Source organism: Amblyomma mixtum, chromosome 3, assembly GCF_055824585.1.
Source record: "Amblyomma mixtum isolate Tamu chromosome 3, ASM5582458v1, whole genome shotgun sequence".
Lineage (NCBI taxonomy): Eukaryota > Metazoa > Arthropoda > Arachnida > Ixodida > Ixodidae > Amblyomma > Amblyomma mixtum.
Genome location: NC_143014.1, coordinates 414656996 through 414727978, shown reverse-complemented (window position 1 = coordinate 414727978; position 70983 = coordinate 414656996). Strand labels below are relative to the sequence as shown.

Genomic DNA, 70983 nt, shown 5'->3' with positions numbered 1-70983 from the left:
AAAACCGGCGGATGGCGAAACTGCAGCTCAGTTCTCAGCGCGTCTCAGCCACTATTTTGACCGCTGGATCGAGCTTTCAGGCATCAAGACTGAGTTTCAGGAACTCAGAGAGCTCCTTTTTAAGGAAAGGTTCCCACAGGGCTGTCATTCCAACATGGCAATTTACCTGAAGGAGAGGACAGCAAAATCGCTAGGAGAGATGTTGGACCTAGCTGACCAGTTTTTAGAAGCGCAAGGAAGCCTGAATCTCTCCAAATCGAAGACAGACAGCCGAGACGATGCCGGGAGGCCCGAAAGTGAAGGAAAGAAAATCAATCAGTGAGCACCGCCTCGCTGTTACCTTTGCAACCGCATTGGGCATCAGGCTTCACAGTGCCGTACCCACACCAGTAACAGTCATAGCGTCACCTGTTTCAAGTGCGGGCGAAAGGGACACAAGGCGGATGCGTGCCGCTCAGCGGTAAAGGATAGGCCACAGGCATCGTGCGTCTACTCACCCGCCAAGAACGTTAATGAGGAGAGCATTCGCGATGGCTACCTGGAGCTCAAAAATGGAGATAAAATTCCCGTTGTGAACGCGGTCATGATGACGCGACCGAAATTCCTCGTTGAAGGACTGCCGGTGGTGGCTGGAACGTTGGGAGGCAAGAGCATATCGGTACTGCGGGATACCGGATGCAATGCGGCGATCGTGAGACGAGAGCTCATCAACGAAGACCAGCTCAGAGGAGAGAAGAGGCCAGTGTACTTAGTAGATGGAACAGCTAAGATGCTGCCTGAGGCACGGGTTCACATCGACACCCCGTATTTTTCTGGGATTATCTCGGCGCTGTTGTGACTTTGGGCATCCCACCTCTGCCACCAATGTTGTGCCATAGAGGTGGTCCCGTAGCGCTCGCCACCCGTTTCGTGGCTGTGCGCTGCCAGCTCTCCTGGCGGTAGCGAAGACTCCGAGTCCGGCGTCGGTGAGATCAAGAAAACGCTTTATACACTATGTACAGGGCATTACACAGTACAACATCGGCACGGGGGCCGAGAGCTACACGACGCGACTGTTCTCGCACAGCGACGCGACGACCAGCGAGACACCAACGCGTCACACCACCAGACTCCACTCGTGAGCAGCACTCGACTCACGGTGGGTCGGTCACTCGGTCACTCTCGTAGTTGTAGCTGCTGCCCAAGCGGCAGCGGTGGGGCTTATATAGCCTGAGGAACGGCGGCCCCTCAGAACTGGCCAATCCAAAGGCATCGTGGCTCGACGGCAGTCCGAAAGGACCAACCAGCGACCGCGCCGGCCACCCGCTTCAAATTTTGCCGCGCGCGGTAACACCATGGGGAAAGGGAAACCGGCGCCTCGTAGTCTGGCACCCAGCGACGTGTCCAGGCACGTTGCTCGCCGATGCTTCTCCTTAAGACCCCGCTGACTTACGGCGCAGCATCGTGGCTTGTCAAGGGGGCGTTAGGGCGCGTTGCCTTGCGGCGCAGCACCAGGGCTTGTCAAAGAGTCGTTCGCAGCAGAAAGTTTGCGGCCTGCAGATTTGGAATCCGGACGGGTTTCCCGGCATAACAGCGCTCTGCATGGAGGAGCCGCTGTATAATTTCATTCTCGGAAACGTAGAAGGCGCCAGAGCTCCAGATGACCCGAAGGAATTGGTTAAACAACCGGTCAGCAACGAGCTCGCTGAAGAGGAAGTTGCAGCGGTTGTAACAAGAGCGAAAGCAAGACAGCAAAACAAGAAGTTCCAAGCGCTTAAAACCCCCGACGTCGCAGTGGAGCCACCCAGGAAGAGTTATGCAGAGGAGCAAGCAGAGGACCAGTCGCTCAAGCACTGCTTCTCCCAAATTGGCAAGAAACTGACGTGTAGGGATTCGGAAGGCAAAGTCGAATTCCAGAAAGAGGATGAAGTACTGTACCGAATCTACACCGAGAAAACTGGGCGGAACGTGCGGCAGCTTGCCGTTCCGAAGTGTCATCGAGAGGCGGTACTGAAAACTGCGCACGACGGAATAATGGCCGGACATTTAGGCGCCCAAAAGACGAAGGACCGGATTTTGCAAGATTTTTTCTGGCCGGGTATCACGGCGGACGTGAAGCGATTTGTCGCCTCCTGTGACATCTGCCAGAGGACAATCCCGAAGGGCCGGGTCGCCCGGGTGCCGCTGGGGAGGACGCCGCTCATCGAAACGCCATTCAAAAGAGTGGCCATCGACATTGTGGGCCCAGTCCAGCCCCCTTCGAAACATGGCAACCGGTACATCCTGAACTTAATGGATTATGCAACCCGGTACCCAGAGGCCGTAGCGCTGCCGAGCGTGGAAACTGAGAGGGTCGCTGAGGCACTGGTCGAAATGTTTTCTCGATTTGGAGTCCCTAACGAAGTCCTAAGCGACCGGGGCACCAATTTCACTTCTGACTTGATGAAGGAGGTGGCCCGACTTCTCTCCATACGCCAGCTGCATACCATGCCGTACCGCCCCATGGCGAACGGGATGGTCGAAAAATTCAACGGCACCCTGAAATTGATGTTGAAGAGAATGTGCGCCGAAAAACCGCGAGACTGGGACCGCTATCTGGCGCCGTTGCTCTTCGCATACAGGGAAGTCCCACAGGCAAGTTTGGGCTTTTCACCCTTCGAGCTTTTGTATGGGCGGCACGTGAGGGGACCCCTGGCCATTTTAAAGGAGCTCCGGACAAACCATCACCTCGACGAGCAGGCGAAGACCACATACCAGCACGTCTTTGACCTCCGTAATCGGCTGGAAGACACGTGCAAGCTAGCGCACGAGGAGCTCGAAAAGGCCGGGGCGCGCTACGCAAAACTGTACAACCGGAAAACCAGAGAGAGGATGCTTGATCCGGGAGACAAGGTCCTGATTTTGCTGCCTACGGACAACAACAAGCTACTGCTTCAGTGGAAGGGGCCCTTCGAGATTAAGGAGAAGAAAGGAGAGGCCGACTACGTTATCGAGACAGCCGGAGGGAGGAAGATTTTTCACGCCAACATGCTTAAAAAGTACGAAGAGCGGGAAAGCCAGCCGAAAGAACGCGTGTGCCACGCGATCTGCGGCGTCACCGAATCGGACAGCGAGGGAGCCATTGCTGTTCCGGCGTTTGAACAGTCAGAGGCCGAGCGAGATGTGAAGCTTTCTAATGATTTGACGGCGGATCAACGGAGACAGCTCGGAGAAGTGATTTCAGAACACTCTCCTATCTTCTCCGACCTCCCGGGCAAGACTGACTGGGCCGAGTGCCGGTTAGCGCTCACTACCCGCACTCCGGTCCACATAAAACAATACCCACTTCCGTTTTCGACGAGAGAAGCCGTAGAAAGAGAGATGCAGCAGATGGAGTGACTGGGAATAATCGAGAAGTCCCAGTCACCCTATACAATTCCCCGGTCCTCTTGGTGAAGAAACCAGACGGCACGAACCGGCTTTGCATTGATTTCCGACGCCTTAACGACGTCCTGGTTGCCGATTCGGAGCCAATGCCCAGAGCGGACGCGGTCTTCGCTGCAGCTGGAGAGAAGAAATACTTCTCAAAGGTAGACTTTGCCAAAGGATATTGGCAAATCCCACTGACTGAGGAGCCCAAGCCCAAAACGGCGTTTTCAACGACATCGGGTCTCTTTCAATTCCGTTTTATGCCGTTCGGCATAAAAACTGCCACGGCAGTATTTTCAAGATTGATGCAACGAGTGGTGGAGGGAATCCCCGGAGTGCAGCACTATTATGATGATGTCCTCGTTGCCAGTGCTACGTGGGAAGAACATCTTTCTTCGCTGAGGCAGCTGTTTGCGAGAATCGAGATGGCCGGCCTGACAGTACGACCAAGCAAATGCTAATTCGGGATGGAAAGCATCGAGTTCCTAGGGCATCGCATTGGCCGAGGTGAGCTGGCACCACTCGGGAAAACGCTCGACAAGATACAGGCGGCGCTCCACGAACAAAGCGTCAGGTACGCGCTTTCCTTGGCTTGTCGGGGTATTACCGCGACTTCATACCCGACTACGCAAGAATAAGCGAGCCCCTCACCCAGCTGACGAGAAAGGGAGAGAGCAACGTCGTAAGGTGGATGCCGGCCCATCAGGAAGCCTTCGAAGAGCTGAAGCGTCGGGTCTCAAGCCCTCCGATACTACGGCTGCCAGACTTCTCCAAACAGTTTGTGCAGCACACGGATGCCTCTGATACCAGCCTTGGCGCGGTACTAATGCAGCGGCATGACGGAACGCTTCACCCGGTGGCATACGCGAGCAGAAAATTGCTCCCCAGGGAAGCAGCATACAGCACAATCGGGAGGGAGTGCTTAGCGATAGTTTGGGGAATACAGAAGTTTTCCACTATACCTGTATGGGGTACCGTTCTTAGTTCAGACGGACCACCAACCACTGAGCTACATCCAAATAGCCAAACAGCTAAACAGCATGAGTCCTGCGCTGGAGCTTGCTGCTCCAAGAATATCAGTTCACTGTCGAGCATATAAAGGGCAAGGACAATGTCGGTGCTGATTTTCTTAGCAGGCTGTAGATTTGTCGCGCGGTTAATTTTCGCTATTAATTTATTCAAGTATTATGGTGCATGTGTACACACTGACTTGAATTGTGTGCTAGTTTTATATAAGCGGTTATGTCACGCGCTGTATATGTGTGCACAGGCCTGCTTGCCGACTTCTGTGGGTCTAGAATATTATCGGATAATATTCCGAAAGTGCGGGGCCGTGTCACAGAAGTGGCGGCAGCCTGTAAATTGCTTTTGTTTGTATAAAACTGATGCGTCCGCGTTTCTTTGTATGTGTCTCGGGAAGAGCAAGAATGCATGAACGCTTTTTTCAGTTATTTAGACAACCCCCTTGCATTGCGAAAGCGGAGGCTGCTCAATGTCGACCCCGATACTGCCGAAGTCTGGAGCTGACCATTAGCGGGAAAGAAGTTGCGGCGTGCGTGACTGGCTTTTTGGTTGTGTTTTACTTTTTTGCGTTTCCAAGGTCACCGAATCGAGAGTCGAAGCCTAGGGCTTCTTTTTAGTTGTGCGTTATTTTTTCCTCCTCCAAGATGGCGGCCATGCAGAGTCAAAGTGTAGGTGCCTACGTGCTCTTGTTGCGCTTTTTCGTGTTTTGTTTTTTCGACGCCGACGCTGTGGCGCCGCGAGTGCTCGCCCGCTAGCGCCCGAGGGCTTTAAAAGGCGGCCGTATGAAAACGAACTTCAGTCCGCTCGTCGGTGGAAACGCTGCCGCCGCGAACTCCCAGGTCTCCGAGCCGCCGCACCGCATCCTCGAAACCGCAAGCTGCCCTGGACGGACGTCGCCTTCGGTTATGTGGTTCTTGGTTGGTGAAGAATGGTTCGTGCAGTGCTTGCTGGTTGTCTCCACTTGAGGTCACGATCGCTGCACTGCACTGGGTTGGGGAAAGGGAGGAACAGATGATGGAGTAGAAGACGGGCACGGAGACGAGACGGACGCGGGTCGTGTCGCGGGAGAAGTGGCACGAGCGGAGGCGCGGAGAGCGACCCCGCGGGGCTGCGCGGACCGTTGGAGACGCAGCCGCTGGTTGGTGGAGCGCCGAGCCAATAGGAGAGCGAGCGCTCTAGAATGCTGCTCGCCGCGGAAAGCGGACAAAGAGTTTGCGCGCGATGCAGGTATACAGTGGAATTCAATAAAAATGAAGTCTCAGATGGCTGCAGGCTTGGAGAGCGCGCAAAGAATCACAACACAACAAAACTTGTTTTCAGATTTTCCATCCCCCTCAGAAGTCATTGCCCATCACACCACTTCTGTACCTCAATTCTGCTGCTATTTCACCGCAAGATCGAGTTTCTTTTCTTGGTGTTATCATTGACCCTCACTTAAAATTCAATCATCATGTAGCTGAAACGTGCAAGAAAATTTCTTATGGGTTACGCGCACTAATTAAAGCCCGAAGCTATTTTCCAGTCCAAACTTTATTATCTCTTTACTACGCATTCATCCACAGCCACTTAAACTACGGTATCTCATCTTGGGGTAACGCCTATCATATTCATCTCTGGCCTTTAATAAAACTGCAAAAGCAAGCCATGCGCATCATAACCAATACCCCTCGAATGTCACCCTCCCGCATTTTGTTTATAGATTTAAACGTTCTACCTATCTCGGCCCTTTATTTTTACAACCTTGGTGTCCTATTCTTTAAGATTCTTCATCATTATCTCCCGCTAAGCATATTTTCTCCCGGCACGATCATCAGCAACATCGTCACACGTTTTGCGCTGCGTAATAACTTTTTACTACCTAAGGTCAGAACTAACTACGGGAAACAATGCCTTCATTTTTCATCCGTATCATTTTGGAATTCTTTGAACATAGACATCAAACAAACTAATACGCTTTCTTTATTCAAGGTCAAACTAAAGCTTTTCCTTCTTAATTTGTGATCTTTTTGTTATGTTATTGATTCTATGTATCGCGGCATCTGTGAGTGTTTTATTTTACATTATCGTGCATTACATTGTTTGTATTTGAATATTTCAGTAACTAATATTACACTATGTGCTTATATTTATTCTGTTTCGTCGCTAATTAATGTGTTGTGTATTTTATATTATGTTGCATATTGAAATTTATTTTCATGGGAGGTCCCGCCCGCGGTCTTGTACCATGGGACCTCTCGCTGTATACGCTTGTAACTTTTATGGTATTACTCAATAAACTTTCAACTTTCAACTTTCAACTTTCAGGGATCGTCACAACACAGAGGCTCCGTAGTAGGAGCGGCGCTAGAAGTGGCGTAGTGCTGGCATGAGGGGAATAGAGCCCGTGTGAAGGAGAGGTGGCTGCTTTGCGCTAAAAGCGTCTCTCTGAAGCCCTGCGGTGTCAATAAACTTGACTAGGGCTGTCAGTGCACTTTGCGCTTTGGTGGAAGGGCATTCCGGGAAAGTCAGGGAGCCCACAGTGTCCGATGGGAGTCCCAGTTTGGAATATTTTGCGCGCATTTCTGCGCGTGCCGACGCGTGAGAAGGGCAGTGGCAAAGTAGGTGCTCGACTGTTTCTATGTCATGACAGTCTCCGCATAGAGGATCGCCCTCTCTGGTGAGCCGTTGACGTCGCTCTGCCGTCCATACGCAACCAATTCGAAGTCGCAGGAGGGCGGAAAGGGCCCCTCTTCCAAATGCGTGAAATGGGAGAGGCCGAGGACTTTTCCCCGATGCGATGCGTGGATCCGGATGGGAGAGAGATACTCTGTGGCGGATGATATGCCGAGCCACATCGAAGGCTGTAATAGCGTCCGAAATTGGAGCAGAGGCGTTGGAGTGAGCCTGCTTGGCCAGTCGATCAGCAGATTCGTTCCCAGACAGACCCACATGTGATGGTATCCACTGGAGCATGAGATCGCAGCCACGGGCACTGGCAGTACAGAGTTTATGATGCAGCCGTTGCACACAGGTTGCGTTGCGCTCCGGGTGTTGGAGTTGCATGAGAGCGAGGCGCGAGTCGGCTAAATTGCCACACTCGTGAGTTCAGTTTGCTCAATAACGATGTCCGCAGCAAGGTGAAGTGCGGCTATTTCGGCTGTTGTTGACGATGCAAAGAAAGGTATGCGGCATTGTCTTGCGATGCCAAGGGTGGGTGCGACGCATGCGGCTGAAGCAGAATCGCCATCGTGCGTCACCGAGCCGTCGGTGTAGAGAGGTGTTCTCAGATTGAAGTCAACCTCAATTCGATGTGCGGCTTCTTGTTGTAGTGCGCAGTGTGGTGTTCGTTTTTTAGAGCGAACTCCAGTTAGGTATGGGAAGATTTTCAAGGAAGGCTTCACAAGTGGTGGGAAGCTTTGCGGGGCTGGTGCAGCGTCTGTTTGAACAGCGGCTTTGAAGGCAGCGAGAGCCTGTCCCATACGTGATCGTGGCGAGGCACACAAATCAGCGAGAAGATGAGAGGTCCCTGGGGCACGGTGAATTCGCTCGATGTGGTTCAGAGCGGTGATTTCAGCGCGCAGTGAGATGGGCCACACTCGGAGCTCTGTGTGTGTGGGACCTATTTGCGAGCTGTGTGGAAGGCCTGCGAATCGCCGGATTGCGTTGCGCTGGTCCACGTCCAGGTGTTTCCACTGCGCTGGACGAAGGCGGAGGAGAGGGAGCGCATACAGTATGCGAGCCGAAGCGATTCCCTCGTAGAGACGGAGCGGTAGCAGGGGGGTGGCGCCGTCCTTTGGCATGGATGCGTGCTGCTACTGCTGCGATGCGTTTGTTTTCATTCCACAGCTTGCCTGTTGTCTCATTGTAGGTGAGTTTGGCATCAATTGTTATTCCCAGGTATTTCCCACTGGCTTTCCAAGTGAGGGGGACGCCTTGGAGATGAAGAGGTCTGGTGGTTTTGCAGGTTACAGGGCGAGGGTGTAGCATTATCGCAACAGTCTTCTCAGGCGAGAGAGAGAGGCCGATGCTGGTCAGATAATCCACTGTGGCATCGAGTGCAGCTTGAAGATCACGCCGCAATTCTGGGCCATAAAGTGTGGGGCCGGAGGCAACAATGGCAATGTTGTCGGCGTATATGGCCATGCGCAATTTGTGCTGCGTGCTGGGCAGGAATTAAGGAAGCTGTGCAAGTGCCAGGTTAAAAAGAAACGGGCTGAGCACGCTGCCCTGCGGAACTCCTGTTTTAACAGCGCGAGCGGCGCTGACTGTGTTGCCGATGCGGACTTGAAAGGTCCTGTCGCTGAGGAATGTTTTGACGTATTGTAGGAGTTTGCCTTTGATGCCCAGCCAGCTGTAGAGATGAGATGATTGCTTCGTGAGGCAGGAGGTCGAAGGCATTTCGTATGTCCAGCAAGACAAGGTAGGCCCCGAGGCGATTAGCTTTGGCCTCTTCGAGGATTGATGCAACCTGAGTAATGCAGTCCGCAGTGCATCGTCTTGTGCGAAATCCGCTCTGTTCGGGGGCGAGTGCTTTTCGGGCGTGTGCTATCCACTCCAGGCGGCGTAGTGCAACAGCTTCGAGAGTTTTCCCCGCAGCGGATGTAAGGGAAACAGGACGGTAAGATGTCAGTGCTCGAGCGCGTTTTCCTTTTTTTTTTAAAGGGTACGACGAGCGCTTTTCGCCACTCCACAGGAATGATGCCGGTGTTCCATACTTCGTTGAAAGCTGCGAGCAGAGCTGGACGTTGTTGTTTGTCAACGTTGAGCAGCATTTGATAGGTTATGCCGTCGGCTCCTGGAGCACTGCGGTTGCACTTTCGACGGCGTTCAAGGACATTATTGAGTTCATGCGGAACGATTTCTGCACTGCACAATTCGTCGATGACGCTCGCAGTTCGGCTGGTGACAGCCGGGAGGGGTACGCTTGGAAAAACAGTATTGTGCGACGCACTGCTGGTTGTTGTGAAGTGGTCTGCCATGGCTTCGGCCAGGGCATTCACGCTGAGGCCGCGTGCGATGGCGATGGCCAGGGCAGGACAACGGGGAACAGAAGGGTTGAGCATAGCATGGAGAATTTTCCATGCCCGTCCGGGTCGGCGGGTGTCATTCAGGGCGGTACACAGGTGGGCCCAGCTTCGTCTGCGGCAGCGAATGGCGTGACGACGGCAGGCAGCATCTAACCTGTTGTACAATGTCCAATGTTCAGGCTTTTTGGTGCGTAAAGCTCTGCGCTGTGCTACACGTCGTGCTGCTCGCAGATTTAGTAGTTTTAAATCTGGCGCCGGTGTGCCGACTGGAGCCGTGCAGCGCACGGTTGCCGCACGCGCGCATGACGCAACGTGTGAAAAAATGTCTGTAGTGGCAGGATGCGGAGCACTGCACAGACCACGAAAAACGTCCCACTTCACAAGGGTGTAGGTGCGAATTGCTGGACGAGCGCAGTATTAGGGGTCGAGAACTATAGGAAGGTGATCGGAGCCTTGAGTGTCCGGTTCGCACTTCCATTGGTAGGAGCATCTTTCCGAAGTGAGAGTCAAGTCTATGGCACTGTGTTGGCCCACTCTCTGCACACGAGTGGGGCTTGCAGTGTTTATAATGTTTAAATTGCACTGGAGAGCGGCTCCTAGGAGGTCACGTCCACGTCGGTTGGTGTTGGCACATCGCCAGCTGTTGTGGTGTGCATAAAAATCACCACAGATGACGGAGTCAGTTCCGAGGCGGTTGGAGAGCGCGATGAGGAAGTTTGCGTCCCAGTGCGTTGCTGGGCGGACGTATACACTTGACACTGCTGTGTCGGTGTTGCGTATGCGAACGATAACAGCACAACACTCCACTGCGTCGTTGACAATGTCTTCAACCGATATGGTGACATGCGGGAGCGTGTTTCTGACGTATAACGCTGTCCGTGGTTTTCCGCCCGGGTGGGCGGGATCACTGCATGGGAATGCATCGCATGCTGCCAGTGCACAACTAGTTGGTCCGCTGTAGCCTATGTAGCCAGGTATCTTTAGCTCCTCCGCGCGTGCGTAAGTCTCTTGCAATGCAAGTATGTCGCACTCAAAACGCGGAAGGAGCTGAACCAATTCGGCGTGACGGCGGCGCAAGGAACGGCAGTTCCATTGCCTTATGCGCGGCCTGGGGATTGTTCGCTGGTTAGCCATGTTGGCTCAAGGCCTGCTGTGCGGCCAAGGCCGCTGCACACAACTTGCGCGCAGTTGATGACGGCGGGAGCTCCTCGATGATTGCCTGGACGGCCGCAGTAAGTGCGGCGATTATCGTGTCACGCTGGTCGGAAGGTGGCGATGAGGTTGATGGGACAGCACGAGGTCCTAAGACGGCGTCGCGGAAGGAGCGGCCCGTAGTTGCGACGGTGGGAGGAGCGCCGGGCGCCGAGTTGCGTGCAGTAGCGGAATCGGTGCGCTGCGCAGAGCTGAGAGCGCTGGGCTGGACTTGGCTGTTAGGTGCAGCAGTTACTGGCGGTGGAAGCGAGGTGGGTTCTTTGCCTTGCCGTTCTCGGACAATTCTATCGGCCTCTTGTCGTGTGAGATGTTTTTCGGTCGTGGCGAGAACGGTGGCAACTTGTCGCTCGTGTTGCCGGCGTGGGCAGCGGGGCTCAGTGGTTGCGTGCGTGCCGCGGCAATTGGCGCAGCGTGGTTTCGGGGCGTCGCAGTTATCGGTGGCGTGGTCACCGCTGCAGCGAAGGCAGCGAGCCTTGTTTCGGCAAGTTGCCGTGGTGTGCCCGAAGATGCCGCAGTTGTGGCATTGTAGCGGGCGAGGGAGACGGGCGCGGACTCGTCGGCGGAGCTTGAACAGGGCCACCTCTTGTGGGGGTTCGATGCCAGCGAAGCGGACGACGATGTTGGCACCACTGCGTGCGCAGCTGATGACGGGGACCTTGCTGTCGAGGCCAGCTGCGATATCTTCTTCGGAGAGGCCGCGGTCGACACCAAAAATGACGCCAGTGCAGGTTTTGGGGCCAAGGTGTTTGGCGCGCACCCTGACGCCGCAAATCTCTTCCACAGCGAGGAGAGGAGCTATATCGGCTGTCGGATGGGCGTCGACGGCGCAGACGTTGCGGTTGATGTTGACGCGCACTGCTGTGACACCAGGAAGGTGGGATAGTTGCGCGGCGAGTGCGTCGCGCGAAGTGTTCATAAATGTCCCTTTATTTCCCAGAGGGAAATAGAGAACAGTAGCGGGCTTCGCCTTGCTGTGCTCCTGAGGCCTTGATGCTGAAAAGCGACCAGAGGAGGGGGGGGGGGGGGGGGGGGGGCGACGTCTGGAGCTCCCGAAGTGGGCGCCTGTCTGGGCTTGGTTTGCTCAAAAGGACGGAAGGCGAGACGGCGCTTCTTCCTTTTGTCTGGTTTGGGACCCTGCTCTTTGGAGGGGAGAGCTTCGTTCTCGCCGTCTGAGGGGCGAAGGGGGATCCTGCTGAGGGGGGCCACGCTTGGCTTGTAGGTAATCTTCTTCAGTGAAGGCATCCACCATTGTGGGAGTGGAGGTGGTAAAAGTGTTCTTTTCTTTGGCTTCAGAACAGCTGATGCCAGGGCGAGCGCTGGGAGGGGAAGTCTGTGTTGCTGCAGCGAGCTTCCCTTCTTGTGGAGGAGGCGTTTGGCTGCTCTGTAGGGACGCAGTGCTTGGCTGTAGAGGAGGAAAATCCTCTTGGCCTTGAGGTGTGAGTTGTAGTGCCTCAATTTCTTCATTTTGGCAGTTCGGAGGTGGAGTAACGGGGTCCTCAGATGCACTGAACAATTGTGCCTGTGCATCGTTTGCCGCGAGTTGAAGCGGTGATGGAGAGGCCTGAGAGGGATTCTCGATGGGCTCTGTGGTGCGGATGAAGGCAGGTGCCATTTCAGTGCCCTCGGGGCTCATAAAATAGTAGACTATTGTGTCATCTCCACTTTCGGTGGACACGTTTGGAAGTGCAGCAGTCGGAGTGACGGGTGCTACTTGAGTAGTTGGCTGCGACTCGGCATTGAGTGGCTTGCGTGTGGTGGGACTTGCTTCAGTCTTGCTGTCAGCCTTGGGCGAGCGGTGAGCAGCAGAGAGTAGGCGGCGAGCGTCGTCCTGAGACTCGATTATCTTCTGTGCCTCGACGTAAAGTTGTTGAAGCATGCGCGAGCAGCCAACGCTGCCAGCGCGGCGGTGGTGGCGGCCGGGAAGCCGGGCGCTAGGTGTTGGAGGCAGCTTCTCCATGGTCCGTTGCGGACAACAACAAAAAAAAAAAGTGTAAAAAGAAATTAAGAAACCAAAAGGACCCCATGGTGGGGTAAAAGACGCGACGTTTACGCGACGTTAATGTAGGAGTGGTAATACAGCAGCGATAACGAAAAATGCTGCAAGAATAATAATAGAAGAGTGGGCTGATAGCGGGCGGGAGCAGGATAAAATTGCGTCCGCTCGTTAAGAGAGTAAGACAAAGAATCCGGACGTCGCCTTCGGGGGCCGCACTGACTGCGTGTTTGTGGATGGACTGCTGCCGCGCTTCCCGGTTGACTGTATGTTTGTTCACCTTCTGACTTTTGATCGACTGTATCTAATTGGCCTCTCACTTGTGTTCTGACCTGTGTAGAAATATTCAATGTATAACTTAATTCAGTGTGTTTACTTCTATGTGCTTTCCGCAAATGTTTTGTAGAATGTAAATTACGTGTCTGTGAAAGCTGCCGCATTGTTCAATCGAAGCTATAAACGTTGTTTTGTTGTTGTTACCTCTTAACACGCCTCGGTCTCAGTCACTACGTTTGCTTTTTGCTTACCGGCTACGCCGGGCATCAAACGGCCACCCCCTCATTGTCCGGACTCTGTGATGATGTCGCCTACTCACCGAACCCGTGACAATGACACTCACACATACAAGACCATGTGTCACGTGCGGCCGCCAATCGGCTCCTGCCTGTCGCGGCACGCAACGGGTGCGAAGAGGCTCCCAGCCCATTCACCCTTCTCCAGCACCCATGGAGACAACACTTTACCTTTATAGCGATAATTGTTTTTTGACCAGGGGTGGCAAATGCCCTCATTTTTGTTTTCCTCCCTCGCCGTCACATTTGAGTACATGGCCCTCATTCATCCTCGGCCTCATTATGAGAAATTGCCCGGCCCTCCCTCACCCTCACTCCACACGATTTGCTGGCCTTCCCTCGCCCTTTAACCACACATCGTCGACCCTCCCTCACGTTCACCTCACTTATAGTTTTTATTTTCGTTTTTTTTTTGTTTTTTTTCTAGTCCCCTGCTTCTGGAGATATTACTGAGTAATAAAAATATAGAAGCTCTCAAGGAACAGTTGGAGGAGAGGCTAGATGCTTCTATTATTGTATGGGTGCGTGTGAGTTGTTTCAGCTAATACGCAAGACAAAACCAAGAAGTTGCGAGTTGACCACCCCAACATCACTCTGCCTTCACTTATGGCACGCACTTCATTCATACATGTCCACTACACTAATAATATTTCATTGTTATCTATATGCACTGCTAAAATGAGTCAGCGCTTGTCGTGTCGGTGTACGGAAATTAATATACGCCAAGAAAATTCAGAAAACGATGCGGTAACCGTTACCATAGCAGTTACAATAAGTGCTAAGCACAGACTCGACTCAGAACAGGGAAAGTTTGCAGGTCGCTTAATTGCCATTACCCGATGACATTGTGATAGCATTGTCTTCTAACTGAATTTCACTGCTTATAAGCTCCCGCCATTTCGCGTGGCTTGCTACATGCTGGTCTGATGGCGCTTCCACCCGCACGGATGGAAGATGATGAAGCCCACCTTTTCAAACTACAGCGCGAGAGACTGGCAGCTTAAGACGCGTGAACGCGGGTAGGTGACGGAGACGACGACATTGCGAGCAGAGCTGCATAGCCTGGCAGTTGGACAGGCAGCATGTTAAGATTTCTGCCAAATTTTTGTTCGTCCGAGGGAAGTGTATGTACGGACCGAATTTAAACTGTAGTGGCACTCCCTTTTCCTGATGTGCTCAGCCTTACCTCCCATCTAGTGCTCTGTTGCTCTCTCTTTTTGAGGTGTCTTCCGTGGCGTTTCCTAAAAGCTTTGTAAACAGTTCATGTGAATAGAATACATTTTCAGTGTAATAAATACCAAAAAGCAGCGGCGATGGCGTAGTGGTCTCTAGTTCACTGTACTAAATTAGGTGTAATGAGAACCGGATTCACTGTGAGGCTGTTTTCCCAGACGCTCATAGATGGCTCTGCAGTCCTCTTCACATTAAAGCCCCTCGATAATTTGAAAGTAGCGACACTCTCCTCCACTCCGGCGTTTTCCTCCTCGAATATCCTCGCCGGCCGGCTGCGCGCGCTGCACACGGCACGCTTTTTTGGCCATCGCTCGCTCGCCGTCCGGGCAGTTGGTTGACACATGCGCGCGCTCTTAAGTTCGCGCTTTTTCCACGCTCTGTTATTGAATAAAAACACGAGAAAGACATGCGACACGCGTGACTTTCACGAGCCACATAAATTAGCGTCTCGTACGCGCAATGAAAGTGCCAATTACGAGCGCTTGCGGCACGAACAAAACCACTTGCTGCATACATCTCACATTCTTTTTGACTTTTCAATACCGTCTGTCTGAACACATCATAGTATATGAAGCATAATATTTACAATATATTTGAACATTCCTGAATATTTTCAGCATGCCAATGTTTAGTTAAATGTAGATTCACTTCGAACTAATTATCGCGGAAGTACAGTATATGGAGTTGTTCGCGAGTGGAGTTTCAGAAGTGGGATGGTTTCTGGGAACAAGCTGGGGCATTTGTTTCAAAAGCCGTCCTAAAATTTTTCATTAAGGTTCAGTCTGAGTTTGGCACCGCGCAGTGCACGTGCAACGGCTTAATCGTTTTTGTAGTTCAGAATTTTCTCGGCGGCTTGAAAACGAATATGAACTTTTTTCTATTAAGCATGAAACGACTTCAGCTCCCGCTGTCGGCGACCTTGAGGTGATGTCGAGCCGAATCTGAGAGCCAAAGATCCGCGCACCGATTTTCCGTCATCCAAGGAAAGTGTCCGCACCCCATTTGGCCCTCCCACCCATTTGGCCCTCTCAACCACCGAAATTTGACCTTGTCCGAATTTCATCAAAATTGGTGTCAAGCCTAATTTCAATATGACCAATTCAATGGTGAGCTCAAAATTAGGTGGGCTATCCCCAAAATTTGTCTCTCTGGAACCCATAAATTTGACGTCGTCCATATTTGACCAACATTTACGTCCAACCTAATTTGACTATGGGAAACTCAGTGTTGGCTTCCAAATTTAGGTAGACGACCCTCAAAGTTTGGCACACTTGGGCATTTTCCGCCCACATTCTATTCCTTTTTAAATCGGCTTAAAGAGATGTTACGTCAGGAAAGAAAAAAAACTGATAGCAACGACCGTGACAAAACCCAAGAGAAAGTTATAGGGTCTTAGCAATTTGGTCAGCCACAGTCAAGGCTATCCTAAAGCGAGTGCCTGACTAATATAACAAGTGAAGGCGGGCTAGTTGGTGGTTGACAATGGAGTGCATATTGCAACCGCGCAAAACGACGAGGGACGAAGAGAGGAAAGCACAGGACAAGACGCGGAACTTCAACTAAGGTTTACTACAGGAAAACCACATTTATACAGGAATCGTAATCACACCTGATGAACAGCCGATACCTTAGTTGAAGTTCCGCGTCTTGTCCTGTGCTTTCCTCTCTTCGTCCCTCGTCGTTTTGCGCGGTTGCAATATGCACTCCATTGACTAATATAAGTCTTGAGTATAAATACAGTCACAATATGACACACAGTTTTTCAGATGCAATGTTTATTACAGATCAGGCGTTCAGTTTCACGCCGAAAACATACATAAAAACCACGAATAAGCCAGCTGTGGACATCTGTCAGCCGTTGGGTGCAGTCCTCAGAACAAAACACAGAAAACAAAAACATACTTAGGGAGATGAAACAGCTCAGCTGTAGGCCTATAGTTTTTGAGCGGATGATGTATTCAACAAAAGGCTACGCGACCATGCTTAACTAAAGCAAATGATCACAAACTCTAGCAATGAATATACAAAAATGGCATGCATTGGATATTTACAATACTTGAGTACATTCAGGCAACAATGGAAAGCACTGAAGTGATTAAAAAATGAATTATTTATGCGAATTCAATATGAGGTCTAGAATGTGGCATTGATAATCTCACCTGGTAGAAGCTTAACGGTTCAGCAAAACAACAAATAAGCGTAGATCGTTAGACAAGTTGCATTCATAAAAACAAATCTAGGTTAAATCTCGCTTGGGACATGCGCCGCATTACTGCGATGTGCACCATTACCAGAGGTTCGAAAAATTTACCGCACCACGGATACCGCTGCACGCATACCAACACTTTTGCTTCCACACTTGCTAAAACATGCACACACATTATATGCATCAGCCGCCGCTATTATAGCACGTTGAGCGGAACCATGAAGCGACAACAATAACACGCGTAACGACGCAAAATGATCAGTGAATTAAGTGAGATTGTTGGCTTTGTGATGCGCATGCATGCAGTTTCAGTATATACAGTCGCTTTGAAGAAATGCACAGTTGCTCGCAGAGGTGGGCAGTCTTCGTCGGGGTAAAGTTCTTGCGGCCGAAGTTGTGCAGCCGCTTTTTTCCTCTAATGCTGTCTTTCTTCCCGCTCGGAATCGCGAAGAGAACAAAGGCTTTTTCACGCCGGCTTGTGCACTGAAATGCGCAGCAACTGGGCATAGTGCTGCACTAAAAGAGCGCGAATAACGCGAAGTGCAAGCGTGCAAGGCCAGGGAGCTCGGTCGTAGCAGCGGCGGCTGGCTAAAAAATGGCGCCGACGAAAAATGAAAACACGAAAAGAGCGAACTTTCCGCGCGCTTTTCCCGGAGACCGCCCGCGGAGCCAATCACCGTTGAGAAAAGCGCCGATGGGAGAGGTGAGAGAGGAGGATCGGCGAGGGTGCGCGGCGCGACGGCATTGTTCACAGAAAGACGCTACTTTCAAATTATCGAGGGGCTTTACTTCACATCGGTCGTCTCCCGTGCTCTCCGGGCGCCGTTCTGCAAGACTTGGCAGCCGCATTTCAGAATTTCTATGCGATGCTTCTTTATATACATTACTTCAAGGGAATACGCAGTGTTAATATAATGCCCACAGACATGCACAGTACACGAGGCTCCTGCATTTCGCCGAACTTCGATGGAGGCGAAATGTAAGAGCCACGTGTATACTGCGCGATGTGAACTCACGTTAAAGAAACCCAGGTATAGCCGAGATTCGTATCTCCCTAATATACAGGGTGACCAGGCTAACTTTAGCCAAGAGTTAAAAAACAAGATATTTGAGGTAGGCCAGGGAAACCACTCAGCGGTGCGCATTCCTCCAGCGCGCGCGCGATGTGCACTAACCCTCCGTGCCCCGAGGCAACCCACTGTGCCCGCCTACCACGCTACCCCTTCGACAAGGAGCGAGTGGGTGCGTGAATTACGAACAAGCCACATCTGGACGCCGTACTGCAGTAGCCCCTGCCAGGTATACCACAGGCGGAGCTAACAACCAGATATGACAGAATGGTGAAAGTAAAAGGGAACCGCTAAGGGACAAGACGAATTTCTATACCAGAATGAAACTTCGAATAAAATCAGAAGTGGAACAGATTGGCGGCGAAAGAAGAAAGCTACTCCATTTCCCGTGCGCCAATCAAATTTATCGCCTTAATTTTTTCAGTAGCCCCTGTTCTGGCGTTTCAAGGGTTGTGTTATTTCGCGATTGTCTGCCCATAATTTTTTAGTTTTTTTTTTTTCAGCCATATCTCACCCCATACCTGCCCTCCGCGGGTGGGCAGGTGTCGTTTTTTCATGGCTGGGTTTTTAGAAATGCCACTCGTTTGGGGTTTCATTCTGTTTTTTTGTTTTTAGTTGCTTTTAGTTTCCGGTCTCCTGTGCATTCCTGTGTCCTTCGTCACCTCCCCCATTTCCGCACCTCGCTCAGCGCAATAAATCTTCAGCTGCAAATCAGCCCTCGTCCGTACGCGTGTCTCTGACTGTGTCCGTCTCTCGCGTGATCTCATAATGCTTTCCTTTAGAGATGTAGCTTTAGCTTTTGCGCACCGTTCCTGTATATCGTCTTTTGTTTTACTACGAAAACGCGGCTGCAGAAAAAACGCGAACCGGGCACATTGCTTGGAGGAAGACGATGCGTGCGACGACAGTGGAGCCAGCCAGTGATGTGGCGGGACAAGCCTTTCTCCCGCCGGGGTCTGATACGTCGAGTGCTGTGACGGCGACGATGCGCGGCCGAAGCCCACCGGCATCAGCGACACCACACCGGCACTGCAGCGATCGTCTGCAGCCCGGCGGTGTTCCTTGTGCCCGGACCTTTCCACTCCGCAGATAAGCCACCTTTGCCTCCCGCTCTTCCGAAATCTTTGTCCGTGTAGTTCGGTCACTGCATCTCGGATTCCACTTTTGGCTAGCTTCGTTCAATCGCGTAACATTGTGTGCGTTCATGCGTCATTTTTCAGTTATTACAGCGGTATTACAAGTCTGCTAATTCCACTATGCCCTCTCTTTTGTCCTATTTATGTGAATATAATTCCTCAGTCTTGCGTGCTGCATTCCCCACGCTTTGGAAATCACGTTGTTATTTTTAAGCGCTGTTCCTGGCAGTTTTTATGCAGCTTGATTCGGAGTACGTTTTTTTTTGTTCCCCAATTTGCCGTGTGTGCCCCATTACACCTGTGAGCGGATTATCAGGCATGGCCCCTGCCGCCTGTCAGCAGTCCGAATCTCCCTTCTTCCGCAAGTGGCCTGTAGTAGCCCGTCGCTACGTGAGGGGTCAGAAACCTCCTATACATAACATTCTCCAGTCTGGGCAGAAGCCGGAGGCAATGGCTGCCATAGCGACCGGAGGAAAGCCACTTCGAGCGTCGCGTCATTGTCATGGCAATGATTTACTCATGAACTTCACACTCGAGCGGGATTCGAACCTCCGCTGGCGAGGAGAAATCAGCTTAGCATCCCGGTTTCTCAACTAATTCAGCCGTCGCCGCAGCCTGTCGCACTGCGTGCACGTGCGTGACATGTACGCGAATGATTTGTTTTTAAACATCAGTTCGCCTTTTTACAAGGTGCGCCGAAATAGTTGAGCCCGAAACTAGCCGGAGTTTCCTACCCCTGGCTACGTTCGCTCAAAACTTATGGAGTGGGCAGCGGTGGGTACGTCGGCCCTATTAATTATGGCAGTGTCTATTACACCTCAGCATGAGAATTTCCTGGCTGAAGTTTTCCCGGAATTATCCTCCGATTTGCTACTGAGGGTGTTGTGCGAACTTTTCTGCGCTTTTGCCAGCCCCGATCTCCCGGCACAGTTCATTTAACCGCTGCCACAAGCACCAGACTGAACCGGCTCTTACGGGTGATAGGCTACAGCATGACATATAGTCCCGGTGTTATTTCTTGAGGCCATCATTGGCTGCTGCAAACTACGAAGTGCTAGGCAAGATCCACATGGCTTGACACAGGGGAAAGAGGACACAGCGAACAATAATTTGCGGCTAATGCGAAAGTTGTTTAAAGGAAATTAAATGGCGCAGAAACTGTCTCACTGCTTGATGGACGTCCCAACCGCGACTTAAGGGAAGGAAGAAAGATGTGAGTGAAAGAAGGATGAGAGAAAGAGGTGTTGGAGTGGAGGGCTGCGGAATAATTCCGACCATTTGGGAATACAGGGGGCGGCAGAAATTTAGGTGGGCTGATGAGATCAAGAAGTTTGTAGGGATACGGTGGCCGCAGCTGGCAAAGGGCAGGGTTAATTATAAAGAAATGCTCGAGTCCTTTGCCCTGCAGTGGGCATAGTCAGGCTGGTGATGTTGATGATGAGGATGACGTGGGGATCATTAACATGCACCGACATCGCACATCACACGGGGCATTTTCCATTTCACCTCAATCGAAACGCTGAAGCCGCGGCGGATCAGAACTCAGGTACCCTAGTGTGCGATTCGGTTCATTGACACATATCTGTAACAAGGAAAAATAACTCGAATATCAGCAGAGCTGATTTGAGGGTGAGGATGAAGGAATGCCAGCGAATTGAGGGCGAGGGAGGGCCAGATAATTTTACGAAGTGAGAGTGAGGGCGAGGTAGGGCCAAGGATTTCACGGTGAGGGTGAGGGAGGGAAGGCAAAAATGAGGGCATTTGCCCAATCTGTCCACCACCCTGACCCCTCGACTTCGGGGACGGAGGGAAATGGCCGGAAAGTGGAACCTCAACTAGAGTGATTGGTTTCATCGTGTAAGTCAGGCAAGCTACGGAGCGACATGGCCGCTACCAGCATCCTATACTAGCTGTCGGTTCTGAGGTCTGTTATCCTCCACGCACGCCCTGTAAGAGTTTGACGTCGACCAGCTGCGAGACAACTGCCTCGAAGCTCACTGGCCGTCTACTGGGCTGGATTCACAGCAGGGGACTATCAGGGGGATGTATGTTTATGTCGACAAGTACGACTATAGTTTGTGGGATACACTGGTGTCCTTCATTGTTCCCACGCCAGAGGCGAACGCGTGGAGCCACGAGACGAGCGCGCGCGCCACCGGGAATGTGGAGAGAAGGCACTACGGCTACTCTCCACGTTCCCAACAATGACGTGGCGTCACGACAACGCACTGGCCCCCTAGGGAAGAGGTGAATGCCTTACCTTGAGCGCAACCGGTTGCCCCAAGCGAGGAATGCCCGAGGGGTTAAAAGAAGGCGCTCGCGGCGGGAACACTCCCTCTTGCCCCGGTCCTCCGGCCGAGCTGCCCCGACGGACCCCTTCCTGCCAGCGACCCCCCGAACGACCCAACGCCGGTCGACGACGACTTGGTGAGCAATTGAACCTTATTTTATCGGATAGAACATTCTTCCGCAGTGTGCTTTGCCTCGCGTTAGGGCAATAAACTATTTCCTAGCGTGCTCTGCCGCTGCCTATTTCGTCCGAACTTGCCGTGGCTGCGACTCTGCGCCACGGGTTGGGGAAACGTGTCGCGTACGGGTAAACGCCTGCGTGTAGCCAGCTCGGAAGCTGGACGCCGGAATGACCCCTTAAGCTACGTCCTTAGGCGGTACGCAATTCGTGCGGGTCCTGTTGACATGTGTAGCTCTCCGGAGAAAAGCATTCGGTAGGAAACCAGCGTCGATCGAATACCATTGATGTGCTCAATAGATGCCTGTCAATGTGACGCCGAGACCGCGTTTGTGCCCGCTGGTACGACAGTCCTCGTTCATCGCCGTAACTATTCATGGGAATTATAAATAAAATCGGCCACATCCTCCGTTGTTCAGTGAAGATTGTGCGACTCGCGACATGCGCCACCTGTCCCACAGAACTGCAAGGGAGCCACCACTTTCATTGCACCTGTCATTATTTTCTTCTGCTGCCAGAGAGAAGAACCATGCTGACAAAACGCTGCATTCAGTGCATCAGTGCCAGGGAACGGGCAGTTCCGCTTTCAATGCGGGCAGGATGCAATGCGGGCAGGAGATTAGCGGGCCGAGCAAGGTATGAACTGTCCGCGGTGCCACAAAGAAACGAAGTGGTCTGATTTGGTGCACACATGACAGTATTGTCTCATTCCGTGCCAGGCCGCGAGATTTATAACAGTGAAATCGGTGACACTCTGCATAGGCAGAGCACTGAGAGAAGTCCACGCGATACCCTGACATGTTTGCACAGCGCAAGCAGCCTGTGTGGCCGATCCTGGGATGTTAGCTGCTGTCACGTAGCTTGCAGCACTACTTGGTTTTCAACCACGCGGCGGACGTGTTGCGTATTATAGAGTGAAATTAATCTTTTTTTTTCGATTATCTGATAAATGCAGAGAAGAACCGGTCTACCTATGCTCCGAACAAGCAGGCGTAACTGTTATGCATGCCAGCCCGGTCTGCAGTTCAATCCGAAAGAACAGCTCTGTGGCGCTCAACGAGCCAACCAACGTTACGTGGGCGTACATCTATGCACAACTAAAAGGGCCACGGAGCTAGCACGTCGACAGGAAAGCCGTGGGACGCCCATGGACTCTCGCGTTCGCAGAATGAGCTGCGAGGACGACTGTTTGCTAGCACTCTCTGTTCTTGCTCCTATGGTCTATGTCAAGGTTCACGATGAACTGTGTCCTAACCGGACTCAGTATCATCCTTTTTCTGAAATAAATTTAATCCTTGACGCATTCATTACTGCGGCTACGGGCTGGCTAAGCACCAGTTTAACAGCCAAACGCGAGGCGCTCACTACGCCAAATAAAAACCGATATTTGAAAGCATAATCGTGAAAGACATTAGAGCGCAAAAATGGCAACACCATGGAGGAAAAAAATCCAAGGAGGGAGCGTGACGTCACGCGGCCAGTGTTCGCAAGCCGAGTGTTTACGAAGCCGTTTTCTCCCTCGGTTTTTCGCTCTCCGAGTCTGTCCTTTATGTTTTGATTCTGGTACGTTTTAGTGCGCGCGTATGTGCGACCCGCGGCGCGGGCGTCTACAGCAAGGAGGTTGATCTACAGTCAGTCTGCCGCGCTGACCTGCGCATGCGCACGCGCAGCGGGGCTAGATTTTACCGCACTCTATCACGTGGTGTGATCACGGGGGGACACACTCTCTTTTTTACTATATCTTTACTTGTTAAGACTAGGCTTCAAGGTTGTCGCCGGCCGCTCCCTCCTCAGTTTTTTTCCTCCATGGGCAACACGGACGAGTAACGGAACAGGACGAGCGCTTCAGCGCTCGTTCTGTTCCCTAAGTCGTTTGCGTTGCCATTTTTGCGCTCTGATGCCTTTAACGAATACGCACCAACAAGCCCAGCTGCAACTACTTCTTTGAAAGCTTAAGTTTCACCACAAACCAACGTTTCTATCATGCTTCAACATTCGGTCATGTCCTACTGTTGGGCAAGAGCCATGCGGGAATGCTGGCGACGGAAAGGAAGAGGCTGGTGTTGCTTCCGCTGTGACTTCAGCGCAGGTTAGCCCTTTGGGAATCTCGTTTTCGCGCTATTTGCGGGGGTCATCATCATCATCATTACATCACTACGAACCGAACTTCGTACAATGCAGGACACAACTCTTTCAAACTGACCCCAAATGACCCTGTTCCGCGCTAACTGCAGCCACCTTATCACCGCAAACTTCCTAGTCTTATCTTCCGCCATGACTGTCTGCAGCCACCTGCTACGTTTGCATTCCCCTGAAATACATTCCGTTACCTTGAGGGACTGTGGGATATCTCCTCTTCGCATTACAAGTCCTGCCAATCTCCATAAACGTTTTTGATTTAAGCTAGTCATTAAGTCGCGTTTGTTCACTGACCAACTCTTCTCTCCATGTTTCTTTTTTTTTTTACCGCCGTACTATCATTTTCCTTTCCGAAGCTCGCTGCGTTATCTTATCACAATTTGATTTGTAGACTTTTTGTTAACCTCCAACTTTCTGCTCCACAGGCGATACAACTACGTACACTTTCCTCCTGAGGAACACGGCTACGTTTCCAGTTTTAACGTCAGAGTGACTGCAAAATGTATCCACCCCACTCTTGTTCTCCCGTCTATTTCTCTAATGGTCTAAATCAGCGGCGACTACTTGCTCTGGGTATATATTGTCCCGTAGTGGTGACTACAGTCCGGCGAACAGAAACACAGCGAGAATGTCTTCAAAACGGAACTCTTTATTTGGGCTGACTTGCGCCCGCAAAGAACTGAATCACTCGGCGGCGGCGGAGCAACTAGCGTGCTCGGCTGTCGTCGCACAGAATCCCGCCGCTGTCGATCGTGCTCTTTTTAAAGCTGATAGCGAACATTCGAGATAAAGCTTGGGAAGTTACTAGAACATTCTGGCGCAAAGTAGAATCGACTCCGTCTGGATGAGATCAATCTAGATAAACCTAGGCGCGTCTTGCGTCACAAACGGAGCGATAAAGCGGCGCGTCGGCAGCCTTGAAGCACGAACAAACAAACACTACAAAACGTTACAAAGATTCGCGGCAATATGTACTATCAGGGACAAAAGTTGTATACTCCACGCGGAGGGAGCCGGATCAACAGAAAACTGCGTTGCAATGCCATCTACAGGCGGCATCCGGGATCGAGACAGCCAGTGCGTGACCTTTATTATCAGCAGGCATGTCGCTTGGCTCGTTTCAATGTTTCCTGCTTTAGCTCGCCAAAATGCAGCAGTTTTCCTTTGCTCCGGCTCCCGCCGCGCGGAGTATACCACTTTTGTCCCCGATGGTACTCCCTTACCACATCCGAATCTTCTCAACCTATCGTGAACTGCTTGTTTCTTCTCAGTGTTTTGCGCATTACTATAGTTTTGTTCATATTGATCATTAGTCTGAGTTGTTTATGTACGATATCTTGGCAGGGGAATGTAGTCATCAAACCAGAAGATACTCCCAGGTGCTCTCCATTAGATTCCATCGCTAAGTCTTCTAAGTCCAATTCTGCGAATACCTGGTGCGAACGCGCTGAGAATACAAGTGGAGATACCGTGCCTTCTTTCATGACGCCCACCCTGACGGGAACTGCGCGCAAGGGGAGCTCAGCGCCAACTGTAGCTTACGTAGCACCACGTTACCACAGGATACGCCGTATCCCTTTCTTAACTGGCAGCCTCGTTCGCTGATATCCCGCGAGGCAAGACTGGTTGCGCGATCCACTCTAGGTGCAGGCGGTTTACGTCGGTGCGCCGGTATCCTCACGGCTGTCTTCCGCCACCACTTGGGCGAGGACGGAGAAGGCTAGCGCAGCAAGGGAAGTCGGAGTGCCAGGTGGGCGGAGTACATGACAAATAAAAAAAATGGCACGGTTTTAGCCTAGTTAAACCGCGTAGGTGTGCGAAAGCATGTGTTCTGCCTGCTTTGCTCATGGCTTTGCTTAGCTCGGACGTCAGTACGCCTGGCGACAATATTAGGCTGATGTTAAGCCAACGTTACTAGATTACTTTTTCAGTTTGCAAAACTCCGACGCCGCGGATGTCGCCCTTGCCTGTACCGCCGAGCGGGGGCGCTCTCGTCGCTGTTTGACCATAGAGTAATATACATGGAGGAAGAAAAACTAGGAAGGACCATGACGTCACAATCTTGAAGCCTAGTCATAAAAAATATAATGGAAAGCATCATGGGAAATAGGCCCTCACGTGACACGGCAGTGGTAGCTCTTAGCTGGATTTCGGTTTCGGTTTCGCTCTCTCGCTGTACGAGCAACTACGCGACCATCTGCTTGCGTTCACTGACGGCTCCGTGGTGACCGCAAACTGCTCGCTCGCCGCAGCGGCCACCATCCCCGAGCGACGCGTGCGCTGACTGCGGCGCAGTGGAGACACTTGGAGCACATGCTCCTTCGCTGTGCCGCTTCTGCAGTGCCGCGTCGCGAGATTCTCGCTGCCTGCAGGGCGCTGGGAATCATCCCGGACAGTCTCGAAGCGCTCCTGTGGCCGCGCGGCACTGCGCGCTCCCGTGATATTCTAGCCTCTATACCCGTGACAGAACAGTGGTGAGCGAGCCTCTGTGCGTTCATCGAACAGGCGGCTTGACTTCCCGCTCGCTCTTCGCCAGGTAGTGCACGCGTGACACGAACGCTCCGTGGGTGCTACCTCCGACGGTATACGCGGCCGGGCGCCCCACCCCGGCCGCTAGTGCAGTATGCCGCGCGCGCGATTAGTCCGAGACAGGACGCTACGAGCGCGCGGCTATGTATACATACAGTTTACTTCTTTTTGTAAGTGATTGTGCGCAGTGGCCGGGAGACCCCGCGCAGGGGCAGACGTAAAGCCGCCGGCACTCTCTCTCGACAGCGAGAGAGAGAGAAATACTTCACTGCTGAATTTCACGTCGGAACCGCCTATGTGCGCGCGCGTATTCGGCACGACTTGTGCCTTGAGAATAGCGGAGAACGGAGGGCCCATGGGCGGGCCGAAGTCCGCCTGCCCGAGAAATAGAATCTTGCGCAGCGCGCCGGAGCGCTCGTTCAACACGTCCGTCCGCCGTGAGCGCTCTGGAAGCCGCTGCGCCCTTTTTTAGAGGCTCGTTTCTTCGCCTACTCTCGAGTTCTCCGCTCATAGCATGCGCTGAAATAAACGCTCCGTATGTGTGTATAACGACGAAAGGAATTCCTCTCCATTCTTTTTATGAACCACAGTTGAACAGTGACGAGGTCGCGGCCGCACCCTTTGATGAAAAGTTTACCCGCAGTTTTCTACAGTGCACCCAAAAACTCAAGAGTGTAATCAACAGAGACGCGGAGCCTTCAGACAACCTCGAGCTCGGTACGCATTCCGCCAAAGCGCTGCGCTGCGCTACTTCGGAGCATGGACGTTCACTAAAAAGCACCGCTGGCTGATGGCAGTCTGGTAACTGTGGAGGAGGGCCTATTTCCCATGAGTCAGTGCGCAAAAGGGCCCTCGGCAGCGGCGTCAGAGGAGGATGGCTTGCAGAAGCTGAGCGCACTCCCTCCTAGTTTTTTTACCTCCATGGTAATATAGAAGTAAAGAGCGGACACTCCCGTAGGCCCCAGCGGCCGACTTTTGTGCACAGCGCACCTAGCGGACCCGGGGAAACGCACTGGCCTCAGAGATGAGAGGCGATACTTTCATTGCGTCTTGTGCGTTCTCCCCTCTCGCGGAAGAGGCGGTGTCACATTGCCCAGCTGAGCAGCTGGCCACCAGCGTGACGATTACGGAGCACGCAACGATTATCCAGGTTTCGACGCTCGTCAAAAGCGTTTGGCTTTGATCGCTTGCCTGGGGCGCGATTACGAGTCGCTCAAAATCGTCTCAATCGGAAAGTGTCTCAAAAAGTGTCTCATTTGCCCCGTTCCTATTGGTCAGTCGTGACCAGCGGCCATATTGGTTTTTTGCGTCACCGGCCGACGTCATAAGTGTGCCAAAAGTGTTGACGTTGCTCACCTAATTATGCGAGCCGATTGAGACGATTTCTTGCGACTGGAACGAGTGGTCTCAAACCACTCGAGACAGAAAATGGCGGTTGTTTACATGGCCGGTGGCCGCGCGAGCAGCGGTGTAAGAGGGTGCATGAAGACGGTTTTGACGTGCCGGACGAGTTGTTTCGACGTTTTGACATAGGAAGGAGCATAACGGCTGTGCGACGAACTCGCCGTTGAACTTGGAGGTGTGCGGGTGAGTGCGCGGTCAGTGGAGCGGCAAGTGCCTGTGCGCGCCTTCGCCGCCGGTGGGTTTCAAGACACCGTAGGAAATGAAGTAAACGTCGGCGTAGCCCAACCGACTGTGAGCAAGTGTTTGCGGTGAGTTGCGGAGACCACTGTCAAAGTTAAGTCGCAGAAGGTGCGCGCTTTCCGGCGAGACCCCCAAGACAAGGCGGCGGCGAAGGAGGACTTGCTTCGCATAAACTTTCGCCACCGCAGTATCCCCGGCGGCGTCATCCGAGCATCATACGAACGGAACGGCAACAACACCAACACGAATGACAAGTGCTTAACCCGAAGCGGGCGGCATGAGTTGGTTACGAGGCGTCGTGAGTGATTGTTGGCGCAGTGACCGGGCGCGTGCCGGCTCTTAATTCCCGCAGTGAGATTGCAAGCTCCCAGCAGCTGCACCGGTCTGCTCCCGTGTGTCGGCAGTTGCTGCAGTGTGATTATTCATGGTCGCCGGGTATTTTCGGAACAAAAATAAATAGAATCACGCATCGCCCTTGGAGCACATTTGCCATCGATAGCAGCCTAGGTGAGTTCACACTGGCGAGTCGCGGAGGTCGCGCGACAGGCTTAAATCGATTTGTTACGCTCCCTCCCCGCTTTACATGTGCTTCGCAAACCGTGAATAATTGACCGAAATCGGTCGCCTAGAATACTAGCGCGACGTTTGCAACTCGCCAGTGTGAACTTGCCTTGACGCTGCCTTCGCCGGTTTTCGAGCCAAGCGCTCCTTCCAAATTGATCTCGGCAGACTCGTAGCAATCACTGCCTTTAAACAGATTTTTGCGCGCACTTAAGACGTCTGCGCAATACTTTGATTCTGCGTAATGTGTAAAGAAAGAGGACAGCCGTCGAATCAGCTGATTTTTTTTTGTGGCTGCCATGTTTACGATGGGTGAATATGTGGGTGGAGGGATAAGGCTGAATGTAGCTGAATTCTTTGAATCAGGCGGCAGCTCACGCCACCTAGCCGACGCTTTTCCAGCGTCAGTGCGCCCTCGCGGCAGCAAAAGTGACTGAAGAGCGAACTTAATTGCAGAACTGAGGACGCTTCTTGTTTTGCTTAATGTTGTTAGGTTTGAAACATAGTTTGTTGGGAAAATAAAGCATTGTTCATTTTATTAACGGCTTGTTTAGAGCAAAACGTTTGCATACGGTCCCCTATTGCGCAACTAAATGCTTCCTGGGTGGAGCCCTGCTACTAGCCGCTAAAGCCCCTAGCTAGGGACTTCACTGGCCACCGCTGATTGGTTGACTCCGCGTTCGCATCTTGCGGTGTCGTCATTTTGACGTCAGAGACTCAAAATTGAGACAAAAACTCGTAATCGCGCCCCTGGACGCCGCAGCAAAACACGTCACCCACAAGCCGCAAAGGCGTTATGCCACGCATCGCGTGCGCTTGGCAAGCGGCAGTGAACCTATACGTGCATTCTGTCAGGGTGACAATGAGCGCATCAGTCACTCCGCAGAAGGAAGCCAAGACATGCCAACACCATACTCTTTTTCTTTTTTTTTTATTTGCACGTTCAGTGCCATCTGGCGGAAACGGGGAAGCGCCGAACTCGGCCGCGAAAGGGCCCGAGTGTCCGCTCTTTACTTCTATGTTATGGTGTCTTCGACTGGTCGTTTCAGATCGCTCTAGAGCGCTCTGAGATGCAGCCGCACGTTCGGCTGGTCGAAATCAAGCGCTCTGACTACATTCGGCTGGTTCTTTCAGAGCGCCCGCCTCCAGCTCAGAGCGCTCTGAGGCGCTCCGAGAAAAAAGTCGGAGCGGCCCCGAGATGTGTTCACGTGACAGAGCCACTTCCGCCGTTTCGCGGAGACGGATGCGAAGCCAGGGTAGCCAGGGCACATCACGACCGGTCTGGCGAGGCATTCTTACGCATCCGTAGAAGCAAGTTTTGGCGCTTTAGGTATTATACGCAGTTAAAACGTCCCTGCTGTGTGGCTCTGTGAGGGGAAATGTCGAAAAGCAGACGAATCATTAAGCTGGGTACGCCGTCTGTGTTGCTGTCACATCTGGGGGCTGCCGCGGCATATCCAGAGTGGTACAACGGGACACTAATTTTTTATTTTATTTTTTTCGACGCAAGCCGGAGACGAAGAACTGCTGGTGCAGCGATACAGGTTCAGCGGCGACGGCGGCGTGGGCAGTGCAGACTGTGTGATTGCTGTCGTTGACACCAGCCGCAGCGGCAGCGCCACTGCGGTGTGGCGATTCCGGAAGTTAGGTCCTTTCCCTCCTTCTTGCGCTTTCGCTCTGAAAACTTGCTGACCATTCGGCTTGACCGGTCTCGCTGTGCGCTCGGAGCTAGAGCGGCTCTCACGTTGCCAAATCCGAACCGGATCGTGGGAGCGACCAGTCGAAGACACCATAACTCTATGGTTTGACCGGCTTCTCGGCAGAGTAGCCGCGCTGACCACGTCAGCGAAGAGTACAGCGAAGCGTTTTTGTGCCAAGCGTTCCTTTGTTGGGTTAAACTGCGCTGCAAGTTGATCGCAGCTCCTGTGTGTCCCTGGCAGATTTATATCAGTGCGTTTCGAGCGACGCAGCTCGTGCGGCGTTGCACACAAGCGCAACAGCGTCGGTGCACCCGAGCTATGCGTCCGTGAGTCGGTGGGGCCGAGCTGTCGACCTGTCTGCTCCGAAACCAAGGCAAGACCAGCGTTCTACGTAATGTGCGACCGCAATTCACACTGACCATCGCTAAGGCTGCAAACATTTTCTGGAAAGTGCTAGAAGAGCTAGAGAAGTGCAGCCTTGCTGGCTTGGGTTGTGCTGAGCACGTGTCGGCATTCACTTGTCAGACACTGAACTCTGTTATCGCTACAAGAATGCACTTTTTCTCTAGCATGTCTCTTCTCTCTAGTGAAAGCACGTCTGTTGTAACTGTTTGCCCTATTAAAAGTGGCTCCCTAAGATGTATATGTTTTTTTTATTATATGAATTGAATAAACTGCTTTCTTTCTGACCTGTGCTATTCCCGTAATTTTTCGCGTTTTATGACCTTAATAACGTCGAAGTTTCACGGTGGTAGTCGCGCACCTCCCTTTAAAAAGCACGTATGCATCGTTGACTGTCTTATTTCAAACCGATGGTACTTGGCCTTAGGTTTCGATATTTTCGGCAGCATGCGACTCATTTACCGTGTCGTGGCCCGCCGTAAGCAAAGAGTCATTTAGTTTGTTGGGAAGTAAATGAAACAAAAAAATATACCTGACCAAGAACTAGATGTCTCATCGAAATAGCTACTGATTCAGAAATTCCGATCGTACCTCTGCCGCACAGGACCGTTCGCGCAGCCTGAATGCCACTGTAGTTGCACATTCAGAATAATATTTGTGCACTATCTTGGAAATATCTTCGTTAAACAGGAATTACCGGCGTAAAGTGGCGTGAAACACGGCGCGCTCGTCTCATAGCGATAATAGTTCGTGTGGCGAGAGACCGGCCGGAGCGGACCAACAGCGTCGAAAGCGCCACCTCACGAGAGGGAGCCGAATGGGGCCACGTTTGGCCGCCGAACTGTAGTGGAGTTTGCAAACTGACGAGGTAATCTAGTAACGTTGGGTTAAGCCCTGGCGAGGTTCAGCTGATATGATCGGTTCGCGCCGCATGTGGAACCTGATGAAGACCACGACGTGCAATGCACAGCGTGAGAGTATGTTGCAGTTTCACACGAGGCGTGATCGGCTGCAGCGATAGAGTACTGCTCCAGTGCACGGGACAGCCAAGCTGATCTGTTCTCGCCGCCGAGGGTTCAAATCCCAGTCGCGGGGCGATATCTTGTGTTTGTGTATATATTTATTTACATTTGTCACACAAGAAAATTGAAGTGGTGTCGCAATTGCTACGCAACGGCTCAGAACCGTAAGATCGGAGGACAAGATTCATGGTTATGGTTAGTGAGCGTACGAGTGCTCTCGCACTAATAAATGAGAACTTCGTGGCCGCAAGCGAATTTCGAATCCACGGTGACGCGTGAAGATCAGCTTCACCGGCCACGGCATTAGACTTCTGCGCCATTGCCATTACACCAATACTACTCTGCCAGTCTCTCGCTCTGTGCTTTGGATGTCGTCGTATTCATAAATTTCAATCCGTGCGCAATGGGACCAGCACACACAGCTTTCGAGTTTCCCTCTTAAGGTATCTAATTATGCGGTCCCATAATTTTTTCCCCCCAAAGACGCCACATTCTCCTGAAACAAATAAGTCACTGCTAAGAGCAGCTCTCTCAGAAAAAGCAGCGAGTTATGAACAGAGACCCTTCGGGGTTAAGGCCGTTGGAAACGTTGGACAGCGTTTAACCAGCATGGAATTTCGGTACAGTATCACAAGTTTAATAAATAGCTCATTATGGCCTTTCTTACAGCCAGCGATGGCATTATTGAAGTCGGCTTTCATTTCAGGCTAAAGAAACGAAACCATTCGGGAAAAGCCAGCCGCTCATTTTGTAGCTTACCTCAGTTCTTCCATTTCTTAGCTTAATTCCAAAGCTACAGCTGCGAAGAGTGATCAATACGTCGGCTACTTAATGCAAGCAAGAATGTCCTACGAACGCTAGCAGAACCACTTATTTCCTGTCTCGGATACCCAACCCTGGATTGCAGCTCAGTGCGCTGGCTTATATTGCCGATGCTCATAATTCATGCGCATTAGTGGTGCCTCATGTGCCTGCCGTCGACGAATGCAATCAACAAAATAAGCTGCGGGTGTAGTGACCGCTGTTCTCGTTGAAGCCAAGAATCGCTTCCTTGTCATTCGTGAAAGCTGTTAAAATAATTTAGCATGAGGAGGTGTCCGACGTTCTGCCACACGCACTCGGTATCGAGCTCCTTACCAGAGCCGCTGCACTGCTGGTCTCGTATAGTACGCGTGGCCCACGATCTAGTCGGCATCCCGGTTGAGCTAAACTGATGTTGGCAATAAATTACGGAGCAGGGCGAGGTCTCGTAGGCTGCTGGTTTCGTATGGCATGCAGGAACCAGTGACGGGTCGGCACAAGCGGCTTAGTTGGCAAGCTAGGGAAGACAGTGCAAACAAAATGTCTAAAACTAAACCTCGGCTGGTAAAATTAATCGTGCTCTTATTTACCGACCACAATGCACTGGACGCGACTGCGGATTCATGTGAGTTTTCTTATGTCCCGGCAAGAATGACCACCACCCTCTCTTCTTCGCGCTGTTTCGGCGCCTGCCAGTTGCCGAGACGGTATACCATTTATGCGCGGTTCAGGTGTGGCGTTCCTCCCCACTTCCCTTCACTTTTGTTCGCAGATGCGGTCGCGGAAGCATCGTGAAAGAAACCGCTGCATCAACGCCAGCGAGTGTTCGTGCGCTGCTATACGCCGCGGCCTCGCGAGCCACGTTTTGCACTACGAAGGCAGAGCAGCAGTGTTGGCTCGACCGGCGCTCCTCTTTGCCGTCAGGTTGTTAAGTGCAATACAAGATGTCTGAAGATGAGGTTCTGTTGCGCAGCCTGTTTCACTGTCTCGGTCTGGCTACTACTACACACACGCAGTACGATAGTACTGTCCTCAGTACAACGAACACCGTGGTTTCTCTCTCCCTTATATTCATTGTTAAAACTGCGCATTGCGCTCACGGTATCAGGCATACCTCGCCGGACACAGGTTGACGAACAATACTTGGGGCAACCAAGCACACGAGGTAGCGGTTTGTGTACAGGTAGCGCTGACGTCCAGGAATTCTTCCCTTTTTGCGATTAGTAACGACCTAACAATTCTTCCGAGCAGTCAATTATACTTGACCTTGAGCAAGATAATACAAGAATAGCCGGACTGAGAAGATAAGGTATCAAAACACGACACGGGTGCAGAAACGAATCGCTTTAAGGAGCTTAAATCAGTACAGAATGTCATCAAGGTCTATCATTATCAAGGCAGATAATTCTTACACGCTGATCTCTCAGCGGATGCAGCTGAAAGCAATGCATTCAGCGCTCGTGAAGTTGACGCCAGGCAAGACGCTGACGCTGGATCGCTGAACAGGAGAGTACAACTTGATCTGCCGCAGGTGGGTGTCCTGGCCATCCTTGTGGTTGGCCAACACTGCAATCTGCACATGGAAGGCGCGGACAGGGCGGCCAGCCGAGTCTTGCGTTGCGATGTGCACCCATCCTGCTGGCTCATTCAGGTCAACAGTTTCGACCACCCGCAGGTCGTGGAAAGTGCTTCCCACTTTCACCGCAATCCTGAAAACATAGGTCAGACCAAATGTTGACACTGTTATACCATGCGGGTACTTTCGTTCATGGGGCTACAGAAATCAGCAATGTGGGGCGCAAACTGAATTTGACTGGCGTTAGCTGATTAGGGCAGCCTCTTGAGCCTACTGGTTTGGTTTATTGGGGTTTAACGTCCCAAAGCAACTAAGGCTATGATGGAAGGTGTAATTAATGGCTCCGGAAATTTCGACCACCTGGGGTTCTTTAACGTGCACTGACATCGCACAGTACATGGGCCTCTAGAATTTCACCTCCATAAAATTTCGACCGCCGGCGGCCGGGATCGAACCCGCGTCTTGCGGGTCAGTAGCCGAGCACAATAACCACTGAGCCACTGCGGCGGCCCTCTTTAGCCTAGAAGATGCGTTCTTGGTACGAATGTGGAGCATTCCGCGAAGTTGCGGAGGAGTGTCGGGAGGGAGGGGGGGGGGGGGGGGCAGAGGAGTGGCCTGACTGTGGAGACCACGCAGCGACCACCTGAACCGTACTGCACTCTTGGGCATAACAGCTACGCAGGAGTGCGACAGGGCGAACTGAAGAGGCCGCATGTGACGTGAGTAGCGCAGACAACGGAGGCGTAAGTAGACCGGAGCAGATTCCACAGCATTGGAGGAGAGAATTTCTAGCGACGAGGTGAATTGCATTGCTCTGTGTCTAGTCTTCATGCTTCCGTGCGTGCTCTGCTGAGCAAGAGAATCGAGAATGAAATACAGAGTCGATCGCACATGTCCAGAGCGCTCGAGCGGTGCCGTCCGGTGGAAATAAAGTGAAATTCTGAAGTAGGCATTGACTTTCACTGGTGATACTTGCGCTGGCGAGAAGCCTAATAGACATGTGCACCACACAGGCACCAGCACCGTACCCCCAGCAAAGCAGCTGCGGTAAGATTTAACTTAATCTGCTCCCCAGCACACCGCTCGAGCGCTCTAGAGAAGTGTGGTCGACTCAGTACGTAGTGTGGGGTGAATAAAAGAAAACGGACAATTCCACCCGAGTGCGTCCTGTCTGAAGAACACCAACGGCTGCAGGAAACAAACGCGCCGGGGCGCAGCGTGTGCTGTGGGATGCGCGCACCCAAGGCGCGAAGGTCAGTGCTAGCGGTGGATTGCGCGAACGGAACATTAATGACAAGCTTAAACAGCACGCAGTTACCATGTTTAACGCCATCGCCTAACCACAAAAACACTGCAGCACGCGAAGGCAACTGTGAGCCGCAGTGTGTATTGGCGAGGGACGTAGTCCGAACAAAGGCGCCACCGAGAATGGCAAGCTGCACAGGAAGCGCACCTAAGCGATCCCGAAGGCACGTGCGCGACGCATTGAATGTAACAGCGAGGCAGCGGCTTATCAACAAGGCTGCCAATGCCGACTATTTGCAGCGGATGGGTTTAATCATGTGTGCGACGCGTGTGAGAGACAATACGGCTTCAGCGCGACATTGCGACAGTCACGTTCAACCGAGTATAGTGGGACCGCAGACCGGGTGGTATATCTACGCCTTATCATGGCATGGGCCCCCAGAACCAATGAGAATAGGCGCGTGCGCCGAGAGCTCACGCCAGCACGAACGTCGTCCGCTAAGTTTTTCCGAAATGCGCATACAACGCCTCTCGCTGTTGGCGCCATCTCTGCTATGCACCGATAGAGGCAACAAACACGTCGCAGAGACAATTTACTTCCAGTACGCGAGGAAGATGCGCGGTGCATGTGTCCTTTATGCGCGGGCCGTGAAATGATTGGGAACTTATGCAGTCACATTTCGGTCAAAGTTTGGTGTGAAATTCTAAGTTATATTTTTATAGCCCATTTTTTTACCTTTGCTACTGACTTGCGCACGATATGGCGTGCAGCTGGGCCGCGGAGTTGCAAGCGAACGGCGGCAATAAACTCGGCGAGTTTTCCTCTGGCTATTCAGGGGCGTTATTCGTCGCACAGTTTTGGTCGTGCGTCAAAGCGCGTGGGGACACATTTGGGTGAGAGAGAGGCGCAACACAGCCACAGGCGTGCACAAAAGAGGGCAGCCAGTAGGTGTCCTAACATGAGGGCGGCAGTTTTACCCTCAATTTTGTCCTCTTCTACCCAGAAAGGGACTACCATGAATTTCGTCCCGCCTTTATAGAGACCTGTGCACGCCAATTAATACAGCAGTTGTCGCTTCGCCACGAGGAATGGTCGAAACTCTGGGACTTTCACGCTGTTGAATTCGGATATCAGCCACTGGTCTTCAGTTGCACGCACAATTGCCTCATTTCCGAATAAAGGAAGGCACTGAGAACCTTCGTTGATTAGGGCATAAATTTCCGCCGAAATCCTGTTCCCTGAGCGCTGTGCTATGCTACATTGGTGCTTTGCGTATACACAGCGCAGAACGGTTAAAATAAAAAAAAAAAAAACAGGCGCGCTGTGTTGTGGTAAGAACGTACAAAGAGATAGTCGGTATTTTGTACCTTCTATCTTCGCTGCTTTTAACAGCCCATAAGTACGGCCTTGTGGTCGCTGAAGTGCGACCTAATCGGCTCCATGTACGCTGTGAGTGAAAGTCAATACGAGGTCTGTTAGAAAAGTATCCGACTTTATTATTTTTTGCGAACACCTGATGGACATGAAACAAGCGCGCTTACAGCAGCCGACCTTGAACCCTCGTGCGCATGCACGAATTTTTTCCCGCCTGCCGATAGCGTCAGTGGCTGGGAAGCAGCGTTTGAGTGAGGGAGTGCGCAGTGCTCTCGTCGGTTTTTTGCTGCGAGGGAAATGGCGGAGCGAGAGGAGCAGCGCTACTACCTCAAATTTTGCCAGAATTTTGGCGATAGCCAAGTGGAAATTATTCGAAATGTTCAGACGGCTTTCGGTGATGATGCTATGAGCAGCACAGAGATTAAGCAGTGGTGCAACTGGTTTAAAGACGGCCGCACATCCGTGGAGAGAGAGCCACGCTCCGGTCGGCCATCAACATGCCGAAATGACCAGGTAATTGCCGAAGTGAACGCTGTGGTGATGCGGGACTGTTGTGTGACTATCCGAGAAATTGCGGAAGAGGTGGACATCAGCAATTTTTCTGCACATTCCATTATCACCGAAGATTTGGCCATGGAGAGAGTTGCGGCGAAATTCGTGCCGAAGCTGCTGACGGTGGAGAAAAAGCAGCTTCGTGTTGAAGTCTCACAGGAGATGCTGGATTCCACAAACAGTTACCCTGACTTCACCGACGCCGTAATCACTAGTGACGAGTCTTGGGTGTACGGGTACGACCCGGAAACCAAAACCCAGTCGTCACAGAGGACGCATTCCACGTCACCAAGACCAAAGAAGGCCCGACAAGTGCGCAGCAATGTCAAAGTGATGCTGACTGCTTTTTTGACTCCCTCTGTGTGGCACACCACGAGTACGCACCCCACAGGGTCAAAGAATGACTAAACAGTACTACAGGGATGTCCTCCATCGCCTACGTGGTGCTGTGCGGCGCAAGAGACCGGAATTGAGGTCAACAAGAAATTGGCGCATCCCTCGCGGCATTGCTCCTGCACATTCCTCGCATTTGATTCAGACTTTTCTGGCGAAAAACCAGACTCCTGAAGTTCAACAGGCTCCTTACTCTCCTGATATGTCCCCCTACGACTTCTGGCTGTTTCCTAAAATCAAGAGGTCATTGAAAGGAGCGCGATTTCAGAAAAGAAAGGACATTATGGCTGCAACGACAGCAGAGCTAAATTCCATTCCGAAAAGGGTCTTTTCGGAATACTTCCAACAACGGCAGCTAGCACCGCTGGGAGATGCATATGGAGCCTCAAGGAGGCTACTTCGAAGGTTATTAGGTTTCTAACGCTCCAGTTATGCCAGTTTTTTTTCTTCGGCCAAAGGTCGGATACTTTTCTAACAGACCTCGTACATGTCTTTGTCGTTGGATCTGCTGCGTCCGAAACAAGCGGCCGGCTGAAGTCGCTCCTTCGTTCTAGAGTCTTCATGCGTCGCTTCTATGTCAAAGTCGCCCACAAGCACTTGCGGGTTGTCCACGTACAGCTGAAGATGGCCCCGGTTGAAGTGCGCTGACAGGTCAGCGAGGTTGCGCCTTCACGCGAGCCCACAGCGCACGTTTCACAAAACTTTTTCGCGCACACAAATACGACACAGAATGGACGAGAATTCTGAAGACCTGAGAATGAAGTAACTCAACTAGAACCACAAGGCACCTTACTGGCACACATTCCTGAAATGTTTAGCGGGTGCACTCTTCGTACGACGCCCACGCTCACTCTGGTTCCGGCGCCGATCGACTTCCCGCTCGGCAGCGCGCTCGACAGGGTGTCCTCTGCGGCGGCGACGACTTTTACGCTGCTGCGCGTGAGGGCGGTCGAAAGCTCCTTCGTCGGCCATAGCACTAATAAAAATACGAACCCACGTAATCCTGTTACCTGAAACATCGCAACCTCATCACAGCACCATTCCATGCCTCTTAACATCTGCCGCGTATTGGCACTGCAGGATCGCGCTAGGTTTGGCTCCCGCTATCCGCTTTCTCTTATCTTAAACTGCGCGGTAGCTTCGCAGCCTTGCCAGGCGAGTCTTGTGTAGTGTTGTGTTTCTACCCCCCCCCCCCCCCCCCCTTTAACTCCCTTTGTGTTATTTATTCACAAAGGAAAATTGGGTCACTGACCAAGTCAAGAAATGAAAAATGACGGTTCTCTTTGTGTGTTCCCGTCACACCTGTGTCCACTTCGGACCACGTGGGCCCGATCAAGCCGCTACCGTGAACAATCGCCAAGGTCGACAACCTCGCGACGACCATGGGAAGTGAGAAGCTTGGAATGCCCCTCCGAGCCTCAGCGGATTAGTGTGGCAGGGATGTCAAAGGCCATTGTCAGCCAAAACCCCAGCGAAATTCCTTGAACGGAGTGCAGCGGCGACGAAGGCAGGCGAGGCCCAGGAGCTATTGTCCGAGCAACCACCGTGAATGCGGAGGCGACCTGGCGGCGCCGTCACGCTGGCGGATAATTGAAGAATTCTGTGTCCCCGACTCGCGTTCTGGGCAATCGGCGGGGAGGCAAGTTCATTCCCCTGCTGAAAGACTTCAGGAGATTCCTTTCTCCGCGGGGCTGGATGAGTCAGCAATCTTCCCCTCTCTTCGACCCAGCTGCGACAGAGTGGACAAGCTCGCACCTGCCCAGCCGTGGGCGGTAACAAGGAGGTCCCCTTCGGTCCATCCGATTGGACAGTGCTCGTCGACCATTTTTCCCCAGCCAGGGATCTGGGGAAACCGGACGATATTTAACTCGGCCGTGAGTGTGGCCGAGAGAAGCCTGCTAGCTCCAGTCGACTACGGTTGACGAAGACGTTCCCCTTCAACTGAGAGCCATTCTCAGTCCCGCTCTTTGTATATAATGTAAATACAGTTTTTTTCCTTCACTTCCCCTACTCCCCGTCTCCGGCCCACGTTTCCTTCCTCCTTCGGCACTGCGGCGGTGCTCCTGGACCCGATGCCTGGTGGGACACGCTTCTAGCATCGACAAATATATCAACTGGTTGGCAGCGGCGGGATCTTCCACGCTTGGTCCTGGCTTCAGCAGTGGTGAGCGCTTGACTTTCTTTGGGAATCTGCCAGGCTGATAACTCTGGAAATTTATCAGTACCTGTAGATTAATCTTCTGCACGTGCTCGCTTAAGCATTTCACGTAGCAGCTTATTTTTGAAAGTCCTCGTTCGAGAATTGCCATGGATTTGAGCAAGCTAAAGAAGCCAGAGTTGATGTTGCTGTGTGAAAAGCTGGGTATTGAGGCCAGGAAGAGTCACAGAAAGCCGCAGCTGATTGAGGCTATTAAGGAATGTGGTGCTAAGGAGGGAGACAAAATTTTGGAGACCTGGGAAGTCATTCAGGAGGGAATCAGGAACGCTAAGGAGGAGGCCGACAGGGTTAAAAAGGAACGCAAGGAGGAGGCTGACAGGATTGAAAAAGAACACCTTTACCGCAAGGAAGCCGCTAAGGAGGAGGCTGACAGGATGGAAAAGGAGCGTCTTCGTCTCAAGGAAGCCGATGAAAAGCAACTTGCTTTAATGCGTTTGGAGTTGCAAACTTTACTGGCGAAGCGCGCCGAGAGGAATTCGACATTAAATCAGGAGGTTCCGGCGCGAAGTGAAATTAAAATCATGAATGAAAACTGCGTGTCTTTGCCCATTGCCCGCGTCGCAAATGAGAGCCCGCTCGGGGTGCGTCTGACCGAGGCAGCCATCTCCCAAAACCTGCCTAAGCAGCATCCCTCCATTTTCAATAATCGCTCGGATATGCTGCCCAAAGAAAAGGGCCTTAGTTTTGGAGATAACGCTGCGCAGGTCCTTACCATTTCGAAGGCTCGTGAATTCGCAGCGCCAGCAGAGCACGTTGTTGAACAGGGCAAACCTGAACCTGTAAGCCCGAAGCCTGTAAATTCTCGCGGTGATGAGCCAGAGCAAGCTCTAGTAAAGACTGACGATGAGACGAACGCCGGCGACTTAACCCGTGACGGCTCCGCGCTACCTAATGACGAGCCAGCCCAGGACTTACTCACTACTAGCACAGGGGTAAAGAGTACCGATAGTAGTGCAGGCGATAGTGAGTCTTCCGAAGCAGGCGCAAGTGATGAGCTGGGGCTAGGTAAGGAATTGAATACCAATCTAGTGTTGCCCCACTCAGATGGCTTTCTCGAACTCCTTCGTGTGGACAGAGAAACGTTCACCGCTGAGCAAGAGAAAGACCAGACTCTACGCAATTTGAGTCACCAAAGTGACATAGGTGTGTCACGGAAGAACATACCTTTCCAGCTCCGTTCTGGCCTGCTGTACCGCCAGTATAAGGATAGGAAGGGTATCCAACACGACCCACTTTCTGCCCGCGTCGCGATCGAGAGCCCGCTCGAGCTGCGTCTGACCGAGGCAGCCGTCTCCCAAGACCTGCCTATGCAGCATCCCTCGATTTTCCCAAATCGCTTGGATAGGCTGCCCAAAGAAAAGGGCCTTAGTCTTGGAGATAACGCTGCGCAGGTCCTCACCAGTTCGAAGGCTCCAGAATTCGCAGCGCCAGCAGAGCACGCGGGTGAAGAGGGCAAACGTGACCCTGTAACCCTTATAAACTCTCACGGTAGTGAGCCAGAGCAGGCTGGATCGCAAATTGGAAATGAGGCGAACGCCGACGACTTAACCTGTGACGGTTCCGCGATGGCTAGTGACGCGCCCCGCAAACCAACAGCGAGGGTTTCCACGGAGCGGCAGCGTAAAGAGGTGGCCAAACGGGAAGAGTTAATTAAGGGGAAAGTGCGGCTCTTGTTGAGTGCTCGACTGAAATCCGAACCGCGTGGCCGCCCCAATTTGGCACCTCGGTGCTCAAGAGTTCGCACCCGCCCCGTGGGAACACAAGCCAAGAGAACGCAACGCGCGAACCCGATCCGAGAGAGACGGATACGCTGGCATGGCATTCGCACTCGTTCGCTCCCTTCTCGCATTCTGCTTTCTGAGCGTCAGCTAAACTTCAGAACCGCGAGACTTGGACGAAGAACAGTGCAGGGTCCCAAGCGGAAGTTCCTAGCCTTGTGTAATTTTGCACCTGCTAGAGTAGCTATCGGACCGCGGCCGCGCAGGGGGCGGCTGAAGAATAGGAACCAGTAAATTCCTCTAATCGTAACGTTGTTTCTGGACGGTTTCGAGGAATAATCCTGTTCAGTTTATTGCTTGTTTCTTTTTGTTCATTTAACTCTCCTGTACAGAAATGCAAGCTGAAATTCCTAGCATTATGCAATGTCTCATCTGCTAAAGCAGCTGTCGGACCGCGGCTGCGCAAGGGGCGGATATGACGCATAATCTCATATTGAGTTTAATGCTTGTTTTTTGTTTTTTTTTTGTTCATTTAACTCTGATACAAAAATGAGAGCGAAATTTTGGAGCTTGGCATTGCGGGACTCAGTTTACATGCGTTTCAGAAAATTGCGAGGTAATGACAACGCTGATGGCCTCAGCCGAAGCTCTCCCGTGTAATGCCCTTTCCTGACTCCCCAGACGTTAATCCGCTATGCAAATTTGTATTTTGTCTTTTTTTTGCTTTAGCGGGAATCATTTTTGTCTGTTTTGTATGTGTGTTCAGCAGCTCCACCTTCCCTTTGTGCTCTCACGGGCGGTGGCTTTCTGTGACATACACCGTGCTACGGCGCCCCCCCCCAAAATTTTAGGAAATTTTTCCCTTTTGACTAATCAAGCTCTGTGTATTCTGGTTTGGTCAAACTTGGAAACTTTCGGAGGAGGACGTAAATTTCACGCGACAGCTCATTTTTTCTAAACAGACTTTGTCGACCGAAAACAGCTTGGCAGTTCTTAAAGTCGGTTGGGCGCTTTCTGCTTGTTGGGCTTTGGACTTTGCTGGTTGAGCTCGTTACAGCTGTCAACGAAGCAAGAAGAACCTTTGGGCCCAGCTGTGACCAAAGGCCGAACGGACACAACTCCAGGTCTCTGCGCGCAGCAGCGTTGGCTGCAACCACTACGAGACCTCTTCGGGCGGCGGACGTGCTGTTGTGTTTCTACCCCCCCCCCCCCTTTAACTCCCTTTGTGTTATTTATTCACAAAGGAAAATTGGGTCACTGACCAAGTCAAGAAATGAAAAATGACGGTTCTCTTTGTGTGTTCCCGTCACACCTGTGTCCACTTCGGACCACGTGGGCCCGATCAAGCCGCTACCGTGAACAATCGCCAAGGTCGACAACCTCGCGACGACCATGGGAAGTGAGAAGCTTGGAATGCCCCTCCGAGCCTCAGCGGATTAGTGTGGCAGGGATGTCAAAGGCCATTGTCAGCCAAAACCCCAGCGAAATTCCTTGAACGGAGTGCAGCGGCGACGAAGGCAGGCGAGGCCCAGGAGCTATTGTCCGAGCAACCACCGTGAATGCGGAGGCGACCTGGCGGCGCCGTCACGCTGGCGGATAATTGAAGAATTCTGTGTCCCCGACTCGCGTTCTGGGCAATCGGCGGGGAGGCAAGTTCATTCCCCTGCTGAAAGACTTCAGGAGATTCCTTTCTCCGCGGGGCTGGATGAGTCAGCAATCTTCCCCTCTCTTCGACCCAGCTGCGACAGAGTGGACAAGCTCGCACCTGCCCAGCCGTGGGCGGTAACAAGGAGGTCCCCTTCGGTCCATCCGATTGGACAGTGCTCGTCGACCATTTTTCCCCAGCCAGGGATCTGGGGAAACCGGACGATATTTAACTCGGCCGTGAGTGTGGCCGAGAGAAGCCTGCTAGCTCCAGTCGACTACGGTTGACGAAGACGTTCCCCTTCAACTGAGAGCCATTCTCAGTCCCGCTCTTTGTATATAATGTAAATACAGTTTTTTTCCTTCACTTCCCCTACTCCCCGTCTCCGGCCCACGTTTCCTTCCTCCTTCGGCACTGCGGCGGTGCTCCTGGACCCGATGCCTGGTGGGACACGCTTCTAGCATCGACAAATATATCAGTAGCGCTAATTCTGGCCCCCACTATCGCATTCTTGTCAGTTCTTTCTTATCTTACTCATCTGCTTCACAGTTCGAGCCTATCTTGGGCTATAGCTCGGGCGTCGCGCCAGCCGTGTCGGGTTAGACTGGAGCCCAGCTCTGGGCGGGCTCTGTAAAATGGCTCTCGCCGTTAAAGTCTAACAGTGCACCTTCGGCTTCTGTTCATCCTTCCTGCAACTCCCTTTTTCGTTAATTACGTTGAGAGCACAGTGCTAGATCAGTGGCTTTGACTCTCGGCCACAGATCCCAAGATCGCGGGATGAAATCTTGGCCGCGACGGCCGCATTTGCATGCGGGTGAAATGCACAAACGCCAGTGTGTTGTGCGATGTCGTTAAAGAAGACCAGGTGGTCTGAACTATCCTAGAGCCGTCCACTGCTGCGTCCGTCATACCCCAAAATTTTCGTTTTAAGCATGAAATGCTTTTAGCTCCCTTTGTCGGCAGTGCGGTGACGTCACGCCGAGACCCAACATCCGGGCACTGAATTCCACACATCCGGGCACCGTACAAGATTTAACGAGACTCTCTAAGCCCTCCTACAGGACCGGCATACAAGCGCCGGTAGCTTCGCGTCGAACGGGTGGTGGCGTTCCTCCCTTCCTGTACGGTGCGGTGCGGGTGTCCACCGAGATGACAGAGAATTACTGCGCCATTTCCTTTCCTCAAAAAGCGTTGCGTTCAAAGGTGAAGGCATCGCGCCGAACGGGCGGTGGCGTTCCGCCGTTCCTGTACGGTGCAGTTCGGGTGTGCACTGAGATGACAGAGAATTACTGCGCAATTTCCTTTCCTCAAAAAGCGTCGCGTTCAAAGGGCAAGCCATCGCACCGAACGGGTGGTGGCGTTCCGTGGACTGCCTGACAGCGCTACAACACGCTGTCGCGTTCCACTCCTAAAGGCGAAGCTTAAGCGTAATTAATTAGTAATTAATTGGTATTTAGTCATTAATCAGTAATTAGTCACTAGTTAGTGATTTGTCATTATTTCGTCATCAATTATGTGCGACGTAATCCGGTGGTGACGTCCCCAGAGTCACATAGGGAAATTGGTGCGGAAAACGTTTGGTTTGGTTTGGTTTATGGGGGTTTTACGTCCCAAAGCGACTAAGGCTATGAGAGACGCCGTAGTGGAGGGCTCCGGAAATTTCGACCACCTGGGGTTCTTTAACGTGCACTGACATCGCACAGTACACGGGCCTCTAGAATTTCTCCTCCAAAGAAATTCCAGCCGCCGCGGCCGGGATCGAACCCGCGTCTTTTGGGTCAGCAGCCGAGCACCATAACCACTCAGCCACCGCGGCGGCGGTGCGGAAAACGCTTTCGCCTCTACGCACTTCAGACAGTTACGAACGCGCTGCATATACATTCTTGTCAGGCCTGCGTCTCGTCGTGTCCGCGTACGCTTCGTGTTATGCCCGTAAACATTTCATGCTTACTCTACTCTTGGTTACGGAAGAGGCAGAGATTTTACGTTTTTAAGTACGCTACTCCTTTCGACCTTATCTCTTGCTTTTCGGAGAACCCACGGTGCGAAAATAGACAAACGCAACGACATCGTGTAATAAAATAATAATCAGTCAAATTAAGGAAAGCATAGGAATTTTTTAAAATGGTGGCTTTGATCAAAGTGCGAAATTTAAAGCATAATCATCAACACGAACGATAACTTAGTACAAAGTAGAATAAAAGAGGATATGTTGCCGGAGGGATTCGAACCAGCGACGTTCGCACGTCGCGTACGGTGAATGGATGAATCAATATGGGAGGTAAAGGCAGTAGACCAAAAGGCCAAAGGGTGTAAATTCGAAAATCTTTCATATTCCCGGCTATTAGGGTTAAACAAGTGTGCTGCTACTGAATAGTTAATTCCTTGGTACTGCGGCGGGGAAATTGACACACTGAAATTTGTGGAAAAGGCGGAAGTAGAGGAACCATGTCCGTTCGTTACCCTGCAAACAATTGGGCTACGGCGGCAGCTGTTAAATCTTTTGTTTCTGAGTATGTTCGTGTAGCACAACCTGAAAAAAGATCCTCTGCGCTTCCCCTGATTTAAGTAAGTGCTGGCTGCTTTCGTATCGCAGCAGTTCCCTCATCCACCTCTCAACCCCTAAGCGTTCCTTGAAACCTGAAATCCTGAAAGTAAAGCACCAGTACTCTGGCCACACAATGAGAGGGAAGGATTCATTAGAAAAGGCCTTGGTCCCGGGAAAGGTGGAAACCAACGGGACATGGGTAAAGCACCTGATGAGATGGATTGACAGAGCGAGGGAAGCAAACAACACTGCTCCAGCTGATCGTGCTTCGTGGCCAAGAGGTCACGAGGAGCCGGACACGACTACGCCACTGAACTGCTTCAACAATGGAAGAATATGTGGTGTCTCACGTCCCGCAGCTGCACGTGATCATCGCGAGATGCCGTAGTGGAGGGCTCCCGAATAATTTCTACCGCCTTCTTCAACGTGGATTGACATGAACAGCACACGGCCGGATTTCAATTCCTACTCGAGCGAAATGCGGCCACGGGATTCCACAGCGCGACCTCGATATCAGCAGCCGAACGTCAAGACGACTGAGCCACCGCGGTGGGCCAAATAAATACAGGGACAGCAGACATTACGGAGCGTTTCATATATAAATCTCACCCCACCCAAAGCGGTAAACATTTTCTTTCCATTTCCAGACACTGTAGGACGAATCGTCTCTTGTACAGTTGTAAGCATTCTCCCCTATCTAAACATAGCGTAAAAAGACTTATTTTCACGCCAGTGGAGAGCCTTGAGAGCAAGTGCATGCAGCTCTGTCACCGCACGTCGCGGCCGAGCACCTTCACCCACGCTGAATGCGGATGCCAGACCCCGAGCAGTTTCTTTCGAAAAATTATGCCGACAGACATTGTAGGATGCGGCAGCATTAAGGTAGCTGGAATCTGGTTCGAAAATTTCCGGGCCACATGAGCGTTCACCGAACTGCACACCTCTTGCATTGTGCAGCGTCCGTCCGTACCTGCAGGTGCTAGCCTGAATATCAGCGCATAGAGGCTTTTCTTCCCCTGGATACGATTCCAGGCACCGATATGGCATGCAACGCAGAGGCGCAGTAATTCGAGAAGAAAACACAGTCTCGGTGAGGCGCTGTCGTGCACTAAACCTTTGTTAGTGAAGCGGCGCATTGCAATGATTATTCAGAGCGGCGTCGCGTTTGGACTCGAAGTCGATGACGAAGAAACGCAAGCGCACTCCTGGATGAGAACCCTTGCGGGCTCAAAACAGACGTGGCAAATATCACCTTGACACCAAACAGCCCGGCAACTACGTGACCCATCTCGACGCCCACGTCGTACGGAAAAAAAAAAAAAATCTGCATTCTGGTTTATGACTTATGGGGGCATAACGTCCTAAAGCGCCTCAGTCTATGAGGGACGCGGTAGTGACACGCTTCAGAAACTTCTACCACCTGCAGTTCTTTAACGTGCACTGATAACGCACAGTACACCGGTCTCTAGAATTTCGCCTCTATCGAAATGCGATCGCGTCGGCAGGTATGTAAACCGCGTCTTTCGGGTCAGCAGGCGAGTGCCATCGCCGCTGAGCCAGCGCGGCGGCTTTTTCTGCGTTCTGTGCAACAGCATGAACTAGTTATATGCCGCTGAGAGTGAGAAAAGCCAAGTAGTACCTTTTAGGTGTGTAGCTCTCGTCGCGATTGTAGTCGACGTAGACATAGATCGCCTGTATTGCCGTTTTGCGGTGAAACTGTATATTGACTTCGTGCGGTAGGTCCCCGTCCGATTGCCAGTATGTATCAAGGCATTTGTCTAGCAGCTGATCGATGCCCAATCCTGCGAAAAAGTGCGTTGACAAGATGCATCAGAATCGGCAGCCAGAATTCCCCGTTCGTGACGGTCGGGAGGCGCCTCATAGCTCACCAGGCTTGCAGGACGACAGCGACCACACAGCCTGGGCTCCCACTTCGCGGACATTGCCCTGCCTCTCCAAACTCGAGGGGTCTGGAGCAGAGGAAGCGTCCATGGTCCTAATAAGACGAGAGAGGATGAAGGAAAGGGTTAACCAGGAGGAAGCTCCTACCCTCCCCAGCGCCCGCCTTAAACGCGAGCACTGTAGTCAGGATCACACGGGTGAGTAGATTTGCCTGACATGCGGTTCGGAAGCCCTTGCTTGCAGGGCGGATACCGTTACCGTGAACAGGAGCAAATGGGTTGCTTACGGCCGCAGTGCGAAAATACATGACACAACTCAAACCACGGCACAACGACAGCGCGCAAAACGGCAACACGGCCTGTCCGCGCGCACACAGTATTCAGCCTTGTAAGCGATGAGACAACAAGGCGATGATTCTGGATGGCTCATGGTCGCATCTGCGCCTCTTCCCGGCACGGGGCAATTTATTCTGAAACGGTACTTCTTAATCCATACGCAACACGTACCCTTCAACGCTAGCGATTTTTTCAACCGTTACCAAAAATAGTACCGCAACCACTAAATTTATTTAAAACTTAAAAACGCCGTCAATTCAGCGAATAAAACAGAATTAAACTGAACGCAGGCGATTGGGTCTTTGTGCACCATCGCATGATGGTATCCCTTCGTTAGTAGGATACATGTTTTGAAAACAGCAATTGGCAATAACGGCCATGGTCCACGGCGTCCTGCACTACTCCACTGACCAATCACAACAGTAAACGAAAACGTTTTTTTTTTATGTTTCGCCATACCAAACAAAACCACATGCATCAAAATTCTTAAGTCATAATTTCATCTGGTGTCTATCTTTTGCTAACCTCGTTTTCAAGAACCTTCAAAAGTCGGCTACCTTTTGTTATGAAGAAATTCTGTGTAGCGCTCAGTGGGGGTGTTAATTTGTATCCGACAACTGCCACATCGTCAGAACCCCTATTCACGTCGAAACGCTGTATCCTGATATTTCAGCAAAGAGACTCAAAGCACAACAGACGTCATGAATATACCTTCACGCTCTGAGCAGTGATGACTCATAATCGGGTAGTCATAAAAATGCAGCACATAACTGCCTATGCCTCAGAAGTTAATTGAGAAGTTCACCGTGAACGTGTGGAAACGACTCCCATCGTGTCACACCAACAAGAGAAGATTTTTATCTTTTTTTTCGCTAGCTAGCCTTTCAGCCTGATAGCACGCACTACGGCAGCGATTACCAAACTTTGGAAGAAACATTTTGATGAAATTGTCTAACTTATCAAAAATTAAATTAGGTAAAAAATTTGTTCAGGAGTTAAAAATAATGTTTGAAAGCTATAGCAAGAATGTTTTAAGAAACGACTCTGAGTATTCTCGAAGTGCGAATTATTTTGGCCACCGCATGAATAAAATACGTTTTTCTGCTAGGCTTGAACTTGTTCGAGAAGGAATTAAGCTTTCGGTCGGAATAAACACACTGGCGCAAATATTTAGCGTTTTAAACACTGACAAGACCAAAATTCGGCTCTTTCCTCGTTGGCGTCCCAGAACCCTCTTCGCAGCGCTCCCCTCCTCCTCCTCTTTTTTTTCTGCCTTCTCTTTTCTTTTTCACGGCTGTTGCGCTCTTCGGTCTATTCCTCTGGCGAGTCTGCCTCCGAGCCCCGCCGCCGCGAATCTGCGCGTCTTCTCGACCACGCGGTCTGTGTTCTTTAATATTTTTCATGTTTTATAGTTTAATTTATTTATTATTTTGTTTCTTTTCATATCTGCATTTTTTGATTTGTTTTATTTCTCTCACGAAACCCGTGCGTTCACTGGATGTGCCTTTTCTCTAATATTTTTCGTATTTTATGATCTAATTTCTTTATATTTTTGTTTCTTTTCATACTCGCAATTTTTTCATTTGTTTTATTCGACTCACGATACCCGTGCGTTCACTAGATCGGCCTTTATTCATGCTCAAACTGTGTACTTGGCGGAATGGCAGCGACTACCCTTGAAGTGCCAAAGGCCCTGGTTCGATTCCCAGTCTTAATAAAGTTTTTAAGGTGAAAGTTTTTAATGCCTCATACCGTCGTTAGCAGCCGTGTCGGCAGATGTGTCCGCGTTTTGACGGGTGTCTACCGCTGCCTGGCAGCGCTACAACACGCTGTCGCGTTCCACTCCTAAACGTGAAGCTTAAGCGTCATTAATTAGCAGTTAATTACTATTTTTCATTTGTTTTATTTGACTCACGATACCCATGCCTTCACTAGATGTGCCTTTATTCATGTTCAAACCGTGTTCGTGGCGGAATGGCAGCGACTATCCTTGAATTTCAAAAACGCCCTGGTTCGATTCCCAGTCTCAATAAAGTTTTTTTTGACTTCGCCGGAACTCGAACACACTGGCTAGCATCCCCTGCCCACGACAGTGTGAGGCATTAAAGGCTTTCGCCGCCGCGGTGGCTCAGTGGCTATGGTGCTCGGCTGCTGGCCCGAAAGACGCGGGTTCGATCCCGGTCGCGGCGGCTGAATTTCTTTAGAGGAGAAATTCGAGGCCCGTGTACTGTGCGATCTCAGTGCACGTTAAAGAACCCCAGGTGGTCGAAATTTCCGGAGCCCTCCACTAGGGCGTCTCTCATAGCCTTAGTCGCTTTGGGACGTTAAACCCCATAAACCAAACCAAACCATTAAAGGCTTTAGCCTTAATAAAGCGATTCTGCTCGTATTCTCTTGGATTCCACTCCGTCACCTGAAGAACCAACGGTTACCTTGCCTTCGTAAGATATGGCCTGCCCTTGCCCATTTCTGTTTTCGATATTGACTAGGATATCACTAAACTCGCGTCTCTTCCCTGACCCACTGTGCTCTTTTACTGCCCAACCTTACGCTTATCATTTTTCCTGCCATAGTTCCTTGCGCTATCCTCAACTCGTTGGTTTGGTTTATGTGGGTTTAACGTCCCAAAGCGACTCGGGCTATGAGGGACGCCGTAGTGAACGGCTCTGGAAATTTCAACTACCTTAGGATCGTTGACATGCACTGACATCGCACAGTACACGGGCCTCTAGAATTTCGCCTTCATCGAAATTGGACCGCCGCCGCCGGGATCGAACGCGTGTCGTTCGGGTCACCAGACGAGCACCATAACCACTGAGCCACCGCGGGGGCTGCCCTCACCTCAATTTCGACTCTTCATTAGCCTACAAGTTTGTGCCCCATACCGAGAGCAGGTATAACTGCTGCATACTTTGTTACACAATACTGGCACTTTATGCAAGTGTCAAAAAACAGGATGGTGATAGTGATACAGGATTTTAACGTTTTCAACGTGCAGACTCCGAAAGAACTACGATGTTTCCATGGGCTCGTCTAAAGTCTACGCAGAGATGCAAAAATGTCTCGAGTTCTGCTCACCTCTCCACTCAGTTGCAAAGCGTGGGGCACCGCCGAGCCGGAATGAAAGGCAAAGGTCGGAGCGCGCTGCTTTCGGCACGAGTATTCCTCTTCCAGCCTCCGAGCAAAGCCTCGTTGTCGCCCGCTGTATTAGCGCGTCGGCTGAGCGCCGCTCGTCGCCGTCTCAACTTGTTCGTCAGTTCAGCGCACGCGTGATCGGCGCTGGTCGCTGCCAAGCCGTTGACGATGACGACGCGTTCTCGAGTGCACGAGGAGCCCTCCGTTCTCAATGGCGCCGAGAAACCTTTCTGCTGGTCGCACAAAACGTGGGTTAGTTCACTCATGCTGAGAAATGGCGAAAAAGCGGCAGAATTTTCGCTAGTCTAAAACGACTTCGCCCTAGATCCCTAGCAGTCCCCAGCCTTCCCCCCTCGCAGCGTAGAACATGGCGGCGTTTCGCGAAGCGAGAGCCGTCCGCTCGGCAACCGATTCGCCTTCGTTCGCTGCGCGTAATGCTAACAAAGAAAAGAGCGATGCGTAAGGCTTTTCACGCATGTCATTTCGTTCGCGAGGACGAGTGCGGTCGTCGTGGAAAGGCAATCACTGAAGAAGCGGGATATTCACACATGGGCTTTCTTCAAACAGTCATTCAGGACTGCCCGTCAATCCAGTCGTGATATTTGATTTTCCTGGGCGGCAGCGTGCATGACTCTGGCTGTAAACGAAACAGGAATTGCCGGGCATGAATATAGCAGGATTCGTACTCACGACCTCTGGAATGGGAACCGAGCGCATCTCGCTAGTTCACCGCTGCGGCCAATTCGGCGTAGAAAGGAAAATCCTATAGGATACGAAGCCCGTATGTTGTTTTGGTATAGCCCGCTCGCATTTTTATGATTAGCATTGCTGTTTAGATCACAACATGGTGGTTTCGGTGTCATGCCTTTTTCCAATGAGCTGATATTGCTATACAGCTGAAGTACAAAGGTTGAAATGGTGCTCTTAGCCCCAAATGAAGCGCTTCGCAAGCACGAATCGACGTTTCTTTTTCGTTTTTTTTTTTCGCATAGGTTGATCTTATTTGCAGTAACTGGCAGCTGCAGATTACCACCTTTCGTAGACAGAGATCGCACTCCGTGCTTCCTTCGTGTTTCGTTACTGCTGAGCACAAGCGACGGGAAATTGTATGCTTGATATTTTCACCATTTCGCTAAGTGTCTGTGATGTTCACAAACGATCATATGAGCTCGTCAAAATTTCGCAATGAAAGGAAATTACCTACTTCCTTAACGTTTACCCTTTCAACTCCACAGTGAGCACAACTGAAGAGCACTGCCCACGGCGGCTCAGTGGCTTTGTCGTTCGTCTGCTGATCCCAAGGTCACGGGTTCGATCAGCGCCGCGCCCGTGTACTGTGCGATGTTGGTGCGCACGGTGAAGAAGGCCAGGTGGTATAAATTAATATGGAAGCCTCCGCTGCGGCCTCCCTCGTAGCGCATGGGTCACTCCGGGAGGTTAAACCCCAATTTGTTTTATTGAAGCACGTCGTACATTCTTATGCGTTTCTCAGCTGCCGATCACTGGTTCGAGCCCCCCCCCCTCCCCCCTCCCACTGAAAATATACTTCCGGCGTCCCTGTCCCAGCATATGGGCGGATTTTGAATACTGCACGCCTAATGCGTTCCAGGGCTAACCGTTAGTTTGGCGCGCTCAAGTCCGTGCAGCCACAAGCAATGTCGGCGCGCTGAAGCTGCCAGTATCTATTCTGTGCGCCTTCGCGCGCTTCATGAAAACGCAGCAGAAACTTCCACAATATCTTGTGAATATGTACCCATTTAGGGTTTCTTTAGACATACCAAAATTTGAAATGAAACCCTTCGCTAAGCTCCGGTTTACAATTCCATGTCTTTTTGATTATTTCGGCAAATATGCACTGACACACGTTCCTGTTTAGACTTGGGGCCGCAACGCGGTTTCATTTTGCTTCTAGCCCGACGTACCATTTCTTTTCGAGCACAAATGCATTCGGCGGACGGCATTCATGAGCCAGATTGCCCGCATATGAATTTGGCGAAGCATTTCAGGAACTTAAGTTTTCTTCCCTATAACTACTGGTATTTAGCACGAATCAAGGGAAACCCTCGTGGTACTCTTGGCATATCTTGTTCCGCAACATTGCGTCGTGCATGCAGTCGGAGTCACTCGTTCTCTAGCAAATTCACCGTCGTTTCTTCTTGATGGGTGCGCTCATTCGCAGTGTGTGGTGCGCTGCACTCTAGAGTTGTCTAATCTCGCCTTCATCAAGCAGAACGAGCGCTATGTATTCACCTATTATAAAAACGTTTAGCGTATTTAGTAGCTGCAAAATGCGCGTAAAGAAAGGCGATTTTCTATGCTCATGGTAAGACTCAGGCGCATCCAAGTGCACTTTTTGTTTGCTAGAATGCATGAATTGAATAATAAAATATTGGCTGTGGTTTAGCTCTGGTTAAACCTGGAGGATTTCGAAAGCAACATCTGCTCGAAGCCATTTATTGTTGCTTAAAGGGACTATGAAACAAATTAATTGAGATTATGTAAAGATAGGCAATCCATCACTCGTCACTCCAGCGCAAGAATTTTTGAGCTAGCATCAATAACAACGAAGTTATAGGCGATTAAAAATCACCCTCCTCCTCTCCTCCCTCAACTCGTACGCGGGGGGGCACCAAGAAAAAATAAAGAAAACAGCTCCGGGACAGGGCTCCGCCCATGAATACGTCATTCGCTGACGTTCGGTTTACAACTTCCGGTTGTCGCACTACCGAGGAGCAGCGTGCGTCGGCAGCGTCTCTCCGGCCTCGGCGCTTTCTTGGATTGCGGCGCGCGTCGGGTTTCTTTGCTAGTTGGCAGAATGGACCCGGACCTGTTCCCGGCTCACACAATGTTTTATTTTTTTGTGCGCTGGTTCGGCCGTCACACCGATGCTGCCAAGTCTTGGCGTGAAACACCGTGCATATACTGAGCCTAGCTGTCGAATGATGTTGGACACCCGGCTGCGGGATCGCAAAATCGCGCCGCCCGACTTAGAACACAAGGAACATACGGTATTACGGTCGTAAAACGGACGGGAGAGTGAAAGAAGGTCGGGACCGAGTCTGCATGTCGAACCAGCAGCCGAATGTGAACCGCAGCAGCACGTAGCCGTCAGGCCAAGGCCCTCCGCGACAGCTAACGCTTCGAATTCGTCCTGTGCCCTAAGTAAATGCGTCACCTTTTTTTAAGTTCTCGTAGATAAAATTGTCTTCCATCGCAGATCATATCGTGTAAACGTTCATACCGATCGCTGTAAGCTGGAAACTCACCTTCCCGGCGGGAAGAAACAGTGTCGGCAGCGACTTCGGTCGAAGCTTCAGGTGCTTGACATTCATGCCTGACTGTCGAACGAGCGCTGGGTTATAGTAGTAAGCGTCAGGTGCGAAGTGTCGACCGCAAACGCGGAGTCTTCGGCGGGCGTGCGACGCTGGCAGTCCGATGCGCTCCATCCAGGCTGCTCGCTCACGCACGTCTCTAGGAATAACATGCCTGAGTTCAACACCTCGCCAGTCACTGGGTTTGCAGCCGACGACACAGCAAGGCGTATTCATCTTGGGCGGTCGAAAAAGGCACTGCCAGTGGCTCCCGAACTCGCGACAGAAAGAGGCGGCAGAGGTAAATTAAAACCATATGCGCGAAGGCAATGCCCTCGCTTGCGCTTGCCCGAGGGGGTCGCGCGGCAGCTCGAGCAGACGATTTTCACCGCTACCGGAAGTGTGCCCGTGACGTCGAAGCTGCCGCGGCTCTAGCGAATGACAGCGTGTGGTGACCTGCCGACGTCATGGGACTAGTGACGTCTGTTTTCCCGATTTTGGTTTCAGAATTGCTCCCTACGAAGACACCAAGCGGCCCGCGAATTTTAAAAAACACGATTTTTAAAAATTCATAATAAATTGCCGGCTCAGTTCCGAAGACTCATACTTGGTGTCAATGCTTCTGAGCATCACTTCTAACATTTACAAGCGGCTTTTAATTCTTTTCATGGTCCCTTTAAGCTACACTGCCCACAGTCTCGCCGTTTCGGGTGCTCTTGCACGACCGTGCTGCGCATGCACGAGGAGCAAGTGACGTCACTAGGCACAGCTGGCGTGCCTCGCCGCGCGCGGTCGCTTTCCTTTCCTTAAAGTGATTGGAGCGTAAAACATTGACAACGTCAATGAACACAACGGACGCCGATGGCTTCAGCGCCGGGTTTCTGGCACAACCTGGTCAATGCCTGCAGCTCACATCTCCCTCTCAAACCCCACGTACCTATAAGCCCGATTCAGGCGTCCACTGACTCAGGGAGCCATTATGCGCAGTCCTTTCCTTAAAATGATGGGAGTGTAAAACGTGGTCAACGCCAACGGGAATGAACACAACGAACGCCGACGGCCTGTGGCTTCAGCGCCGCTTTTCTGGCACAAGGTTGCCAATGCCAACGCATGCAGCGCACACCTGCAACTACCGCCACTTAGCATAAAGCATGGTTGAGGTGTCCACTGCTCCAAGAGGGCAGTTAGTGCCATCCCTCTGGCTCAGGTGTCCTTCTAGATGCGGACACCCCGCCCTCACCTCACGCTACGTTTATCCTGGCATAGCAGAGCTAAGCCACTGCCAGGGTGGCGCGGCGGCGGCGGCCCCGGCGCGCCAGCTGTGCGCCGTGTGCCGTCACCAGCTTTTCGCGCATACGCAGCTTGGCCTTTCCAGAGCTCCGCGAAATGGCTCGGCGACTAGCGTTGTAAGGAATCAGTAGGCTTTTCCCGATGCCAAGACGGCGTTTGCGGCGATCGCCGGCACCCGGCGTATTGTGTGAAACCTAAATGGGGACGGAGGCAGTCTGCTTTCGTTTTGGGAGGCAATTACAAACGTCCGTTTTTTTGGGGGGGTCCCGTCGCAGCCGGAGGCCCCAGCGGGCGGCAGCGGGTGACGCGCAAGGCAGACAGCAGCTAGCAGCAGCCAGGGAGGGAGCGGCCGGCGCACCCAATGCCTCCCATTGTCCCCTTTTTGGGGAAGGACGCGTGTTTCTGGCCGGGGCCGCTTGGTGCCAGTGCACAAAGAACCAAGAGCGTAAAAAGGTCAAGCCGCAGTTTCATCTTACGCCGACAGTGCGGCTTCACAGACACCACCGGACAGAACGAGCACAGCCACCTGCTTAATTGGGGACAGTGGCGGCCATCTCGACTTATGTCGCCGCCCCGACCCCGGAGGACAACTGGTGGCTTCGGCAGTCCATTGTGATCCGACTCTTATCGGAAAGTGGATCTGCGCTCCCGGGCGAGGTTTGCAACAGTCGCAGCTGGGTTGGGGCCGACAATTGCCCTAGTGCCGGGAAGCGTCAAGGTCACGGGGACTGGGGAGAGAAACGTACCCGTGGCAGTGTTTTGACATGTTGTTCTTATGTGTTTTGCTTTTTCTTTCCATAGGGGAGAGAGTTTGTTTACTACGGTGGAAGTGTGGGGCGGGGCACGTAACCTGGGGGGCCAATCCGTATGTGTGTGAATTCTCGGAATGTACTGTGTTTTAAGGGAAAATGATGCCCTTTTTACAATATGTACATTTGAGAGAGAGTTATGTGCCTTAAGGAAGTTGGAGGGCGGACCACGCGGCTAAGAACCAATCGTGTTAAGGGTTTGACACGATTGGATGCTGATGAATGTGGGCCAGGCCCATGTGTCTTTAAAACTGGGTCCCGGAGCCCGGAAGGGAGGTTCTGGGCTACGGAGACAGATGTAACGCATCTTCGGCTATGCCGAGTAGGGGCCTCCCCTAAATGTTAGCCAGTTCCATGTTGTTGTTGTGCTCACTGCTCAACTTGTATATATATGTAAACTATTGTATATAAAGCTTCAAGTTATATCCCCTGCAAGTTCTCTGTTGTTTGCAAGTATCATCTCCTATAGACCTTCAGCCTTCAAGTAATAACAAGCCGTCTCCGACGGGGCACCCCTGGCGCAGAAGAAAGAAGAGAAAAAGAACCTATTCGCGCTTTTTGGTAGAAGAGAAGAGAGAGCGAAACTTTACTGGCGCAGTCGACAGGATTCTGTTGCTGTCAGGAACGAAGCACAGGAAAAGGGGAAGGCAAGAAAGGAGAGACGTCCAGGCATCAACAAGTCGAACATCGGCGGTTCGGGAGGACAAGGTGCGGGCGGAGAGAGGCTGCAGCGATCGAGGAGGCCAGGTCCAGTCATCGGAAGTCAACTGCCATCGGCTCCAGTGGAGCGGCGACAGTCGAGGACACCGAACGGCAGGTGGCAGCTGATCGCAGGAGGACAGCTTCAGGAGGAGCAAGAGCAAGCAAGTGAGCGACAAGGACCACAGCAATAGCCCAGCGACGCGTGAGTGCCTCCGGTCCGGAAGGCAACGCGTAAGGGGGGAGACTCGACGATCACCTGCGGGTCAAAGCAAGGTTACGGCGGCGGGCACGCGACCAGCGGCGTGCGACAGCTCATCGCAGCGGGCGGTGCAGGTGGCGGTGGACGTCGACCCCAAGGAGCTGGCAATGCGGATCGGCACATCGAAACGGTGAGTTTCCTTGGTCGCATTGTTCACGTCCCTGTTCATGTGTTCGAGCCGGTAGGAGAGCCGAGGGGTACGGAAGGTATGGAGGGCCATCTATGTCGACCCACACTTGATTGGAGGTACCAATTGGAATTAGAGAAGGCGCGCTTAGCGGACCTGCAGGCGCAGCTCGCACAAATCAATGGTGGGAAGGCGCTGATCTTCGAGGCAAAACCTCCGGATTTTAAGGTGGTGAGAGCAAAGAGCCAGCAGCTAGCGCTGGAGCTGGTTAAGCTCAAGGAGGCTAGAAGAGCTAGTGACCTAGCCAGGAAGAACTCCGAGTTCCGGGAGGTGAGGCCGCCTGCGCCGGAAGGCAAAGGCTTCTGCTCGTCGGGAACAGGTCAGGGAAAGAGCAGCCAGGACGCCGTAAGCAATCAGACGGTATGCGCGAACGCCTCTTCGTTCGGGAAGAGGGCAAAAAGCCCAGGGGGTGAGGGCGAGATTCCTGAGGGGCGCGAGGGTGTCACAGATTTTCCGCCATCGCGGGCGGCTCGTAACGAAAGGGAGCAGCCAAATTCTGATGATCTGGGGGTAATCAAGACCAAATTGTCCGATAACAAACAGAACAGCGGTCAAATTCTTGTAGGCGAAACATTCGAGGGCGGGAGTTCGGGAGTAAAAACCCGGTCGCAAGCAAGCTGCGAAAAAGAGGAGTCCGTTCGGTATGAAACGGCCAGCAACGAAAGACGTAAGGTCGGGGAGCTGGCGCCAGGAGGAGAGCTAACTTTGCCGCAACGGCACACTGTGCCGAGCATAGGGCAGGAAGAGCCCTGTAACTTTACTGATGGAAAAAGCCTTTCACCCGAGGCAGAGAACGGAGGCGGGCCTGCTGGGCCGACTAGGCAAAGTACAGCGCAGTGGTCAAACGCACCCAATGGGTGTCCGATCAGGTCAGGTGAGGACAGGGAGATGCGTGGGGACTGGCCGAAAGGCAAATTCGGGTCAGGTGACTGCGAGGAAGCTCATGCCGCCTCAGACGGGGCCCCGAAACCGGCAGGAGCAGATCAATCAGGGAGCGGCAATTTTAAGGTTTGCCCGTGCATTAAAGGTGCAGATGGCTCTAAGCGAGGCTTAGTAGCAGGAGGTAGGTGCGTGACTTTTGCTTTGAAAGCAGACGCGTGGAACAGTGTGTTCCGGGCTGCAGTACACCAGACCAAGTGTAGTAAAACCGGCCGCAGTGGTGTGGTTAGACTGAGCAGGGGTTATGCTCCGTACGCAGCGCGCAGTTCGTACTGGCGCGCAGGAGAAGGCGGGCCCTCAGGGGTATCGCATTGTCGGGGATCTGGACCCAGCGAGGACCAGGACGTTTTTGATCCTGGGGGAAACCAGAGTTCACGCCCCGTTGTGCCACTGGCCTAATGAGCCAAGCGACCGTTAGGCGGTAGTCGTGTTGATTAGTAACACGTGAGGGCTCGAATGCACACAGGGACACTCAGTGCGACTAAGGAGGCTCACGCGGCCACTTGCGGACCTCGTACGAGTGCTTCAGTGGGGAGTGTCTGTGTGTATGTGTGCTCATTCGCGAGCAGGACGAGAGTGTGCGTGCAGGGGTAACTGGTCGCATCGAAACAACTTGGACTTCGGTCAAGACGCTGTGTTTGAATGTGTGAAACGGGTACGCGCGTGTGTGGCACTGACTGTAAGCACAGCCAATGGACCTGGACACCCGTGATGCAAACACAGCATGCTTGAAACCTTTTTTCTTTTGGAATGTGGGGTGTGGTTTTATTGTTGGTATTAACAATGACGCCGTTTTGGAGTGTAGTGTACGCGTGTAGCAGTACATTGCCCTCAGAGTGATTTTGTAAGTTGGACTGATCCCTTGTTATAATTCTAAAAGTGACATTTAGGTCCTTTTTAGAATCTTGGGAGGGGCGTGTAAGGAATCAGTAGGCTTTTGCCGATGCCAAGACGGCGTTTGCGGCGATCGCCGGCACCCGGCGTATTGTGTGAAACCTAAATGGGGACGGAGGCAGTCTGCTTTCGTTTTGGGAGGCAATTACGAACGACAGTTTTTTTTGGGGGGGTCCCGTCGCTGCCGGAGGCCCCAGCGGGCGGCAGCGGGTGACGCGCAAGGCAGACAGCAGCTAGCAGCAGCCAGGGAGGGAGCAGCCGGCGCACCCAATGCCTCCCATTGTCCCCTTTTTGGGGAAGGACGCGTGTTTCTGGCCGGGGCCGCTTGGTGCCAGTGCACAAAGAACCAAGAGCGTAAAAAGGTCAAGCCGCAGTTTCATCTTACGCCGACAGCGCGGCTTCACAGACACCACCGGACAGAACGAGCACAGCCACCTGCTTAATTGGGGACAATGGCGGCCATCTCCACTTATGTCGCCGCCCCGACCCCGGAGGACAACTGGTGGCTTCGGCAGTCCATTGTGATCCGACTCTTATCGGAAAGTGGATCTGCGCTCCCGGGCGAGGTTTGCAACAGTCGCAGCTGGGTTGGGGCCGACAATTGCCCTAGTGCCGGGAAGCGTCAAGGTCACGGGGACTGGGGAGAGAAACGTACCCGTGGCAGTGTTTTGACATGTTCTTATGTGTTTTGCTTTTTCTTTCCATAGGGGAGAGAGTTTGTTTACTACGGTGGAAGTGTGGGGCGGGGCACGTAACCTGGGGGGCCAATCCGTATGTGTGTGAATTCTCGGAATGTACTGTGTTTTAAGGGAAAATGATGCCCTTTTTACAATATGTACATTTGAGAGAGAGTTATGTGCCTTAAGGAAGTTGGAGGGCGGACCACGCGGCTAAAAACCAATCGTGTTAAGGGTTTGACACGATTGGATGCTGATGAATGTGGGCCAGGCCCATGTGTCTTTAAAACTGGGTCCCGGAGCCCGGAAGGGAGGTTCTGGGCTACGGAGACAGATGTAACGCATCTTCGGCTATGCCGAGTAGGGGCCTCCCCTAAATGTTAGCCAGTTCCATGTTGTTGTTGTGCTCACTGCTCAACTTGTATATATATGTAAACTATTGTATATAAAGCTTCAAGTTATATCCCTTGCAAGTTCTCTGTTGTTTGCAAGTATCATCTCCTATAGACCTTCAGCCTTCAAGTAATAACAAGCCGTCTCCGACGGGGCACCCCTGGCGCAGAAGAAAGAAGAGAAAAAGAACCTATTCGCGCTTTTTGGTAGAAGAGAAGAGAGAGCGAAACTTTACTAGCGTAGTGTTGCTTTCGCAACAAAAGTGCTTCAAAGAACCACGTCCCTTATAAAAATTAGGCAGTGGCTTAGCTCTGGTTAAGCCTGGATATACAAGCGAAAAGCTTCACGCTTGGTTTGACGTCATGGCTGTCTCAGTTCGCGCACAATGCACTGGGAGCACCACGGTAGTGGTGGAGGCATTCGGCCTTCCAAGCACTGCCTGTACGGAGGCGGAGGAGGAGACGCGCGTGTAGTGAATACGGTGCTGATTTAGAAGGTTGCTTTAGAGACAACATATCGCTAAAATGCATCACGGTAAAAAGCCTAAAAACCATTTTGTATCTTTTTGAAGACGCTTAATTACAACTTGTTGCGAACTGTGATTAAAGCTGTAACACGTGTGAATTCTGCTGTTGTACACCTGGTTGATGTGATGCTTTTGGTTTTTTGAGTATTTATGACGCTTTTTGTTGTGATTGTGATACTAATGTTTAAGTGCCACTGTAGATATTATATTCATGTTGATACTTTATTTATTGTTTTCGAGTGCCTCACCTGTAGCTGTCTTGTAAACTAACAACTGAGGCAATACGTTGCCTCAGCAGTGTGGGCGCAGGGTGCCTCTCAAGCTGCATTCAAGCAGCTTTTTTCCCTGCGTCCTCTCTCTCCCAGTAATACTTGTACTTGTACCACTGTAATACTTGTAATACTGTAAGTAATACTTGTACCACTGAGAGCGAGAAATAAACTTCAACTTCAACATGTACTGTAGTGTCCATTCTTTTCGGGCGTACACCAAGATATGAGAAACAGGCATTTCCTTTCCTTAAAACTAATTTTCATTTCATTTCATTTTCCTTAAGGCCCTTACGGCGCGTTTCGGCTGTCCACCGAGATATGAGAGTTTCCTGGCACACTGTTGCTCTTTTATATATTTTTTATTTGTGATATTTTATTTGTTTCATTTCTTTTTTACTTTTGTTTCTGTGCTTATTTCCATTCTATTTTAATTTTTTCTTTTATGAGTACATTTTTTTTATTTTTCATATCTTATTGTTTTTTTCTCATTTTGTTTGTTTCCCTTTTTTCTTAGTTGTATTGTTTTTTTCTGCACATTACATTTCTTTTTCATTTCTTATTTCTCTTTCTTTTTTTAATGCTTTTAAGTTTTTGTTTTGATTCTTTTAATCCTCTTATTTCATTTACGAAAGCCATGCATTCACTAGAGACGCCTTTATTCATGCTCAAACCTTGAGCATTTGTGGCGGAGTTGTAGCGTCTCCGTTTCAAATGGCAAAGGCCCTGGTTCGATTCCCAGCCTTGACAGTATCTTTTAACTCTTTCGCTACCGCGGAAAAATGCACGATTTGGAGCGTACTGAAAGAAAATTTTTTTTCTCAAGAACTAATACACCCAGCACATATTGCAATGCATGAAATTGTAGCTTATTAGTTACACTTCTGAATGAAACAAATACCAGAGTTGTGTGTGCAAAAGTAAATGAACATTTATTTGTGAGATTTGCTAAAAACACAAAAAAAGTAAATAGCAAAAAAAAAATTACCGGCTGCACGAAGCCCGAACTTGATTAGAGGAAAACTGGAATATACAAACTGTTGCGCATGTTTATAGCTGTCGTTATTCACAGTTTCAGCTATGAGAAAAATTTACTGCACTTTCCATGGCCTGTCAAGTCAGGGGTCATGACTGTGGTGCCACTGTGAAGAGCAGTCAGGGGTGAAGATGTGAAGCAGAGGTAGGCTGACAAGTGCTTCCCATAAGGTTTTATCTTTGTTCCTCCCTTGTTCTCTGATAGCCAAGCTTGTAGTTTCTTCTTTTTTTCATTCTTTTCGGTTGGTGTTGAATGGATTCTATGAGAGGATTGGGGGCGTGGACTTCTTTTCCCTCATCATACCCGAAGATTTCTTGAATGAGCTGCTCCCTGAAAGCCAGCTGATAAAATTTGGCATTTTAGGCAAGCTCTAAAACATCAGGATCGATGAAATAAATTTTATCGATGTGGTTCAAAAGCCAGGACACTTTTCAAGTGTTGCCAATAGAAGCTGCCGCCACTGAATCATCCGGGTCCGTTACGTGCAAAAAAACAAAAACAAAAAAAGCGAAAACCCAATTTTGAGAAATGATTTTTGATGGCAGAGGGCCAGAATAGATTATTCTGGTATTTCAGTAGAGATACAGTCGTGGCAGGTCAACAATTACAATGTATATGATGATTCCAATGAACATCAGAATCTCCAACAGATTCACGTCTTCCCATGAGCCGTCACGCCGAATTTGCTGAAAATCTTCATCCATGCATACTTATTAGTGTTTCCGCACACGATATTCATCATTTCCGCCGTGCAGAGCATCAAAAAAAAGTCGAGAACTCGACCGAATCTCCGAGCGCCGCTCCGCAGCGATGTGCCGATATGGACACCTAGCTGTCGTCTTGGTTGAAAAAGGCGACGCGACCTTGAGCATTTGGCAAACTGTCTTCGCTATACGTTGTCAAGACCCTGAAGCACAAAAATAAACCACTGTCATCAATTACAAACTGTATGCACCACAGAAAACACACAGCGAACGAAAACAGAGCTTACATGCAAGTACGCGCTGACGTTCCAGGCTCCCGAGGCGAAGTCTCGCTGCCGAAACCGAAATCCAACGTTTGTACATTGTTGCCCGACTAATAACCACTGCTTTCGTCGCGAAAAACGAAACCGAAACCGGCCGACGTGCTCGGTGTCAGCTTTCGCTTCCGAGGAGCGCGCGGCGCCGCGGACGCCATTTTCTCCGGCTGACGGTGCTGCGGCCGTTCAAAGTTTTAATTTTCACGGCGCCCCCTCATGTCAAAACACTGAAACCAAGGCTGCAATCGAAAGCGCAGTTGTTGAGCTCGCTAACTAGATGGCGGAGCACGTCCACAACGCTCCAAAATTAGCTTTTTTGCGCGGGCGATTTGAATCGATCATATGCGAACGATCGCCTATGGCGCGGTAGCGAAAGAGTTAAGTAGAGACGCGGCGGCGGCTACGGCTGCGGCCACCTGCGCCGCCCGTGACGTCACTGGGTTTCGCGCATGCGCAAAAAACGCCCGCGTTTTGTGCAAGTCTGTGCGCGTTAAAAAAACCTGGATTGCAGAAAAGAATACGGAGCCCTCCACTACGCCGTCTCGATAGCTCAGGTTCAGCTTTCGGACTTTGAAAGCCGCATACCGCACCATTGACCTTTTTGTAATGGCTTGCAGAGGCATTTTATGCTAGTCATTTATGCAGTTTGAAGAGCTACGTACGTCGGGGAAAAATGAAATTTTTCGTTTTCTCCCTTTGCTCCTCGAAATATAGCCATTTGGGGCGCTATGCCGGACGGCCCGAATTTGGCGCTCGCCCGAGTTTCATCCGAGTTTGCGATGACGGCAGTCAGTGAACGAAGATAGCGCGGAACGTGCGCAGGCAGCGGACAATGAAATGTTGAGATAAAGCCACATAAAGGCGATACAAGCGCACCCTGCGCGCCTGTTTCACACTTCAAACACAATACACCGCGCAATACCAGGCCGCAGCGCTACCTGAAGTTATCAGCGCCATATCAGCAATCGCGAAATCGTGACTTCTCTGCTATCTATCTGCACACTCGCCGCTACCTGTTTGACACGCCTTTTCGGGCGCGTCAAAGGTGTGTCTTCTCTTTCAGGCTCTATCTGTCTCTCCATTTCCGAAGACGAACACTGCGCTCTAGGTGCACTCTTGTATCAACCCTTTCTCTTCTCTCGAATACGTTAAAAGGCAACAGATAATATTATGAACACTTTGTTCATTTCCAAATGTATTTTAAAATATGAATCCAATGAAGCGTTGTTGAAAAGCATAGGTTTAGGAAATTAACAAAGATTTGACACTTTCTGCCGCTAGTGGCGATAGTGAGGCCATTGCTTGAAGCATGGCTTGCATACGAACTAGAGCGGCAGCCCACCGTGCCGAAAACGAGAGAGCTCCTGCGCTGACACGCCGCCGGTAGCGCTGCCTTCGACTGGAAAGACTGACAGTTGACAGTTGAAAGATTGACAGTTGACAGCCGTGCTGTGCGGACGTAGGTTTAGGTGCTCTTCGGATCACGCGTGGACACCGGGACCGGACCGACGGCGAGGGCGACTGCGTAAAATAGATGAGTACTTTCCTTTAATAGTTTTAAAAGTGTGTTTAGTTTTTTTAGGCTGTTAGGGGAAGTGCAGGTTAATGAATAGAATTTAGGTCAGTGACCTATATTCGGCCGGCAGGTTTTTCTTTTCAGTGGTTTTTTTGTGCGTTATCCTTTAGAGAGATACCTATTTTTTTTCTAAGTGATAGATCGGCATTTGCGGTAGGCAAAATTTTATTTTATTTGTGCACGTGTTTTCAAGTGTGTTTGTCTTGAGCCTGCAGTTACCTTAACAATCGAGTGTTGCTAAGATGGTTAAGCTACTGAAGGTTAGTTGTACGGAGTGTGAGGCCTCGGTGAATTTAAAAGAAACGCGGTTCGATTCGGTGGAGGAGGCCGAAGGCGCAGATTTTATGTGCAAATTCTGCGTTTAGGTGCACGCCTGGATAGGGCTGAACAGGCGAACAGCGAACTAGCTCTAAGGATGGATGCTCTAGAAACAGAGTTACAGATAGAGAGGGCAGAGAAGCGTAAGCTTCAAGAACAGCTTTGTCAGTTGGAATCAAAAACGGCTGACACCGCCATTTGAAGCCACAATGGCGGGCATTCCAGTGCCAGCCACGTGGATGGGGCTTGCACTGGCATGGACAGCGAGAAGGCAGTAGGTCAGACATGTTCAGGCAGGAACAGCTACGCACAGGTGAGAGCTGGGAAGTCGGGAGGCGATACTGAGAAGGGGACATAGCTAATTCCAGGAAATGAGGTCACAGTCACTGATAAGAGGCAGCAAGATCCGCAAGTTAGGAGGGAGGGGCAGAGTAGGCTAGTGCTTATCGCTGGTGACTCAAACATGGGGCGCTGCAAAAGAGCTATTCTGGACCGGGTGAAGGGTGATAGGCGGGTAGCAGTCGGGGTGTTTCCAGGAAGGACAATGGACGATGTTCTGAGAGCGACTAAAAGTGAACTTTCCGAGAAGGCTGCAAGGCGTAACTTGGTAGTGGTAGCGGCGGGGCTAAATGATGTCCTGAATGGTAACGCCGCACAAGTAGGCAAAAGATTAGCTGAGGGAGTTGACGGTATAAGGGCGATAGCACAGCAAGCGCAGATCGTGGTGTGTACAGTGCCGGAGGTACAAGGAAGGAATGTAGAGGTTGCTAAAGACGTTGTGAATCTTAATCGAGAGATAAGGCAGTTAGGCCTCGAGAAAGGCTTTGAGGTGGTAGACATTAACAAGGAAGTGCACAGAGCAGGTTCGGGCAGAGACTTTGGACGAGATGGCATCCATTTCAGTGGAAGGGTGGGAGAAGAGATAGGCGGGCGCCTGGGAGGCCGAGCGGTAGCTTTTTTAGGGGGTCCACGGTGGCTCAGGGCGTAGGGGTAGGTAGCAGCGATGTAGTAAATGAAACAATGGCGGCTGAGCCCAACAAAATGGCCACTAGGAGGCCCAGAAAGAAAACTACGAAAAAATTACCGACGATTACGTTACTTCCTAATGCGAAATTTGAGCGCAGCAAATAAGCTGTTTCACCTTTTCGATAGATTGAAGCAAAGAAATCGAGCAACACATGTATGCGCTATCACAGATTTTTTTTTTATTTTTCGCAGGAAGAGGGGGGAGGGGGGAGGCGTGTACACCCAGCGGCAAACGATGGGCGCAGAAGCGCGCGCAGCAAGCGGACAACACGATAAAGGGAGGAGGGAAGAGATAGCAGCGACTGACTGATGCCGCTGACGCCGATAGTGAGTCAACCCCAGCTGCGGAGTTGGTTTCAGGGACAACGCCGCCGATGCCGACACAAACAATATGATACCCTCGCTTCCGCAGCGCTAAGAACCAGGTCTAGCCGTGGGAAGGTGGTCACGTATTCGTCGACGTGCCGGGGCCTACGTGAAATAACCGGCGCGTCGGCAACTGAAGAGCACCCTATCCGCCACACAAGAACAGGGGGGGGGGGGGGGGACCCTTTCCTCCTCTTTCTGCATGGCGGCGACGGTGTTCTATGCAGTCACGTTATCTTGACTCTCTAGCGGCGTCAGCGGCATCCAGCGGTATCAGTCGGTCGCTGCTAGCGCTGGGGGGATGAAAGGGGGGCGGAGCTGGTTACGAGGCCGACGACAACGCCGACGACGACGCGAAACCCAGGAACGGACGCCAAAGAGCTGCGCTCTAAAAGAAATTTAACGCCAGGATCAGTTACATAAACATGCAAGGGGGTAGAAAGAGAGCGAAATGGCTAGAAATAGAACAGCAGTTAAAGGACGAAGCAGTAGGTGTGTACGCACTATGCGAGACACATCTGAGGGATCTAGAAGATCCACCTTTAATCGATGGCTATATCTGGGAAGGGTGCAACAGAACAACAACGGAGAAGAAGGGAGGAGGAGTAGGTATGCTGATACATCAAGGAACAAATTGGCAAAGAATAAAATCAACTTGCAAAGAACATGTCTGGGTATCAGGCACAATTGCTGGCAAAAGGACATGGCTAGGGGTAGTTTATTTAGGGACCGGGGACAAATGCAGGCAAGAAAACAAGGATCTAGTTAAGTGCCTCAATGACGATATAAAGCAGATTGGAGACGGTGTCGATATTATTTTGCTTGGAGACATGAACGGCCACATCGAGGATCTGGATGGATACACAGATTGTAACGGGAAGTTAATGCTAGACTTGTGTGAGCGGCACAACCTAGTTATTGTCAACAGAGAAACTAAATGTGAGGGACAAATCACGTGGGAATCCCGTAACAGGCAAACAACCATTGACTACTGTCTAATGTCGCAGGACATCTATAGCAAGCTCGCAATAATGGAAATAGACGAAGAGGGGAAGTACAGCCTAGGAAGTGATCATAAACGTATTAGTCTACAGTTGGGAGCCCTAGTCAAAAGAGAAATGCAGCGAAGTCAAAAAGACAACGTAAAATTAAACTTTGAACAAATAGCGCTAATATCAGCCGAAATAGAAGTAATCGAGAAACGCCCCATGGCAAAGTGGGATTATAATCAGTTAGAACTGCTCATCGCTACAAAAATCAAACAAGTGAAAGGAGTAAACCGCTGGAGAGGAAAGAGGAAGCCACGAAGCTGGTGGAATATGGAAATTAAGGAGGCCATCGAACAACGACGGGTGGCTTCAAGGGAACACAGAGAAGTAAAGAAGGCGCAGTTACCTGAAGATGAAATAGGCGAAAAATGGGAATCTATCGACAAAAGAAACAGCAAGTTCAGGCCCTAGTCCAGGCTAAAATGAAGCAGTCCTCTGATAAATGGCTGGCTGAAGTTCGCGAGGCAAATAAAGGGGGGCCAAGAAAATTCTGGAACCATATAAGCTGGTTGGGAAAAACAAATAAAAGAACGCAGGAACAGATTATAGATGCTGAGGGAAAATGTTTAGAGAAAGACAATGCTGTGAACTACATTACATCATTTATAGCTGCGTCTTTTAGCAACGATAATGGGGTAATCTTCCCAAGTGAGGCGGCAACACAGGACAACACAATAGAGAACAGCTTAGAACTGACTAGTCTTAACTGGGAAAAGGCGGAAGCGAATATTCCTAAAACCACATCCGCAGGGATAGACGAAATTCCAATTAAGCTGATTAATGAACTCGGCCCAAGAAGCAAGGAAGCGCTGATAAAAGCATTGGAGACAGTCATAACAAATCAGCAAATTCCGCACAGCTGGAGACAGAGTAAAATGAATTTGATTTATAAAGGGAAAGGAGATAAGATGAACATCAAATCCTACCGTCCGATTACGATAACGTCTGTTATGTACAGGCTGGCCATGCAGGCGGTGAAATTTCTTTCTTTCTTTATGGGGTTTAACGTCCCAAAGCGACTAAGGCTATGAGAGACGCCGTAGTGGAGGGCTCCGGAAATTTCGACCACCTGGGGTTCTTTAACGTGCACTGACATCGCACAGTACACGGGCCTCTAGAATTTCTCCTCCAAAGAAATTCTAGCCGCCGCGGCCGGGATCGAACCCGCGTCTTTTGGGTCAGCAGCCGAGCACCATAACCGCTGAGCCACCGCGGCGGCGCAGGCGGTGAAATTAAAAATGCAGGCATGGGTAGAAGGTAATCGGATACTCGGAGAACTTCAGAATGGGTTCAGAAGGGGTAGGCGTTTAGATGATAGCCTGTTCGTGCTTACCCAATGCATAGAAATAGCTAAGGCGGAAAACAGACCTCTGTTTTTAGCCTTTCTGGACATAAGCGGTGCATACGATAACGTGAACAGGGAACTCCTGTGGAGCATATTGAAAGATTTAGGTATCGGTCATGACGTAATTGATTTTCTACAGGAAATCTACCGAGATAATGAAGTTGAAATTACATGGGAAGGGAAAAAAAGTACCACAACTGTGGGGGTGCACAAAGGATTAAGGCAAGGTTGTCCTCTATCACCGCTGCTGTTCATGCTTTAAGTGATAAATATGGAAAGAAGGCTAGAAGAAAGTAATCTAGGTTATAATCTGTCGTACAGATTAGGCGGAAATGTAGTTGAGCAGCGACTCCCGGGTTTAATGTATGCGGACGATATTGTACTGTTACCAGATAGCCAGGAAGATTTACAAACTTTGGTTAATTGCTGTGGAGACGAAGGAGACGCTCTAGGATTCAGTTTTAGCGCAACTAAATCAGGTGTGATGGTTTTTAACGATACAACTGACCAGGTGCTTACAATACAAACCAACCAACAATACAAGGCCACGAAATACCCAAAGTGGCCGCATACAAATACCTCGGGATATGGCTAAACGAAGGACAGATATACACGGAAAAGCACGAACAGGCTCTTAGGGCAAAAGGACGAAGAGACGCCGGGATAATGAAACATAGGGCATTATGGGGGTACAACAAATATGAAGTACAAGAGGTATTTGGAAAGGAATAATGGTGCCGGGACTTACTTTCGGCAATGCGGTTCTGTGCTTAAGGGCAGAAGTTCAGTCGAGATTAGACGTAAATCAGAGAGCTGTTGGAAGATTAGCACTAGGTGCCCACGGCAAAACCACAAACGAGGCAGTACAGGGGGATATGGGCTGGGCATCGTTCGAAGCACGGGAAGCTAAGAGTAAAATACTATATGAAGAGCCGCCGCGGTGGCTCAGTGGCTATGGTGCTCGGCTGCTGTCCCGAAAGACGCGGGTTCGATCCCGGCCGAGGCGGTTGAATTTCTTTGGAGGAGAAATTCGAGGCCCGTGTACTGTGCGATGTCAGTGCACGTTAAAGAACCCCAGGTGGTCGAAATTTCCGGAGCCCTCCACAACGGCGTCTCTCATAGCCTTAGTCGCTTTGGGACGTTAAACCCCATAATCCAACGAACTATATGAAGAACGCCTGAGGAAATTGGACGATAACAGGTGGGCAGCTAAGGTATTTAAATATTTATACAGAAAGAGCGTTGACGCACAGTGGCGGGAAAGAACTAGAAAACTAACCAGTAAGTATGCAGGTCATGAGGACGGAGAAAGAAAGAGCATTAAACGACAGGTTAAAAACGCGGAAGTTAAAAATTGGATGAATTCATTGGAAAAGAAACATAGTGTAGAACTATATCGATGCTGGAAAAGGCAGATCAGGAAAGAATTTTTCTATGATAACTCAAGAGGCAGTGCCCTACTTTTTGAAGCTAGGTCAGGGTGTCTTAGAACGCGCAGCTACAAAAAGAAATTTAACGAAGAAGATGACACATGTGCAGTGTGTGGTAGATCTGTGGAAACAATTGAACACCTCATAATCAAATGTGACCGTATCCATCCGGATGTCGATGCAGGCGCAGTCACTCTTCCTGAAGCCCTAGGGTTTAAATATAACAATGGTCATGTAAATAAATCTGCAGTGGAAGTCAGCAAAAAGCGATTGGAGGATTGGTGGCTGAAAAACAGAGATGTGGCATAAGGTTAGAATTGTAGGAAACCGTAAGTAAATATGGTGGCGATTCTTAATGAGAATTGCCAACACAGTAAACAAAAAAAAAGAAGAAAAGCTGAGCATGGTGGCATTTGCCACCACCCCGTTTCAAAGGGGGCGCTCCTATCCATCCATCCAAGACTGAGCAACTACTATACGCTGAATCTGTCTTATTTTTCGGCCATTGCGATAATATATTTTATTGTGTCGTAAATCAAAATATAACAGTCATGCATCTTCTGGCTTGCATAATACACAAAAGCAAGAAACTGAACTGCACTGCACCCCCGCGTCACTGCTGCTCTCTGCAGTGACCTCAGGTGGAGTTCTCCGCTGCTACGGCCGCTGCCGCACCCCGCTATGGCCAACCATTGCTTTTAGTACGCTCTTGACGAATCTCAGCGGTAGAAATTGGCCGTGCGAGCGGCTGTGATGCGGTGTGAGAAAAAAAATTGCTGTTCGGCTGTATTCAATGATTAATTAGGTATGCCTGT

General features: G+C 51.1%; 2 protein-coding genes across 2 annotated transcripts; both read right to left on the bottom strand.

Annotated features, from left to right (window-relative positions):
- Positions 1-10542: 10542 nt before the first annotated feature.
- Positions 10543-11544, bottom strand: LOC149357718 (uncharacterized). Its single transcript, XM_089576655.1, has one exon. The coding sequence runs from the start codon at positions 11542-11544 to the stop codon at positions 10543-10545; it is 1002 nt and encodes a 333-aa protein (XP_089432781.1).
- A 21888-nt stretch (positions 11545-33432) lies between these two features.
- LOC149357717 (anaphase-promoting complex subunit 10-like) lies at positions 33433-50996 on the bottom strand. The gene is made up of 4 exons (XM_089584867.1): positions 50689-50996; positions 47263-47369; positions 47013-47175; positions 33433-33812 (listed from the first exon to the last, which is right to left on the bottom strand). The coding sequence occupies exons 2-4, from the start codon at positions 47363-47365 to the stop codon at positions 33527-33529; spliced, it is 552 nt and encodes a 183-aa protein (XP_089440993.1). The 5' UTR covers positions 47366-47369; positions 50689-50996; the 3' UTR covers positions 33433-33526.
- Positions 50997-70983: the final 19987 nt, after the last annotated feature.

What these genes read in the sequence shown, in the direction of transcription:
- LOC149357718 (XM_089576655.1), bottom strand. Translation starts at nt 11,544, where the DNA reads ATGAACACTTCGCGCGACGCACTCGCCGCGCAACTATCCCACCTTCCT.
- LOC149357717 (XM_089584867.1), bottom strand. Translation starts at nt 47,365, where the DNA reads ATGGACGCTTCCTCTGCTCCAGACCCCTCGAGTTTGGAGAGGCAGGGC. An exon ending in GCTGTCGTCCTGCAAGCCTG is followed by an intron (nt 47,176 to 47,262) that starts GTGAGCTATGAG and finishes ACTTTTTCGCAG; the next exon opens with GATTGGGCATCGATCAGCTG. An exon ending in GAGAGCTACACACCTAAAAG is followed by an intron (nt 33,813 to 47,012) that starts GTACTACTTGGC and finishes CTATGTTTTCAG; the next exon opens with GATTGCGGTGAAAGTGGGAA.